General features: G+C 35.3%; 1 protein-coding gene across 4 annotated transcripts; it reads right to left on the bottom strand.

Annotated features, from left to right (window-relative positions):
* Positions 1-18,083: 18,083 nt before the first annotated feature.
* On the bottom strand, positions 18,084-67,777 carry LOC145664236 (uncharacterized). 4 transcript variants are annotated; one of them, XM_081730716.1, is made up of 10 exons: positions 67,575-67,761; positions 63,421-63,481; positions 60,092-60,230; positions 52,809-53,038; positions 47,212-47,415; positions 40,825-40,958; positions 38,527-38,740; positions 28,520-28,642; positions 22,662-22,745; positions 18,084-18,454 (listed from the first exon to the last, which is right to left on the bottom strand). In XM_081730716.1, the coding sequence occupies exons 3-10, from the start codon at positions 60,222-60,224 to the stop codon at positions 18,122-18,124; spliced, it is 1,455 nt and encodes a 484-aa protein (XP_081586842.1). In that variant the 5' UTR covers positions 60,225-60,230; positions 63,421-63,481; positions 67,575-67,761; the 3' UTR covers positions 18,084-18,121. The 4 variants fall into 4 exon arrangements, with proteins under 4 accessions (XP_081586842.1, XP_081586840.1, XP_081586843.1 ...); XM_081730714.1 differs by lacking the exon at positions 63,421-63,481 and having other exon boundaries at positions 67,575-67,753; XM_081730717.1 differs by lacking the exons at positions 63,421-63,481; positions 67,575-67,761 and adding an exon at positions 67,460-67,478.
* Between the last annotated feature and the right edge of the window lie 4,312 nt (positions 67,778-72,089).

Below are 72,089 nucleotides of genomic sequence, written 5' to 3'. Positions count from 1 at the left end.
CTCGAAAAATGTATTATTCTCTATTGGAAGAGCTGTGTCTCGACTCGAATTTCGTCAGAAAAATTCTGTCTCGACTCGTCTCGTGCGCATCCCTAATGCTGGTCCTTATCATCCCTAATGCTGGAAGTCATACATACGCAGTCCAAAAATGCCACATTTCATTAATGTTCAGTGGGTGTAAAGAGTATTTTCTGCAGGCTGAAATTCCGACTTGCCATCAACCGAATTTTGAAGTATGCTCTGACTTTATGATTTGTTTAAAGTAAGTAAACGATAAGCCTTGATAGCAATGAACACTTAATCCTTTGGCGCGATGTCGGAAATGTTAAGGATCGTCAGCAGCACGGTCTCTCGTACTCGGGAAAAATCATAGTGGAATGTTTTCTTTCACGCTTGTAAGTGAAGAAAACGTGAAATGTACCGTGACGAAATATATGGCATCACACTTTATTCCGAATACAAAAAAAAACATGGAGCTGCCGGTTCCTAACACTTCCGACATCCCTCCGAAGCACTGGATGTTGATTGTTATCAAGGCTTACCTTCTGCCTACTTTCGACCCTCCTTGAAATTAGGGTATATCTGAAAACTCTATTGAGAGCATATTTGAGAATTATACCCTGTACAGAATACCCTGCACACCCATTTAAAATTGATGAAATATGCATTTCTGGATTGTATATGCGTGGCTTTCTTTACGCTGATAAGGACAACCATCCACAGTTTCTGGAATTCGAAATAGCGCCTGTTGAAATTTAGCTTTTTCGCGATTTTAAACATTCCTAGCTCTGAAACCATGCACTTTTACCCATAGGTTCATATGAGCTTTTTTTTTTCTTCGTTTGATGTGAGGAATCACCTCTTACAGTTTGTCGGTATAGTTCATTAACATCCTGTATATATATTTTCACCCTTCAAACTTCCCTAATTTTTGGGATAGGAAGACAATCCTAGAAGCTCTTCTAAAGAACCTCAAGTTTAAAATTTCGTGTGGATTCGTTCTCTAGAGTGTAAACGTTAGATTGGGACAAACGAACGGATATTCAAACGAATATAGAGCCCATGAAATGTAATAAATCCGTTGAAATCTCTATTTCGATTTTTATCACAATCATTATACTTCTTTCTCTTTTGCTTAACACTTGGTTTTGTCAGACAGGACAGTTTGTGCGGAATAAATAATTACAGTTCTTGCAACGTATAAACATAGTTTTCGCATAAATCACCTTTTATTTTATATCAGAATAACTTACGCAAAACAGAAGCCATGACCTGATAGGAGTTTTGAATAATCGTTAATAATTAGGATTAAGATTTAGATTTCTGAGATTTCGGTATCTATGACCATGTTAGCCCTCACGTATGAGGGATGACGTCCCTCGGAGATCATACTATCAGAGGGAAGGGAAAGATTTAGGAATTTAGATTAATGGGCTTTTGGCATCTATGGCCATTTAGCCCGTCATGTTTGAAGGATGACGTCTCTCGGTGAGCACACAATCCGGGGAAAGGAAAGGAAGCGGCCTGGGACCTATTAGTTAGGTACAACCCCGGTATTTGCCTGGTGAAAATAAGAAAAACCCAGGAAAACTTCATTCAGGGTGGCTGGCCTGAAAAAGTGTTTTACACTTTTTCGACCGAGTGTCCCCCCGGGAATCGAACCCGGGACCGCTCGCACCTACGGCAAGAGTGTTAGCGACTACGCTACACGGGGCTACAGGAAAGGGAAGGAAAAAAGGATTGGCGAGAGAAGGAAGCGGCCTAAGACCTGTATGTTAGGTACTATCCCGGCAATTGCCTGTTGTGAATAAGAAAAACCTCACTCAGGTTGGCTGGTCTGAAAAAGCTTTTACACATTTTCGACCGAGTGTCCCCACCGGGATAATAATAATAATAATAATAATAATAATAATAATAATAATAATAATAATAATAATAATAATAATAATAATAATAATAATAATAATAATAATAATAATAATAATGTTTTTGGTGCCCCAGCGCAGGAAGATATTTTTGGTGCCCCCAATTAGCGAGTTGGTCAAAGTGTAGAAGAATATTTGTACCCCTTTCCAATTATAGATTTATTTTGAAAAATAACATTTGAAACTTATTTTCTGTCAGAAGCCATAACAACAAACGCCCTTGAATCGATTTGTATGTGTGGTTCCCTGATTGGTTTTGATGCCTTGTTTCGTCGTGGCCCTTAGCACTCTCCTGAGAGCTATGAATGGGTAAAAGCTTTAAAAATTACACCAAGTGTGTAATATATCTACTGATATATTGACGATCATCTTGGGCATCGTTTCTATGACTCCTTTGCTATTCTGCATTCAAGACCCTGCCTAAGCTGACTACCTGTTAGATATTGTGGATTGTACAATGTGATACAAGCCGTGTTTGTTGTTTTAATATTTCAATAATTTTTCGTTTCTAAACATTACCTCAATGTTAGTAACGGAGGAGGGAATAAAATCATATTTGCTACTAATATGAAACTTTAAAATGTATAAATCTTACAAAACTTAAACACAGTAGAGCTTCAAACAGTAGTTGTGGAGCCCGTTCGTCCTGCTTTTCACACCTTGCGCTGCCAATTATTAAGGCTCAGAACGTACTCCCAGGCGCAAAAAATATTGCGCGTATACTGTAACTCACAATTTTTCACAATTATTCCATTTTCCATATGTTTATTGGTAAAATTCAGTTATTAGTAAGTGGAGATAATAGAAAGCAATCCATCTAAGGAGATATTTCCAAAAAATATAATAAAATAATAAAAATATAAGCAAAAAACAAAATTATGTTCGGTTTTGTGTATACTGGCAATAATGTTTTCGAGGGAATTTTTGGAGTAGCACAGCACGATTGCAGAGGGAATAACAAGATTAGTAGGTGAAGAGCTGAATCAAGGAACTGGAAATTGGAGTAAAATATTGCATTTATTGGCTTAAATCTAGGGTGTAAATTGTCTGCCAAATATAAATTAGCTTCTGTAAGCAAGATGTTATACGGAAATATATAAACAAAGAGAAAAACTGTTGTCTTAAGTTTGGAAGTGACATGCTCTATAGCCATGAGCATTTATTTCTTAAGAAAAAGATAGGCAACAAAAGAAAATCTGTGTGGTCAAGTGGGTAGAGTGACAGACTAGTAATTCTTATACTGTTTTGACACCAGATCGAATCCCATCCGGTCCTGTTCAATTTTTTTTCTTTACAAAACATTGTAGAAAGTGTATAATTTTTATGTTAATAAGAAACGAAATAATATAATAATGAAATAAATTTTTGTTTTTCTGATGACGTATTTATTCAGAATTAGCTTACTATTTATTACTAATAGCGATTGTTTTTAGTTTATGGTATGGTATGCTTAACCGTTCCCTCTCCGCTTTTACACAGCTTCAACTCACTGCGAGTGTCTGTGAGTCAGGAACAGGAAAAACAAAACAAGAGCAACCTGCAGCTTTACACACAGCGTGAGGAACACAGTCACAGCGATAGCTCGTTGTCATGATGAAAAAAAAACCTGTTCTAGTGTTTCTGTGTCTGTGTTTCTTTTTAAAGTATTGACTCTCTCTCTCTCCCCTTTTGTTTCATATCCACAAGTGCAACAAATGCAAGTCTGTGTGAAAAAAAATCAAGAGTGCTTTCTTTAAACAAAACTAAATTTTACAGCTCTCTTTGTGAGGAACGCGAATGCTTCCAAAAGATGCCATGAATATTAACTATAATCGTACCGAATTATACAGTAGCGTGAAAAACTGATAATAAAATGATGTAACATGCATAAGCTTTTTTCTCTAGAGTAACCACACATTAAACATAACAAATTAAATTTTTGGGATTACAAATTATCACATTACGTGTCGGTGTAGGCCTATTCGTTTTCACATTCGAGCGACGAAAGAAGAAAGTGTGGTGATAGTTATAAAAACCGAATACCAGATTTCTGATCCATGGAAAAATCGTTAATAATAATAATAATAATAATAATAATAATAATAATAATAATAATAATAATAATAATAAATAAAAGGAACTCGACAAATATTCTTGCAAATAATAGGAACAAGTTTGCGTCACACTGTTCACTTTGCTGGACACACCAGTGTGGCGCGTTATACCGATTGTGGCACACTGGAATATAGGGTATGTTTTTTTAAATTTTTTTCCCAACTATTCCAACTGCTTCAATTGAAATGGATCTATAATAATAAGAGAATGAATTTAGTCTTCTTATCCTTCAATTTAGAAATAAGGTTCGCGAGAATTTCATAAAAGAATAATATACTCAGAATTGTATATAGTAGTTTGTTTTATTCGAAATTACATACCGGTACTTCCTGCAACTGTTTTTTGATTGAAATGATTTGAAATGAAATTTTTGTTTTACGTCCCACGATTATGCCGGATAGGCTAAAGGAGACAGTGATGATAAGAAATGAATGAAATGGTGGAATGAAAAAAGTGGGATAAAACGGGAGAACCTCGAGAAAACCCACGCACACAGTGTTTGTCCAGCACAAGGTTCACTTGGCGCAAGCATAGATCGAACCAAGGACTCCATGCACCAAAGGTGAACGCTCTACCACTGAAACACCGTGGTCTCTGAAATTACTTATGGAACTACCGAGAACTATGCTGTAATATTTGAATGTGCTCCAAGTTTACAATAATTAGTTTAGTTAAATTCATTATTAACAATTAAATAATTGCATTCATTATTAACAGGTAAATGCTGCTGATGCAAAGACTTAAATCTAGCGATACCGCGAGCGTAAGTATTAAACAGAGGGATTTTAAAGAGCCCCCTGAGCTGGGGGCCCTAGGCTCCATTGGCTCCGCCCTTAATCCGCTAATGCCTATAGATTATAAATTAAAGGGGACGGGCCGGGTCCGTTCTAAAAATTCCGGCCCATGCAGACCTCTAGCTCCTGTGTATATGCTATCTGAAAATACAGTAGAGTTTCGCTTATCCGACATAAAACAGGCAGGCAGAACGCCGGATAATATGGATGTGTTAAGGAAAGACCTATAAAAAGTCAAACTATGATATAATTTTACACATTACGCATCTAATTATCATCTTTGCAAGAAACAAATATAATGCATTGACTTAGTGACGTATCCAGCGTGAGGTCTTGGAAGCTGTCCCTTACCAAACCTCAAGCACTTTTTAATAAACCTACTTTTTCCCTTTTGAGGTTTTTTTTTATGTCAGATTACTTTGAATCAGTGTCCAAACTGTGGACAATGCGTTGTTGTTATAATTCTAACAAGTAACACTTCCCAAGTGTAACACTCCGATTTTGATCAAATTTGGCAGGTAGATACTATACATAAAATAAATAAGTGCTTTTTTATTTATTTATTTTATTTTATTATTATTATTATTATTATTATTATTATTATTTTGCTGAAAAACGGTTTTAGGAAGCAAAAGCCCTCACCCAAAATTTGAAAGTTGACGCTTGAAAGGCAAAAACAAGTGGACCAAAGTGAACGAAATTATGAACAGATATTGGGCACATAAAATTAGGGAATACGTGTTTTGTATTTTCCTGGAAAAAACGGTTAGGTGGGGCACAGATCCCTCCAAACCTTTGATCATGAAATATCAAAAGTGCTAATAACAGTATGTCAGAAGTGCCTAAATTTACATGAAGAATTTGGAACAAAACTTTGTGTTAGGACAATAAGCAAAAAATAAACAAATTCGGCTTTTTTATTTCCTGCGAAAAAACGGTTTTAGAGGACAAAAGGTCCCCCCATGAATTTTGAAATTTGACGCAAGAAAGGCAAGAAAAAATGTACCGAACTGAATGAAATTGTTCACAAGTGTTGTAGAGGTAAGATGAGGAAATACGTGCTTCGTATTTTCCTGAAAAGAGAAAAAAACCTTTTGAGTGGACCGAGGTGTTGAGTGTCGGAAGGATTGGACCGAAGCGAATGAAATTGTCTGTAGATATTGGATATGAAAAATAAAGCCTCTCGTGTTTCACAAGTGTCTCCATCAGATTTCTTCAAATTTGGCAGATCAACAACAAGCACAAACAGTATAGCGTATTTTGTAGTATCTCACGAGGCAACTTTAACCCTTACAATGTTTTTCCGCATAAACAAAAACACGTGCCGATTAACTTCCTGTTTGCTGTTGATGTGCCAAAATTGATAGGGACATCTTTAAAACACGAAAGTCCTTATTTTACATACAGTCTATACAATATCTACACACAATTTCATTTGCTTCGGTCCACTCCTTCCTGCACTTTTACGGTAATATTAACTTTTTTTTGGAGGGGCTCTAGGCCCCAACACTGTTTTTTCATACAAATTAAAATGCATTTCATTTATTGTTTTGCAAATTGTCCCTATACGAAGTTTCGTTGCAATTCTCCATACTCTTTAGGAACTTCTGACGTATACATACTTATTTGCACTTTTGATATTTCCTAATCAACAGCTTAGAAAGTCCGAGCCCCACTCAATCGCTTTTTTCCAGGAAAATACGAAACACAATTACCTCAATTTACGTCTAGAATATCTGTGCACGATTTCAAAATTTTGGGTGGGGAATTCTGCCCCCTAAAACCAATTTTTCGCAGAAAATAAACCCGTTTTTTTTTTTTTTTTGCGTATTGTTCCTACACAATGTGTCGTTCCAATTCTTCATGTCCTTTAAGCACTTCTGACATACTGTTATTAGCACTTTTGATATTTCACGATCAAAGTTTTGGAGGGGTCTGTGTCCCACCGAAACGTTTTTCTTTTTTTCAGAAAAATACGGAACCCATATTCCCTCATTTTTCGTCTACAATATCTGTGCACAATTTCATTCATTTCGGTTCACTTCTTCTTGCCTTTCGGGCGTCAACTTTCATCATTTTGGATGGGGGATTTTGTCCCCTAAAACAGGCATTCGTTTAGTTTTTGCGTATTGTCCATACACAAAGTGTCATCGGAATTCTTCGTCCTTTACACACATCAGACATATTGTTACTAGCACTTTTGATATTTCATGATCAACGGTTTGGAGGGGTCTGCGTCCCACCTAACCGTTTTTTCCAGGAAAATACAAAACACGTATTCCTTCATTTTACGTCTGCCATATCTGTGCACAATTTCGTACACTTTGGTCCACTTGTTTTTGTCTTTCGGGCGTCAACTTTCAAAATTTTGGGTGAGTGCTTTTGCTCCCGTAAAACAGTTTTTCCGCAGAAAATAAAAAACATGTATTCGTTTATTTTATGTGTAGTATCTGCCTGTCAAATTTTATCAAAATCGGAGTGTTACACTTGGGAAGTGTTACTTGTAAGAATATACCGTAATGCCATTGATACCAGGTGGAATTAAAGAACACTTTTAAATGGGATTACAATTTCGTTTCCGGTCTGTTTATAACATTACTGTATTAGAACGATACACTCATTGCAATTTGCTATTTTTGTTATGTGATATACGTAGCAGACAGCTTTCCTTACATGTCTCTAGAAAATATTTTTTGATTTCGTGTGAGTTAGAATTAAGTTTGACCGGTTCATAAATGACAAGTAAGAAACGTTTAAGAGAAATACAGAACTGTTGCATTATTATTATTATTATTATTATTATTATTATTATTATTGATATTTTTGAAACATTAGAATTACGTGCTTACGAGGATTCGTGTCGGGTCCCCTCCGAAAAGAAAAGCTGGATATGTGCCTGCACTGAATGATAGACGTGTGAGTCAAGGTATAGACGAGCGTGCTAGGCGATCGAGTCCGGAGCATCAAAAACAGACTAAGACCACAACTTGCAGTTCTTCTTGCAGATTGATGTTGCTTTTTACCTGCTATGATATGTCGGATAATAATGTGAAATAAACGAAGGTCAAGACCATGGCGTATTGGTGTTTCATGCACCTAAACCTGTAAAATATTTGTGCCGAAAACATCTTTCACTCACTAGCTAAATTTGAGGGTATGATCGCTCATCTTGCCTTATAAAGTATAGTCTTATAAAGAATATATATAGCATAATAAAAACCTTAAGACCAAATTCAATGATTTTCTTTTTTAATAACGGAAAACTTGTTTATTTCATCACGATAAATCACGTTTGATACTAAGATCTCTGTTTCTGACTATATATATTTTTTTCATACTTTATTGGAGACAATTTTTTTTTCAAGAAAAGAGGATGATAAAGGAAGCTATACAACACCATAAACTGAAAGCAATCGGTATTACTAATAGTACACTAATTCTAAATAAATACATCATCAGAGGAAACAAAAAGTTATTTCCTAATTGTATTGTTTCAGTTTTATTAACATAAAAATTATACACTTTCTACAATGTTTTGTAAAGAAAAAAAATTGAACAAGACCGGATGGGATTCGATCTGGTGTCAAAACAGTATAAGAATTACTAGTCCGTCACTCTACTCACTTGACCACACAGATTTTCTTTGTTACCTATCTTTTTCTTAAGAAATAAATGCTCATGGCTATAGAGCATGTCACTTCCAAACTTAAGACAACAGTTTTTCTCTTTGTTTATATATTTCCGTATAACATCTTGCTTACAGAAGCTAATTTATACGTGTATTTGGCAGACAATTTACACCCTAGATTTAAGCCAATAAATGCAATATTTTACTCCAATTTCCAGTTCCTTGATTCAGCTCTTCACCTACTAATCTTGTTATTCCCTCTGCAATCGTGCTGTGCTACTCCAAAAATTCCCTCGAAAACATTAGTATACACAAAACCGAACATAATTTTGTTTTTTGCTTATATTTTTATTATTTTATTATATTTTTTGGAAATATCTCCTTAGATGGATTGCTTTCTATTATCTCCACTTACTAATAACTAAATTTTACCCATAAAGATATGGAAAATGGAATAATTGCGAAAAATCGTGAGTTACAGTATACGCGCAATTTTTTTTTTGCGCATGGGAGTACTTCTATTACTGATCAATACTAACTGACATTCTGAATAAATGGTAGAAAGAAAGAAACAAAATTCAAAGTGGATAAATTTCTTTCCTTCTTTTCCACCCGTACTCAAAATGTACTGGAAAACTGTTTCGTTTGAAAAGTAGGCTGCAGAGAAGCAAACTGGACCCCACCTTATTCTTATATATTTTGTAAATTAGACAACGAGGAACCAGTGGCGTAATAAAGCTAGGCGGGGTCCCGTTGCAGACATTGGCCAGGGGGGCCCTCAGAAAAAGCAAAATGTTGGTCATATAATAATCTTTTTTTATTTTTGACATACAAGCACATCGTTTAGCACTACCTTTTTGAGGTAAATATTTTAATAGCATTTATAGTTTTTAAGTTGCATATTGTTTGTAAAATTATATTTCAAAAACTATCCAGTGTAGAGACTGCGGCTTAAAACGTCACACTGAAAGTAGTGCCTGGTCTACTTGTACTAAATGCGTGTTTCAAAGCTGTGCAATGCATGGGCAAGGGACTGACGAACCGACAATCAGTTCACTGTCTATTTGACAGTCCCTTGAAAATATTTGTCTGAAATTCATTGTTTCACGCTTTGGACACCTCCGAAACTACCGGGTGTTAAGAAAGTAACTATGCAGTGCCATGTTGTGGTGTGGTAAGTGATGACTGGTACGATTGTAAATTAGTAATACATTTTCCATTGTTTAACATATTTGAACCATATTTGATCAGGTATTTGTATTTGTTCACAGGTCCGGTTTGATTGAAGACCAACGTCTTGTGTGATATCAATGTGATCCAAATCATCATGCTGACGATCGAATAAAGAGTTTTTCTTGTGGAGCATGTGTTCCGCAATGGAGACAAGTTTACCTCAGCAGTAGAAGCTGCATTTGCAGCAAAGTTTCCAGGAGTGAAGATGCCTAACCGCTATGCTGAACTGAACCTCATCACTAAGTTTCGAAAGACCGGAAGCGTTCAAAATGCTCCAAAATCAGGTAGGCCATCCACAGCCACACCCGCAAAGAAGGTGGCAGATGTGCCAGACGTGATGCTACACTGCCCAAAGAAATCGGTTAGACGACTAGCTCAGCAGGCCCACGTGTACGTGGGTTCCGCTCACTGTCCATGTATCCGTACAAAATTTCGGTCGTAAGTGAACTGAGAGACACTGATCGCCTGGCGCGTGTGAACTTTTGCAACTGGTTCCTGTCCTTCCTGCAGGACAATGGTGAAGGGGTTCTTGACAAAACGTTTTTCACGGATGAGGCATGGTTTCACCTCTCCGGTTACGTGAATAGCCAGAATAGTCGTGTGTGCAGTACGGAGAATTCGCATGAATTTCATGTCCCCCCTACTGTATGATCAAAAGGTTGGGGTTTGGTGCGCCGTGACTCGTAAACGCATCATTGGGCCTATCTTCTTTCAGGGCACCATAAATGCAAAACAGTACTGCACCTGCATTCTGGAGCCCTTCCTAGATGAACTGAATGAGGACGAAATTGAGAATGCCTGGTTCCAACAGGATGGGGCGACTGCACATACCGACCACAAGGCGATGGACTTTTTACAGGACATCTTCGGTGAACGCATCATTTCTCGAGGACTGGTCTCCGCGTTCACCCGACTTGACTTCGCCGGATTATTTTCTATGGGGTACGTTGAAGGGAAAGGCCTATGAAGGCAATCCGCACACCATACAAGAACTCCAAGCTGCACTGACACGTCACATTCGGAACATCACTACCGATGTTCTGCACAACGTCTTCAAGAACATGCAGAAACGTGTGCAACTGTGTCTTCAAGTGCAAGGGGATCATTTCCAGCATCTCTTATAACTTCCAAGACATTAAAGTTTAGCTTCCAGTTAATTTGTTTAAAGTGGTTTATGGAACATAAAATAAGGCAAGTTATGAACTGCATAGTTACTTTCTGAACACCCTATAGTTGCATTTAACCAACGTTCGAGGGGACGTTTTTCTTGATTTGATACCCTTCTTCGGCCAGAACAGTGCATCATCATTGACATCAAGTATTTGCCCTTCTTTTCTAACATAGTCACGCGCTCCTCTGTATAATTCTTTACTTACCAGAAGATAATGAAAAATCACTCCTCGTATTTTCTGGAACAGTCATAAAAAAAAAAAAAAGTCTGTCTCAAAAAGTATTTTGGGAAAACAAAAGAATATATATATTGAAAAAACGTGATAATGATGCTACATTTCTCGACCTCCCTGCTCAGTACGTGATGACAGCCTTTTTTTCAATCAAGACTACCCGGGATGTGTGTCATGTTAAAATGAAAATAAACATGCTGTTTACTTGGAATAAGCTCGTTGAAATAACAGCAACAGGGGTCGAGATTTAAACGAGAAAGAGAGGCTATTGTGTGGTTTGTTGCCTTCTGGATTGATTGTTACCAAGGATTTCCTCGTTCCACCCTCCGCTAGGGGAGGGGAGGTGTTGTCAGCACACACCTAATGTCAGAATCTAAAAGCAGTTTTATCATGTCGAGGTCAATGCCTTCTGCATTCTGCATACCCTGACCGCGGGACGCTGAGTCAGCTAAGTTTTTTTTTCCTTTTTATAATACTTGTAGATATTAAAGCATGCCGCAAAATGGCTTGGAGTTTGTAATTCTGCAACTAGTTTTTTTTTTTTTTTTTTTTTTTTTTGTTTCCACGCATCGCTGAACCATAGGTGGGTAGTAAATGTTAACGACGCAATTCATGGTTCAATTCTGATACGTTTAGATGGTACGAAATTACTGCAAAACGATGGGTAAACTAAGCGCAGCAAAGCGTAGAAAGAGAAGAAATGAAGATTGATTCCTTTTTTTTTTTTTTTTTTTTTTTTTTTACGACTGTTCCAGAAAATACGAGGAGTGATTTTTCATTATCTTCTGGTAAGTAAAGAATTATACAGAGGAGCGCGTAACTATGTTAGAAAAGAAGGGCAAATACTTGATGTCAATGATGATGCACTGTTCTGGCTGAAGAAGGGTATCAAATCAAGAAAAACGTCCCCTCGAACGTTGGTTAAATGCAACTATAGGGTGTTCAGAAAGTAACTATGCAGTTCATAACTTGCCTTATTTTATGTTCCATAAACCACTTTAAACAAATTAACTGGAAGCTAAACTTTAATGTCTTGGAAGTTATAAGAGATGCTGGAAATGATCCCCTTGCACTTGAAGACACAGTTGCACACGTTTCTGCATGTTTTTGAAGACGTAACGAACATAAAACGACCACGGAAGTAAACCGGACCCACTTGACTCTCATATATTTTGTAAACTAGATCACAAGGAACATGAATCTGGAGTTTTGACATTCCGACTTCCGGGACTCGAGATATTAATAAAACTTAAAAGTTTAGTGTAGACGCTATGTATCATATGAAAAGAAAAAATCTTTATACGAAACATATTACGTCCTGTGAGATATATGAAGGTAACCAAGAAAGTTCTGTCGCTTTTTGTGGAGGTCTGTGTTCAATTGGCCTTCACACCGTGAGTTGAATGCGAGTGGAGATAAGGCGAAGGTCAGTTATTGGTGTGGGTATATCCAACATTATATCTGGTTGTGGTAGTTCAGTTACAACGTGACCTTGCGTAAGGACAGAGTGAATATGGAACCTCCACCGCGCGTCATAACGGCGTGTATGCTGTACGAGTTCAAACTTGGGTCAAACGCCACTGCAGCGGGGCAGAAGATATCTCAGTCCTTTCGTGAGGGTGTCGTGATTACGCAGACAGTGCAAGGGTGGTTTAGCAAGTTTAAAGACGGTGAAGAAATACTCACGAAAGACGCACCACGTGCCGGAAGATCAACACATGTACAAAATGAAGACCTTCAAGTAGCAATTGAGGTGAACAGTAGATAGACATGTGAGGAAATGGGGCTAACATTCAATGTGAGTGGAGGAACCATTCGGCAGCACCTCCATCAACTTGGGAAGCACCATAAGTTGGGTCTATGGGTCCCACATGATTTGACTCCGGCCCAGAAGGCTACGCGAGCAGACATCTGTGTTTCTTTGCTGTCTCGTCTGAGGAAGGAGCCATTTCTGGACAGGATGCTGACATGTGATGAGAAGTGGGTCCTGTACGAAGCTCCACGGCGTCATCATCATTGGTTAAAACCCCATAAACTGGTTCCAAAACAGCTGAAACCAGTAATGCATCAGAAAGTCCTCCTGTGTGTTTGGTGGACTGCTCGCAACATCGTGCATCGCGAACTGCCACCGGCTGGTCAGAGCAGAACATCAATGCAACTGTCTACTGTCACCAGTTGAGCCGTGTTCAAGAAAAACTCAAAACCCTGGAGCCAGCACTTCTCAATCGCTAAGGCGTTCTCCCGTTACGGGACAACGCTAAGCCCCACATGGCTAGAATGACCCGGGACAACATCCTACACCTTGGATGAGAAACACTATTGCATCCGCCATACTCTCCGGACATTGCACCGTTCGATTATCACATGTTCCATTCCTTGGACACTCAGTTTAGAGGACTCCAATTCAATTCCGTAGTAAAGGTGCAAAATGCACTTGATACCTTCTTCGCCTCACGGCAAACCAAGTTCTAGAGTGAAGGGATCTATGCCCATCCCGAACGTTGACAGAAGGTCGTTGATACTGATGGGTGACTTAGGTGACATTTCGATGCTCTAAGGTGACAGGTCAAAAAGCGACAGGACTTTCTTCGTTATTTTTATACATACTATATAAAACTACTGTATAAGTTCAAGTATCTCGAGTTCGGGAAGTCGGAATGTCAAAATTTATTCCGATTATTGCTCATTTCGGTCTAGTTTACAAAATATGTAAAAATCAAATGGGGTCCTTTTTGCTTCCGTGGTCACTTTATGTTCGAATATCTCAAGTTCCGAAATTCAGAATGTCAAAATTCCTTCAGATTCGTGTTCCTCGTGGTCTAATTTACAAAATATATGAAAATCAGGTGGGATCCATTTGCTTCCCTGCAGCCGAAAAGTACATTGGAAGTGTCATCAAAGAAATAACTAAAGAAAAAAAAGTGCGAAAGATCCCAGGTCAGTATTTGTAACACAAATTCACATCAGTACTTACGGTTTAGAATCTCCCACTTTTCTGATTTTAAAATATGGCAACCCTAATTTAGCTGTGACTTAAACAACCATCGAACTATCCCTTTCGCACAGTGCAGCACATATTACCATAATAGTCTTGGAGCAAATAAAAAAAGTTAAAACACATATAAATCAATACAATTGTCTCGATTGATAGATGCTTTCACAATTGTTAAAAGGTGCAATTAAAAACAGCAAACATTGTTTCTGCTTTGAAAAGGACAAACATGGTTTCGCTTATAAAACCGCAAACACAGTTTCAGGCGGCTTTCGCTTTCGAAAAGAGCTTCTGCGGTTTCGGTTTTGAAAACCACATTTGCGGTTTTCGGAAAACCGGTTTGCTCAAAAACCGAAAACCTCAAATGTCACAAAAATTCGACAGCACTAATCTACAGCGCTATTCTTCAGAAAACAAAACATGAAATCTTCAATTTTCCAATAAAAAATTAATAGATGTAATCATGGAATTAGTATTTCCATCCACAATTTTAAATAAGCTTTATTACGTTTTCATAAGCTGTGCTATATACAAACTTTTTGTTTAAAATTCCTCTAAAAATTAAAATAAAAAAAAGTACTGTACAGTTAGAAAACACGCTAATTGCATAATACTTAACGGTTGTAGAACCTACCATGAGGAGACAAATAGTCACAATGCTGATAGCTTCATTAAACCACCAATCAATATATCAACAGCTGCAAAAGTTATCTTTACTGACTGCAAAGAAATCATTTACAAATGCTTTAAAAAAATAAATCCCTATTTAAACACACTTCGGGCATTTTAAGAAACTACTTTCGGCCACTTCAGAACTGTCTAAAGAGTGACCAAAACATCCTCTGAATTGTAAAACAAAAGTATTCGGAAAGTCAACAGGATAGTCGTCAGTAAGAACTGTGCTGTGCGTGTCACAATGTGCCTTAACTTCTGATGTGTCAATTGAGTGTCTGGTGGAACTTTTGAACATTCTTAAGTTACTTTACACATTACTATACTTTTTGCATACTTCCAGATGGCATTTATTTGACTTTCTGCCCCTTTTAGAAATCATTGGTGGTTCTTGAGAAGGTTTGTACTAACTATGGCTCATGGAACCCGGAGTTTCAATGCCGTATTCACAAAAGCGCTGTGACTTTTGTCCTTAGCCAATGAACATTTCCATTTTTTTTTCCTACAAATAATAACAAGAGCAAGCTGATCACGGAAGCACTTCCTTTCACCTATGTATTGATTCTATTATTCGAAATTCGTGATCGAATCTCGGTCTGTCACTCGTGCGAAAAATTTAACACATGCTCTACTGAATTTAACACTAATCGTAGCACGCACAAACTTAAGATGATAATCATAGCTACAAGCTTTTTCGGAATTCTACAGAACTATTATCGAACTACTTTACACATCAACAGCTATTTCACCATCGTTTTCTTTAGCCAATGGAACGTATACGTAAATTGTTTATATTAGTTCATAAATTTATATAACTGATAGAATTGATCGTTTGATAAGTAGTGGTCCATGTGAAAATTTAGATCAACTGAAGCGTTTAGAACACATGAGTACCAATTTAATTCCACAAATAAACAGGTATGATAGCATAGTAATAATAAACTATTTCCGATTGGTTGATAACTGAATTAACAAAATTTCTGGTTTCAAGTACCATGTTTATACCCTGTAGGGCAAGAGAAACGGATGATTAACGAAAGTAAATTACTATGAGACTGTTGAAAAGAAAAAGTTTCAAGTTTCAAAGTAATAACACATGCAACATATAATGAATTGCTACTCATATTTCCTGTTGAAGCTCATAAAACCCCAGGCGCCTGGTAGCTATGGCGACTAGAAATACGAATTTGACGCCTACATAATTTAAATCCAAACTATGGAAGCCCATAAACCTATGTATCAAATTGTACTTGTATTATTATAGTACCCAGTTTTGAGAACGCGCCTAGTTCAGAAGAAAAATTTTCCAACACTGATTTTGTTCATGATAAAGGCCCGGATTTGTATGTAAAAACATATATTATTTTTTTCAAACATGTATAAGCCCAAAACAACGTTTATTATTCCAATTAAGAGTCTGCAAGCATAAATTACAAGTTTTACTTCACATAAAAAATACATATTTTCTGAAAAAAAAGGTATGTAAATAAATATATTGGACATTTTTGTAATAAATACATATTTTTAATAATTTTTTTCCTTATCTTATTCTAAATTTCACAAGTTGTTTTTCTTTCCAAAGAAATTAACACCGGGAAAAGAATACAATTTCCCACCTGCAGAAAGAGAGTCGTCATAAATTCTGCTTATCAGCGCTGGGAGATTTTTAGCAAATATTTTTAATTTTTGGCACATAAAAAATAAATATTTTAGTTTTTTAGTACATAAAAATCCGGGGCCTAATCATTACTATCAATTTTGTCACCTTTCTTGTGAATTGGAACGATGATTGATTCCTTCCACTCTTGTAGAAATTCCTACTTCTCCAGATGAAAACTAGTTTGTGTATCTTGTTCCACAATTTTTTCCTTCCAATTAAAATTAACTCAGTTAGAATTTCATTTATACCATCCGGAGATTTGTGTTTCTTTAATTTCTTTAATTTATATTTCTGTTCGGTTAGGCTCTGGAGTATTCAGTTCTAGTGTATACATTTCACTTTCTCCATGAATATTATTTTTTTGATTGCGTGCTAATTATCAGAGATGAGAATTTTTCCATCTATTCAAAATCCTCAAGGTATTCTATTAGTATATTTATACTAAGGATTGTTATGCCCACATACGTGACCCGAATGTTTTTGTTTTTAACGTTATCTTTAAGTATAATAATTAAGCTTTTAAAAATAAATAAATAAGTTTCTTTGTTCTAAAGGTTTTGGAAGTTTCCCGTCTCATTTAAGCGTAATTTTGTGTAGTTATATCTTTCGGGACTTGTAGCTAAAGCTGTTTTACCTTATGCTCTTCTCCGCTAGTTTAGTGCATTTCTGGTTAAATCATGGTTTGTTCCTATGTGTTTCCGCATGTCCCAATTTGTCTTTTGCTGGCACTTTAATGTTATACCTTAATTTTAACCCAAATATCTTCAACCCTAGTGTACTCCGAGCGTTCTAAAACCGAGAGAGAAACTATTCTACATTTTAATCTGGTATTCGTCCTTCGCTTGACCCTTCTCTAACTCCTTTACATTAAATCTCTGTGTTTGCAGATACTGAATATTTCCTTTATTCTGTAATAATCTTTTTCTTATCATCGCTGCTATCAGGTAGTAATCATTGTCACTGTCAGCTCCTCTAAACAAATAAACTGTCTTGTACTTACTAAAACGTGATCAATTTGATTTTCCATTTTTCCATCTGGTGAGATCTAAGTAGATTTATGAATGCCTCGAGTGGGAACTTTGTCCTGTTCACGAAAAGGTTTTTAGATGTTGCAAAGCTCACGAGTCTATCGCCATAATCGTTACTTTCCTTATGTATCCTTTCGTTCCCCACAATCGGTTTGAAAATATCCTCTTGTTCTACTTTCGCATTAAGATCTAATAGAATTTTCATATGGTATCGCGAAAGTTGGTCAATACGTTCAACTTTCTCGTAAAAACTGCTTTTTATATCGTCGTCCTTATCTTCCGTAGGAGCATGTATATTTAGAACAATCATATCGCACCACTGACCCTTAAGAATGGTAAGATAAAGTCTATCATTAACGAATTCAAAATGATTAATTGTTGATAGTATTCGTTTGTAAAACTGTTCCTAGGTTTTTATTTAGAGACACCAATTTTTCAAAATAAATATTGACATTATGCATGAAAATATACTATGGCATTTAAACATGACTCAAATTCCAGCGGAAGCCTTGATCCTGAAGATTCATTCCTGAGTATCCTGAGCAGCACGTCCCAAAAATATCACTTACTTTTTCATTAATGGTCTAGAAATCTGGTGGTACTACTATATATGTAAGAACATTAGTAAAATCTGTACATAATAAAACCTACATCTCGAATAGATCAAACAACGTTTATTCACAAGTTTACATTTACTTTTTTGCATTTCTTTCCATCCATTCTTCGAACTGGCCTATCAGAAGTGCCGCCTTTGGTGTTAATTTGTGTTCATCCTCACGGAGTCCATACCCCAATAAGCTCAAGAAGCTACTGCACGAGCTTGGATATTCAATTTTAAGAACATGATAACATGATACAAGGCCAAAGATATACGATAATAAGTATTTCTTGGGACTTTCACTATCGTATATCCTCTTTTGACCCACAACGATGAATATATCCTCGATCTTTTTATCAATTTGAAGAGCTAGGTATGGAGTTTCATTGTGCGTAGATTCTACGATAGATTCCAATGCTGTAGCATCCTAGAAGAAACGAAAAATTATATATATATATATAAACCTATGAAACTACTTTATTACGCAGAAAAATATTTTGAAAATACACTTTATTTTCCTATTCATCGAGTACGACAGGGCAATGAGACATTATGAAGAAAACACCTGTCCGAGTGTTGAACAAGAGAGCAAGTGTTGCCAATCGCGAAAGAAATTTCGTTCGCATATTTGAGAACCAAAAGGTTAAAATATTAATACACTGCCACAAAGTGTATTAATAAGGGCATGTGTATTAAAGAATCAAATTAGTACTGTAATGGGAAATTATTTTCTACGTAATTGTTAGTTAAACTTAAATTATAGAATGATACTTTTTCATAAGAATCTATCAGATAAATTTCAAAATGTAATATTGTAGCATGCTAAAATATCAATCAAGACATTAATATTTATTCATTTTTTGTACAAATTGTAAAATCTTTTTCAGTTTGAATTTTACAATAACTCGCTCTCTTTCAGGTTAATCACACTTGCTCTCGCTAGCAGGGAAACATGTACACTAAGGATATGACTTTAATTTTTTACAAAATTTTAATTTTCCTGATGTTGTATTTAATGAACTTTTGCCTATACGCTAGTTCTCTGGTGTTATTTTCGTTCGGGGTTGGAAAAACATCCTGCACCTAATCTGTCATATGCAAGATAAATGAAAAAAAAAAAAAAAAAAGAAAAAAATGAAGAAAAAAAAACAATGTATGATAAGAATTTTTGATTTGCAAACATGATAATGAAAAGAAGTCTGGCATCTAGGGAAGGTTTAATAGACATTTGTATAATATAAATTGTGGTAATCTAATTATTTACCGTATATTTACAATCAAAATGTACAGATCTTTGTCTGCACATCAACCTATCAGGTACGAAGAAACTCAAAGATTCCTATGTAAATGGCACATTGTATTTTGTTGTAAGTTATAAGTAAGCAACATAGATATAATTTTAATTTATACTATGCACATTAAACACTTTTGCGAATCACTTTTATTGTGTTGCAAGCCTAGTAGGTTGATTTGCCAGTGATAAAACTTTAGCATTCTTTGCTTTTGTATGTACTTGCAACAGTGGTTCCCTCAATTCTCTCTCTAATTGCGATCTCTCTTATTTTCAGATTGAAAAATGTCATTCAAAACCAAAAAATCAAAATCAGCAGTTGAATAAGCTGGAAAAAAGTGGGCACAGAATTTAACATGTAGATAACGCCGTCCCAGCATACCAGAAATGAAAACGGACATGAGTGAAATGTGTAAAATGCCTACAAACACAGACATAGTTGATAGATATTTGGGGTTCACGATGACCTGAGAATAAAGAAGATTTCTCAAAAACTGTGTTGGCTTTGGGAGAAGCTGAAGTTTCCTTTGCTTTTTGTACAGCTAATTTCAGCAAAAGTTGACAGGCAGACACAGTTGTTCGTAAAATGTAGAAAAACGAGGAATGAGGTATTTGAAAAATCTCTCACTGGTGTCTTCGATATTACAAAAGTAAAAGGAAACTGACTTTGCAGCGATGACAAAGAATTGTATAGAAAAGAACTTGAATCTGGAAGCCGAATCGGATACAATACAGAGAAAGTTGCCTCTATATCAACGATCCATCCTTGAAAAAGGCGAAGTAGCTCAATTGGTCCTTGTACAAACCAAGTGCAACATGTGAGTATCAGTGATACTGAAGAAGATAAGTTCAGCAGTGACTGAATTTTCAGAAGAGGCTTCCCCTATGAAATGCAAGTATCAAGGAACAAACTCTGCAACCAAGGTCGTGTAAAAACTATCTCTGTCTACAAGAAAAGCAGCAGAAGTTCTTCAGAACTTGGCTGAGGAGGAAATAAATGTACCCACACCTTCACAATCGGGGACTTGGTGTCGAGTGATCAAGGAAGCTGAAAAAATGAACAACCGGCTGAAAGAAATTATGATTACATTTTTATGAAAAGAGAATAGGAGAAAGATTATCAAATAGTCTGTCTGCAGAATTGTGCAAGAAGTCTTCGCCTTGGAGTTTTGGTTTGTGAAAGCGGATCTGTCGAGTATATCTTACTGCAAGCCTTGTTGGATGAGTATAATACATGGAGAAGTATTAAAATGATCATTTCTGACACCACAGCAGTGAAGTTTCCAGAATGTTAAATTGTAAATACACTGACCTCAAAATGAAACATTTTACTTCTCAGGATTTTTTTTTTTTTTTTTTTTTTTTTTTTTTACTCTGTTAGTAAACCGATTATAGGCTATTATAGTTCTATTTTTTATTTTTTTTTTAATTTTTTAGTACCCATTTTTTTTCAAGATCCCTTGTTTGTTTTACTTTATCATTTTACTTGCTATTTTAGGTTTTTATTTCTCAATTTTGCCAGTCATTTTGAGCTTTCTTTTCTTACCATTAATTCTGGGCTTTAGTAATTACACGGATAAAGTTTGATAGAACAAGCAAACTGCTCACATGTTTCATTCGAATAAATTCCATGTTAAAGTGAATCCGGGCTTAATAAGTTACTAAAGCTTGAACTAAACCCGCATTAAAAGAAGAAAAAATTCAGATATTACAGGTATGAGTTATGCGTACATTCTAGAAGTAGACTGAACCGTTTTTTTTTTTTTTTTTTTTTTTTTTAGTTAGGATTTAGGATTTAGATTTCTGGGCTTTTGGCATCTAAGGTCATTTAGTCCATCACGGTTGAGGGAGACGACCCTCAACGAGCATACTATTCAGGGAAAGGGAAAGAAGCGGCCTGGGACCTAGGAAGTTAGGTACAACCCCGGCATTTGCCTGGTGTGAATGAGGAAAACCCAGGAAAACCTCATTTAGGGTGATTGGCCTGAAAAAGCGTTTTACACTTTTACGACCAAGGGTCCCCCCGGAATCGAACCGGGGACGGCTCGCACCAAAGGCGAGAGCGTTAATGATTACGCTACGCAGGGCTTTTTTTTTTTTTTAAATACAAAGATGTGTATACAGGGTGAGACTGGTAATTGCTATTATGCCTTTCATTCGGTTCGTATGCAAATGGAGTTTTGAAACAAAACTATGAAACCAGATCTCATGTACCTAATTTAATGAGGTATTTTGAACTTCCAAAACTGACGGTAAGAGGTCTATCTTGCCAGAATTCAATTACTGTAATGACAAATTGTAATTTTATCTAGATTCCGAATGTAAGCAAGATATTTTAAACATATATATCAAGCAGTTATTATTATTATTTTTTTAAAAAATATCTCGTATTTCATAAAATTATACTGAAAACTTAACAGAAAATAGTTTCTTTCCATCTTGTCAAACTTTGGAAGATAAAGATTTTAAAATTAAGATTAGTGTAACACATAAACTAGTCATTTATTCATCCTTATATGAAAGATCGCAAATTTTTTCCAAGTATTAAATATCATGATAGCTTAATCGTGGTGAAAATTTCAACCTCGGTAACAGATCGAAAAGTGACCATCCAAAAGGAAAGTTTACTTTTTCTTTATTTGAATACTAACATCTTTTCGGATTTGAAAAGAACGCAAAAAATATGAAACTGTGGGTTTACACATCTTTTCTATAATGTTTCCTTTGCTTCTACAAGACAGTAAAAATTAATTTCTAAAAAGCAGTTCTACTGACATTTTGGAAGCCATTTCTAAGAAAAAGCGAGGACTTCCGAAAAATGTTTCGAAAAAGACTTTCTTATTTTCTTGCACACATTTGAATTTGGATCAAAAAGTAGTGCTTTTCATTTAAGAAAGCGAGTTCTTGTCTAAGACAGATCATTTTCGTCGTTAATTTCGTAATTTCGTACGTTCAGAATACATCCATTGCGCATGTGCTATTTGATGACATTTTTGCTTCAAGACTATATTATTAATACGAGCAGACTTAAAAGCTTTGTGCGAATTAAGCTCACTCTACTAAAAAATTTCAATTTCAAACAGATTATATTTCAGTTTTCTCTTAATGTGTGTAGTCTCATATCAGCAATTATCGGTGTGAAAATTGTAGGTGTGGTACGCAGTGCATTACCACCAAAAAGACAAAAATAAATCTAATTTGAAGAACAGGGACCAATTTTCAATTAATTATCTAGTATTTATTGCCAATTTTTTTATATACCAGTCTAGAAATAATAAAACTTGTTAGTTTTTATGTAGTTGATACAATATAGAAAAAGCACGTGCAGAAGAACAAAAATTACCTTAACACACTTGAACAACATATTCTCTTTACTTCGACTAAGCATTCTCCACAGCTTCTTGTAAGAATGTAGAATCTTGATGTCCTAGAACAAGAAACAGTGGCAATCAAATATCATATTCCCGAAGTACAAGATAACTAGCTTGAATGTTATTTGGCGTATAACCACTTTAAATTTTACCAACATACTTAAATTTTGCAACATATCAACATACTTCCCTATCAGCACGAGATTTTCACAGGGTTTGTAAAGACTAACAGTGTTAAATACCTGTGTCATCCTTGTTTTTATGCCCATTGATTCATAAGGAAAATCATTTCTGTTTTCCCTCAAATGAACTAGAAAATTAGCATTTGATTTTATTAACTTCTTCTTTGAATCTATTTACTTGTTCCTTACTTTGTCAGAATTTGTTATATATCATACTAATATCTAATAATCAAATTTAATTTAAGTAATATTAAGTTTACATATGTATTCAAATACTTAAATTAATTCTAGTTTAAAAAAAAAAAATCTCATGTGTATTTCAAAAGAACGGTACAATACATTTTATTTAAAGTATTTTCCTTCGGAGTCTACAACTGTTTCCCACTTATCACACAACATATGGTTCAACGATTTTTTTTTTTTTTTTTTTTTAATCCACCCATCGAGTTATTTTTGATATCTTCAAAAGATCTGAAGTGTTGTACCGTTCTTTTCGAAATACATGGTAATCTGAAAGAGAGACGTTTTGTGAATAGGCAGATGGGTTAAGACAATAAATCGAAGTGCCTCCAAGGTTTCCTTTACTAAGTTCGCTACATATAGTCTGGCATTGTTATCAAGAACAACAATTTCGACATGTCTTTTGGCATATTGCGGAAGTTTCACTTGGAGTACTCGGTTCAAATTGAGTTAGTGTGTTCAGTAGCGTTCAGCATTAACCGTTTGATCGGTAGCAGCAGCTCATAATAGATTACACAAATTCCAAATTATTTACTTTTATTTATCAGGCGTATGAAAATATTAATATCTAATTGGCATTACTTTTGAAGTCTTCAGCTTCTAATACATAAACCCTACGGAAAAAAAAAAATGAAATGAAATCTTTGAGTTTTACGTCCCACGGTTATGCCAGTTAGGCTAAAGGAGACGGTGATGATGAGTAATGAATGAAATGGTGGAATGAAGACAGTGGGAGGAAACGGGAGAACCCCGAGAAAACCCACGCACACGGTGTTTGTCCACCACAAAGTTCACTTGGCATAAACCCTACGGAGTCTCAGGGCCGGATTAACCTACCTGGAGGCCCGGAGCTAGATAAAATATGTGGCCCCCTGCTGACATCGCCTAATACATTTCTGTCAAAGTACAGTAAGAAAGTTAAGTGAATATATTTCATATTTTTGGTCACATTTTCTTATGATAATGATTGTATCTTGTATGATTCTTTTTAGACAGTGAGTTGAGATTTTGTTCAGAGTGGAGGTTGTTCAGGCGTTTAGAGTGAAGGCCTGGGGCTACAGCCCCCCTAAGCCCCTCCCTTAATCCGGCCCTGTGGAGTCCATGCAATGTTTATAGTTGTTAACTCATATTACTAAATGAATATTAATACTTTTCCAAAAGTGAACAAAGAACTTTCGGACTAACAAAAAGGCAATTTGTAATATTATGAATGGTTACCAATGCGAACTATTTTAAGTGTATTTACAACAAACTTCGTATCGAGAAAAAATCGAAGTAATAATGGTACAGGAATAAACTTTTCAACTTTTGTTAATGAAATTAGTAATAATGGTATTCCATTCCTTGTCTAAATTTCCTTTCTCAATATTGAGATTTGGTTTCTTAGTCCTAATGAAATAAGCCTCAAAAATGTTCGTATGCAGGATATGGAGATTTCACATCGTGCAACATCAATTATTAAAAGGAAAGCAGGTAACCATTCATAATTTTACAAATTGCATTTTTATTAGCCCGAAATTTCTTTTACAAGTTTTGTTCATTTAATTAATATACAGAGGATTGATTGATTCGTGTGTCAATTTCATTTGTTCACTGTGCGAAACTGGTAGGAGGTAAAGCCGTGCAATATGGCGTAACTTTAGACGAAGGACATAAGTTTTGTTTCGCCATAGATGTCCCTTGTACTAAATATTGAAGAGATATAGGGTCAAAGATCTAGTTTCGAATTTTTCCTTATGAGACTGCAATGGTAAATTCTGAAAGAGCCGAAAAAAGCGTAAATCGAAGTGATAACAAAGGAAAAGCTGGTATGGTATGATTCTACGTAGCAAGCCGACAAAATATGCGTCAATCAAGTGTCAAGTGTCAAGGTCAGAGGTCACGGTCAGATCAAGGTCACAGGCCATCTTGCGAACCCATTACACTGAATACACTGAAAACAACGCTATGTCCTATCAAATCATGTTAAACACTAAAATGAACCAGCGGAACAAGCAAGAAACACTCAATAGTAGTATGAGGTCAAAGGACACAGGCAAATGCAGGGTCACAGGTCAACCACAAAAATCAAATAATCGCTGTGAAAACAGCAGTTGTTATAATAAAAGGCATGTTGAAGGACGAAAGAAAACAGTTGAATAATTAAGTCCAGCACCTCCGTTTGGCGTACGGTAAAGTTGCAAGCGTGATGAACAAGCTACAAGAAGGATGGCACCATGGGGGACCTTGACACTAGTAGGCGTGGCTGCTTCAGCCGCTGATAAAGAACACAATTTGTGCATAGTCTTAGAGACGCCCCTCGTGTTCATATTTATCAGTCAAGTGCAGTTAAAGTCAAATAAGGACAAAACACGAGAGAAACATTTTGTGTCTACACTTCAAGTGCATCGGTTTATTAGTTGGTTTGGTCGTAACTCTGACAAGGTGCGTATTCGCAATGAATTCTTTATCGGCAGAACAACGAGCAGATTTAGTGGAGTGGTATATTCAGTGTTGTAAAGCTACACGACAACGAGCTCACGCAGAGTGGAACGTTGTCATAAGGAACACCCAGATATAAACAGTTTCGCAGTAACTGCTTCCATACAAAGCACCTATTGACGAGGAAAAGGGCTGGTAGACCCGTAACAGTAACGACTCCAAGGAAGACAAGGGAAGTAGCTGTATCTATTTTTCAATCCCCTCAAAAGTCTCTGATCCGTCGTAGTCTTGCAGTTGGTCTTAATAAGTCAACCTTAAGTAAACTGTTAAAAAGAATGGATTAAAACCGTACAAAATCAGGAAAGTTCAGGAACTGCGAGAAGACGACTATGGTCAGCGTGTGTTCTTTTGTAATTGGTTCATTGCAATCACCGTAACTATCAATTCTGATCGTACGAACTTTTGGCGACATAGTTACTGTACTACTTGTAGCCATGTCAATTAATTGTCAAACAGGCAGTTCAAGCAAACACAAGCCAAATCTTGCACTAAGTTTTAAACTGACTTACGAGACTGAGAAGACTACCAATATTTTCAGGTATTCAACCAGATGAAATCGTTCTGTGAAGGAAAATACACTTTCCTTAGCCAATATAAACATAAACTGCAAGGTTAGATTAGGTATTGAGATTAGGGAAATCACAGAACAATTTGCTTGCTAATATTCTTATTTGGGTTTGTAGCCTAAGGGATTTAGATCAATTTTTTTCTTTGGTAGTGTCGCTGTCTTTACTCACCACACGGAATTTAGTTAATGATTGTAAGTTTTTAGCAGGTATACCTGTTCAATTATTTAGAGGAGCTCCTTGGGACTGTAGTCCTGTTAGACAGTAAACACTGATGTTGACCTTTTCCAGTGACATGGATTTTTTTTTTTCCTGAGCGTTTTGAAGTCTAAACATGACCAATTGTGTCTACCTTATTCCATGATATTTTTGGTGCCTTGTCACACACACACACACTGATTAACTGCCGAAACTTTTTTTTTTTTTTTTTTTTACATCAAAAATAGAAAGGAAAAATTTAAATTTTACTTTATAGTTTGAATTGGGACGTCCCGTTTAAGAGTACTTTTGGTTCCTCCGTAAACTACGGTAAGCGTGTGTTCTTTTGTAATTGGTTCATTGATAGGTTAAACGAAAACCCCATGTTCTTATTCCAATTACTTGTGACAGATGAAGCATTTTTTTTAAATGGTTCTGTTTCGTCTTCCCATGCTCGATATTGGGCTCATTCTCAACCACGTGTTTGCAGTGAACGTTTCATTGATCAGACTGGTGTAACGGTGTAGAGGGTATCACAGCAACGCAAATCATTGGTACCTTCTTCTTTGACGCAAATGTGACACAAGCATCTTATTAGCGTATGTTTCGTGAGTTTCTTTTCCCGGAGTTGGATCTTCTGAACATGAATGAGAATGATGAAATTTCGTTTCAGCAAGATGGTGGTCCTACGCATCGTACGAATGCAACTATGGCTGTTCTGAGGGAACAGTTTGGACAGGGTGTGATCTCTATGGAAAATGAAGTGCAATGGCCACCAAGTCGTCCCGACTTTTCGCCGTGTGACACTTTTCTTTGGGGTTTCTGAAACAGGTGGTGTATAGACACAGACTCACATCTGTTGAACAACTAAGGCAAGAAATTGAACGTAATGTTGAGTACATCACTCCTACCATGCTTGAGAAAGTGTTCACTAAGCAGTTGATTCACAAAATCAATCTGTGCTTATCCCACGGTGGTGGACATGTAGAATAAGTGAAATATTGTTTAGCCAAGTGATACTAAATCCTCAAGGAGGATCATTGTCACTCAGGTTAGATAAATCTAGTGCATTTCCGAAAGCATAAACAACGACGTGTTAAGCACACCCACATTGTGCTCACGTTTCGTTTAGAAATAAATTTGATTTTTGTGGTTGACCTTTGCCCTTGTATTTGCTTGTGACCTTTGACCTCAGCGTAGTACGGATTGTTCCTTGATTGTTCAACTGTTTCCTTTCGTCCTTCAATATGCTCTTTTATTATAACAACTGCTGTTTTCCCAGCGACTATTTGATTTTTGTGGTTAACTTTTGACCCTGTATTTGCCTGTGACCTTTGACCTCATACTACTATTGAGTGTTTCTTGCTTGTTCCGCTGCTTCATTTTGATGTTTAGCATGATCTGATACGGATATAGCGTTGTTTTCAGTGTATTCAAATGGGTTCTCAAGGTGACCTTGATCTGACCGTAACTTCTGAACTTGACACTTTATTTACGCATGTTCTGTCGGCTTGCGACGTAGAATCATACCATACAGCTTTTTCTTTGTTATCACTTCGATTTACGCTTTTTTCAGGCTCTTTCAGAATTTACCATTGCAGTCTCATAAGGAAAAATTCGAAATTTGACCTTTGACCCTATATCTCTTCAATCTTTAGTACTCCATAGTGATTGTGTGTAGGAGGCTGAACACATCAAGAATAGTGCTAATGGAAGAGATAATAGCTGTGACTTGATAATAGCTGTGTGACTTTCACACACATTATTTTAAGGAGATATGAATAATTTTGTCAAACCTCCACGTGAAAATTGGTATTTGAAAAAGAAGTTACTTTGCGAAAATTCGTCATTTCGCATAGATATTTATGTTGCCGACTCTGAGATGAAAGAACCACTGAAAATAACCTCCTCGGCATAATTTATATTGATAACTTGAGTTGTTCTTAAACCTTTGGTTTACAAGTTTGTTTCTTCTCCACACGAAACTAGAGATATGACAGATTTAGTTCTCATACTATGCATTTGTTTCAAAGCAGTCGTCATTACCTGATCAATGACTTGTGTCCGCCACGATACATTAATGAAGTCTAATAGGATGACACAACAAAAGCACCCACCACAAATACTTTACATATTTCTCACTGTGACTTTAAATGTACTTACAGCATCGTCTCTAGTTCGGGTTGCAGGAAATTGTTCCATAATAAAAGAAGTGAAATCTCTCAAGTGATCTTTCGTATTACTAGCCTTCTCCAGACCCACTAACAGCCTCATTTCATAAAGTAGCTTAAAAGAAAGAAAAAAAAAGTAAACACAAATAAGTATGAATGTACAAATTTTAAGTATAAAGATTATGTTTCTTTTTCCTTTTTTTCTGTAAATCAGTAATATGTAAAACTCGATAAACATTGTACTGGCTGTAGACAGCACAGTGACTGTTCAATTAAGAAAACAAAAATCAGGCCTGAGTTGTAAACTGTAAAATGTTAACCTTATTCATCAACGAAAATATTACATGCATATCTGTCTATTTGCTATCAACTTCTCGCCAGAAAGGAATGACCTAAAGTCACCAAATTTTGTACAGACATAGATGTTCACCAGAATCGTGTACGAAGCTCCTTTTTCCGATTTTCGGCTTAGGAGGTTGTATGCCTGACACGAGAGGATAAATAACCAGGACGACGGATATTAGTAGTGGTGACACACCTTTCAATAGCGAGATTATATGAGACGTGGAATTACAGCTTAAAAAGAGATCTGAACTACATGAGCTACTTCCAAGAATCGAACCCGGGTCTTCCGATCTAAAGGTGCGTACGCTAACCATATAACAACGAGGGAATTCCACAGTTTTTGAGGCTGCTGTGATGAATAGTGACACTCCAAACGCTGTTCAAGTCCAAACAACCTCATCGTCATCGGGGCACATGTCCAAAATGATAGATATTAGTGTCAAATTTATAGTTTGTGGCATCGCTAGACTGATTGGTGACATTTAAACTCAAGTTTAGGCCAGAAGGGACATGTACGCTGGCCCGGAAATTGACAGGGTAACGTCAAAGGAGTTGCATTTCCTTATTTATTTCTTTTCTTTTGTTTAATTTCAAATACATTGCACAAATATTTTATCCCCGTGCAGAGAACAGATATAGTCAGGTATCTCGGGCAGGGGGCAGGATTTTAATCTAATCCAAAGATCAAAGACTGGACACCAAAAAAGAAATGAAATGAAATCTGTAAGTTTTACGTCCCACGATTATGCCGGCTAGGCTAAAGGAGACGGTGATTATGAGAAATAAATGAATTGGTGGAATGAAGGAAGTGGGAGGAAACGGGAGAACCCCGAGAAAACCCATGCACACGGTGTTTGTCCACCACAAAGTTCACTTGGCGTGGGCTGGAATCGAACCCAGGATCCCAAGCACCATAGGTGAACGCTCTACCACTGAGCCACCGCGGCCCCCAACACCAAAAAAGAGTTCTGCTAACTATTTCTATATTTATTCTAACTATTTTTTGAAAATTATAGACGGCTACTTCGCACTTCCTCAAGGTGAAAAAAAAAAAAAAAAGATTTCGGAAAAAATTTGGTTGAGAACTAGTCCTTCCCTCTCGCTACGTTAAGAGATAATTACTTTAAGAGCAAAAGCCCAACACCAAAATAGGCCTAATGCAAATGGTATTATATGGAATGAATAGCTTTCAAAGTATAGACATACAGAAAATGTATATATGTCAGTTTCCTGTAAATCATAAAAGGTAATAATAAATTATGAAAAATTTAAATTAATTATAAATAAGTTATACTAAAATTTAAAATAGTGAACTTTCCAAATTTAACATTCAAAATTTAATTGAAGTAAAAAAAAATCGAGTTTCAAAATGTGAAAATAAAATAAAGTTTGCAAAGTGTCAAAATTTTAAAGTGATTTCAAAAATATTAAATGCAAATTGAAACTTAAAAAGAATTGATAAATATCAAAATTGCAAAATAAGTGCTGAGAAAATTTTAAATTAAAAAAAAAGTCAAATTAAAATAAATAAATAAATATAGTGCATGAATATAAATGCAAACCACAAAAAGTAAGATATAGCTTAAATAATGAACAAATAAATGTCATAAATCAGGTAATAAAAAACAACACAAATTTGTCAATGTATATAAATACCTGATTAAGTAAGAGTCAGTCACATCCGGGAAAATAAGTCAAAATCGTTATAGCACAATGAAATTATGTAAGATATCTTAATTCTTAAAGAAATCGAAAAACATGATTGGCCTATTCACAATTAAAAATTATTATGGAAAAATATGTATGTTACATGGAGGTTATATGTAGTTTAACTCAACAGTAAAATAAATAGCTTGAAGTCAAAATCGAGATAAAAGTCAAAATAAGTACACATGATCAAATATATACATTAAAATAAAAACTAGAATGTAAATAGCCATAAATATTAATCACGCTAGAATAAATAATAACGGAAATGTTTGTAAAACAAAATAAAATTAGAATATTCATGTATAAAAATAAGGAAAACAAAAGAGACATATGGACTCAAGAATATTATCAAAATAATAATAAATTAAAATTGTAGCATAAACTGAAAATAGCAAGGAATATGCGACCCTAATAAAACTCAAAATAATAAATTAAATACAAATCACTCAAAATAATAATAATAATAAAAAAGCATATCCTTACGCATTGCCAAGTATTTCTATAAGCATAAAACACAAAAATTATCCCACAAATATACGCTTTCTTATAGTGAAATCACTACAGTTTCATTACTCACGCAGCTTATCTTCTCTTATTCTGTACTACTGTGTCGTAGCTAACTATATCTGTCTTTTACGTACTTGTACCTTATTTTACTGCATTAGTGTCTATACTTGCTTATTTTCTCATTATAGTGTCTTTAATCCTTTTATTATCTTACATTAAAGCAATATCTTTCCAGAATCAACAATAAAAAATGCTAGCAAATAGGGTGGAACAACTCATCGCCAAAGCAACACAAAATAACAATACAATGCGCGCAGACTAAGACTAGCATAACAAACGTGGAAAGTGCTTAAAGAAAATTATAGAAACATTTAGCACGACGGGGACTGGACTTACTCGACCAGACTAAGTTAACAGCAAAAATCGGAAACGCGCTTAAATCTCTGTAAACACAACACACGCAAACAAATAAATCGACAACAACGATACTTCGGGGTATGTTAGATCAACAAGCACGTAACGTGCACTGAACAACTCAAAATTAGAAAAGTTCAAAAACAACCCATCAGAATATGCGGAACTTAAATAGTGGTGCACTTGTATAAAATAATATAAACAACATAATCTATCTATTAAAATGCTACAATTACAATAAAAGCGCCTCAGCTCCAACCTATAACTTTGGCTTTCAAATCTTTCATTTACGGTTATATTTGTTTTCACGTTTACCAGATATAAATATTTTAAGTGTGTGTACTTTAAACAAATTACTTAAATACATCTTTTTCATAAAGTTTATGTTTTAAAATTATTGTTCAAAGCCTTTGTATTTAAATAAGCTTTCTCCAAAATCTAGCAAACGAACTCTGCTGCCATCTTTGGAGTTCTTTTAGTTTATATGTTTGTGGTTAATCCTTTCGACAATGGGATCTCGGAAATTACAGGCTGTAGAAAGATGACGTTTTTACTGATCGATTGTAAATTTTGCGTAGACTGTCCAGTTCTAATTGAATATTTAAAAAAACATGGCCATTATTTCTTTATTACATTTTTACGGGTATACTGGGTGTTGAAATTAAAAAAAAAAAAAAAAAAAAAACTAAAGCATCATATCCTACACATTATACATTCCAACACTACATAGTTGTATATTGAGGTTGTACATGATTCAGGTGTTTGTTTCATGGCCAAATAATAATGAAAAAGGAAGGATAACCATTTCTCCAGTCTAAGATGAATCTTTATTTTTGGAGTGTTTTGCCCAATGAACACCATATATCACTGACATTATAATTAATTGTGTATGTACTGTACTTGCTTATTACATACTGCATGCAAGAAGAAAGAATACAGTTATCGTATGAATTAGAAACTTCAACCGGAAGTAGGCTCAAATCTTGCAAACGGTCCGAGATATTGACAAAATAATCGAAAAAAATCTCACTTTTATAGTATCCTTTGCCGAGTTTTATCACGATGCCTTTAACTTTTGTCTGTAAAGGGACATGTACAGATGTGAGGAATGGCAAGGAGATTCATGCTCATATGCGAATGATGCGCTGTGTACAGAGCACAGGTTCAGCTAGTTTCCTTTAAAATAACACAATTCAGAATTGCAAGGATGTAATTTATAACCGCACTAACCGTAATAACAACAATAATAGTAAAAATTTCCAAATATCATACAAACCGCAATCCTTGACCAAGAGGTCATATGCAACCCTTAATTCATTTTTTTAAAAAAAGAAATCAATTCTCAAATAAAACAGTAACATAATATAATTGTTCGTGCAATGATAAATCTTAACGAAGCTTAAAAGTGGCAAGACAAAAGAGATTACAACGGAAGATGTAAGGACAGTACATAACTTTTTCACGCTCAACATACGACAGGAAAAAAAGAATTTGCTTTCTTATAATCAAGATAAATCATACAAGCAACATTACATACGTAAGGTCCGTGTTATATTGATGTTAAGTCCCCTACACCAAACGTAGATTTAAAGAGCAAACTAACTAATGAGAATAAATGAACTACTTAATTCAACTATAATAAACAATTATAAACCTACATATATATCTGCTCTAAAAATGGCGCCCACGGACCACAGTGCATTATTCTACAAATCAAAATAAACCAAATATATATATATATTTGTATACCTTTCGGGTCCTCGTCTGGAGATGCAAATTGTGCTATGGAAACATTTCAGATAAAGAATCATAGAGTAGATCTACCAATCCATCAAATGATTACATCGATTCTTGCCAGATGACAGTTCAAGTCAATAGGCGTTGATACTAGCACCACTTATTACCTTAACAATCGATATAACTGTTTGATGGATTTGTAGAGCAATAGTAATGATTCCAAGTTAATATGTGATGTTGCCACATAGTAAAATTTTGATTTCCCTCAGCGACTGAAGGAGACCACGGAGGGCATTCCAACATACAACATTTTCGCTTTATTTTGACCTGTAGAATGATGCTCTGTGGTCCGTGGGTGCCATTTTTAGAATACTCGATATACAGGATGACTGGTAACTCGATCCATTCCTTGCAAGGGGATATTCTACAATAACTTTGGAACATTTTGACCTATATGAACCGGGGGTAACAAATCAATAGTTTCTGAGTAATTTGCACATATGTGATTTCTTTCAAATTTGCCAGCTAACGAGAGGTGCGCGAGTTAGTTTTACCATGACCCACTTCTGCATATCGTAGAGCGATGAAATTTTGCATGTGTAATAGGCATACCTATGTAGATCATAGAGAGCTGCACGGGCCGGGCCTGGCCCGAGGCCCGAAGCCCGGCCCGGCCCGCAGGCCGGGCTTGGGCGGGCCGACTCTGCTATTTCTTTGGGCCGGGCCGGGCTTGGGCGGGCCGACACTGTTATTTCTTTGGGCCGGGCCGGGCTTGGGCTGGCCGACTCTTCAGGTCGGGCCGGGCTGGGGCCGACCAATTGCAATTCTTTAATAATTATTGACTTTCGTTAAACGATAATTGGAATAAAGCCAAACGTTGAAGTAGTGTGTCCGTGAAAAATGTTACAAAGAATGCAATAGTTATTTACAGTTTGTGTTGCTTAGCGGCTCCACTTTCACTATAGAGGATTGCAGGCATTATGCGGTAAATTAAGCTCTGACCTTGACCTTCACTGAACTCAAAATATAACAAGAAGGGGTGGGAATGTTTTCCCTGTCGCTAAACAATATTACCATCTTCACTTTATGGTAAAAATCAATTAAGTTAGATTTTTGTTGCAGGGAATGGAGTTTTTGTTCTCTCGATGACAGGCAAAGTTGTAGGAGGCAATAGTACCATTCGGGAGGCAAGCGTCAGGTTGTGAACCAGAGTTTAGAAAATGTTTCTGAGGGTTAGGTCAAATTTAGTACTAAATTTTGAGAAAGATTGGGGCTCGAGCTAATTTTTTAAAAAATTTATCGGGCCGGGATTGGGCCGAAAACTTTTAAAATTTATCGGGCCCGGGCCGGGCTTGGGCCAAGAATTTTAAAAACTTATCGGGCCGGGCCGAAAATCTCCAAAACTTTTCGGGCCCGGGCTGGGCCGGGCCTAGGTACGTTCGGGCTGGATTGGGCTCGGGCCGAAAAATTCGGCCCGTGCAGGTCTCTAGTAGATCATGTGGAAATGTACAGCTCGTAATTCTGCACCGTTGCTATGTTATAGGTCCCAACGTGAAGTAAGGTGTAGTGGTCCGAAATCCATTACTGCACCTCAGAAAGCACTGTGGCAACATCGCAGAAGTACTTGCCCCTAGAAAATGACTGCATGGTTGGGAAGAGGTGGAATGAAGATAGTGTGCGATCAAGAAAAAACGCAAACTATGACGAATTTCATACTTAGGGTCTTGCATCTGTCTGGCCAACATTCGAGCAATGAACGGGTGCGTTGTTTTCCAGGAGGCAGACACATTTTGTCAGCGAGCATGCCATGCTCTGGGATTTCACAGAATCCTGCAACTCACGCAGCAGTGAGGCATAGTATATCCTGGTAATTGTGGTACCCTTCGCCTGGAAAGTATGTAGTAAAGCCCCATGTTGATCCTAAATAAACGTAATCATCACTTTGAGTTGAACACGGACTTCCTTTAGTGTTGTTACGTTGGCATGCTGTCATTGGTTTGACTAGGTTTTCCCTGGTTTTTAGTCACTCACACCAGGTGAAGGCTGGGAATATACCTTCTAGGAGGCCAGGGACAGTTCGTTCCAAAATCCTCGACTCATCTAAAAGACCGATGTGATCCCGAATTTGGAGACCCAAACTCTTCTTTGAGTCATCCTCTTGCAGAAATAAATAAATAGCAATCGAAACCAATGACAGCGTGCCGACGTAACACCACCAAAGGAAGTCCGTTTCAACTCTGAGCGACCAAAGTGGCAATCATGTTTATTTGGGATCAACAGGGGTATTATTATTGCTTTCCAAACAAAGGGTAAAACAATTACTAGGCTTATACTATGCCTCGCTGCTGCGTGCGTTGCGAGATTCTGTGAAATCCTAGAGAGTGACATGCTGACAAAAGATGTCCGCCTCCTGGAAAACAACGCACTCGTTCACTACTCGAATATTGGCCAGACAGATGCAAGACCCTGGGTATGAAATCCGTCATAGTTTGCGTTCTCTCTTGACCGCACACTATCTTCATTTCACCTTTCCCAAACATGCAGTCATTTTCTAGGGGCAAGTACTTCTGCGATGTTGCCACACTGTTTTCTGAGGTGCAGCAAGGGTTTTTGGACCACCACACCTTACTTCACGTTGGGACCTATAACACAACAACGGTACAGAGTTACGAGCTGTACATTACCACATGACCTATATAGGTATGCACGATTACACATGTAATATTTCATCGCTCTACGATATGTGGAAATGGGTCAGGGTAAAACTTTCTGGCGCACTTCGAGTTAGCCGGCAAATTTCAAAGAAATCACGCATGTGCTCAGAAACTATAGATTTATGACCCCCGGTTTATATAGGTGAAAATGTTCCAAAGTTATTGTAGAACATCCCCTTGCAAAGAATGCATCGAATTACCAGTTGCCCTGTATATATATATATATATATATATATATATATATATACTAATCCAGAATAATGTCAATCCAAATCCACTAAAAAAACTAATAAAGGTACAAAATCTGAAAAACAAAATATCAACCAAAAAGAAAACAATGTGAATTCAAATACAGCAAAACTAATATACAATGAGAAGGCTAATACCAACTAGGCATACTTAAAGAGAACAACTATTTGCTGTTTTGTATTATGTATGACCCAAAGGCGGCCATATTAAACAACAATAGGTCCAATGCCGCCCGATAGTGTGCACCTCTGTTCGATCGTATTAAGCACCTTAACAAATCTGCAATCTGAATAAAGTGACGAAACAGAAATTTGTCCTTGTAAAGCTTAAAAATTGCATCAGCCTGGTCTTGGCGCAAAAAATATCGCATTCTGTAGAACTCCAAGACAATCTAGTGACCGAGACCAGGAAATCGCACAATACCCATCTTTGGTAATGATCTTGTGGCTCCCAATATCGAGGTCTAAATTCGACCAAAAACTATTTGAATGATATGATCCTAGAATCCGCATTTACAATGTCAAATGGCTCAAATTCAAAGAATTTTCCCATAATAGTTATCTACGTAATTTGAAAAAGGAACACTTGGATACAGGCGATACGGGATGACTATTGTGACGAACAATAGGGAAATATCAACAGGGCAAAGAGTATGCCACGATATTGAATGACTAAATACTGAGAGAATCAATCATAAAAAAAAAAAAAAAAAAAAAAAAAATCATTATATACAAAGATAGCCAAAATATTTAGTAAAAGATAACGTAAAGGACGACGAGAGGGAGAAATCCACAATTACTCAAAATTTAAAAGGAGGGAGGAAAATAGCAAGAGCCACCGCAGAGAAGACGAACCCGATGCGCCGAATACCATGTTCCGGGATAAGAAACCGGAAGTCGAGAGAAAGGTTCTTTGAAACAAAGATAAATTAAAACAATTTGAGCAACTCGCTACACATTTGGGACACTCCACCACTTGCATGAGCAAAAATAACCTATGAGCAATCCAAACTAACATGATCATATAAGCAGTCACAGATAACTTTAGAAAAGAATCAAATGCAATAATAAAGTAAACTCACAATAAGAAAACAAATCAATAGGTAGCAGCTAGTAACTTTCTGAAATTACAAGTCATTGCAATTATATCTAATCAATGGCTTTATCTCAGCATGCAGTCCTCGTGTTCAGGCTGTCGAACATGTATACAGAAACAATCTGTATCGCCCCAAAATCGCTGATCGAGTTTTCCGAGCAGCCCTTCTTCAATGATTTTGTTCTCGACTCGTGTATGATGGCAAAAAGGAAGTGTCAGAAGATCTCCACGTGTGGCCAAAATCTCACCGTGGAACTTTACTAACCACCAAGTCAGCTTGCCCTCAACACCCTGCAGTTCATAAGTCCTCATGTCCAAACGAGAAAAGGGACATGACATATGTTTGTTCTTCAAAGTGGCAGGAACTAGCCACGTACCAAAAGCTGGAAAAGAATTTCAAGCTTGACAGTTCTCCAAACCTTTATTTCAGAATATTCCGTAGAATCGAAGAGGTGGCTCTTGACAAAGCACATATGTTGCATGGCTTGTGAAACACTAACAATGAACAGACCATTGGAGAGGACAAAATTGAGACAATGACCGAATTTAATGCAAAGAACCTGAATTTCTTGTGGCGGAAAAGTGAAGAAATGAAGTAATTGCAATGAAGAAGAGTAACTGAAGGAAAGATATTTGTTGTGTGCTGGAAGTATCTGCTGCCCTAAGGTTTATTATTACTGTATTTTATAATTAATTGAATTCTTTTCTAATTTCAACAACAGAATAATGCGTTATAGAAAGCTTGGTTAACAAAAATAAAGAGAAAATCGCTGTATATTTCTGGTATGATGTCCTGGAATGATTTTGCTCCACGCGACGATGACCTCCAGGGTAAACGCTCTGCTACCGTGTACAGCTGGGCTCACAATAATGGAACAGATGAAGTGAATAAAGATCTCCATCCCTGTCTCGGGGTCCGCGGGCAATTCATACAACAATGGTTATATCGTACATATGTAAAATTGCACCAATTTCTGTGCTAATTACGTGGTAAGTACAAAGACTGAAAAGTCGCAAGGCGTATTGATATATATATATATATATATATATATATATATATATATATATCAAATGATACTAGCTACTACACTAAGACCACACTACAAGATACACCGAAACCTATTTGACTATAAATATCTGTTCACTTAAACCCATATTTCTCCAGTTCGGAATAATTTGAGCCTGATTTTATCCAAACTTGGAAAGACATTAACGCTCATAAGCTTACATATTTCAATTCCAGCAAACACGGGGCTTGTTCAAAGTAATCCTGAATGGGTTTGCCAGTTGCTGCACGAGTTCTACAATGGAAAGTTATTTCTAGAAGAGACTTGAGCTTCGCTGCATTTGGTTTAGCTCTACATGATTCTTCTTTCAATTCAAGCATAGACGTCATTTCATCATTAGCATTTCCTGGGATTTCTGAAGTCGAGCGTACTACGCTGAAAATGAAAATTATTAAGACGTCATAGTTGACATCATCCACTGAAATATTCTAATATGTTCCGAAATACAAATTTTCACAATAAGCTGACCACTAAGAGTTTACCTGAAACTAATGCTTATGAATGAATTGATATTGCGGGCTGTTAAGTTCTGAAATAAGTACCTTCATAACACAACTGAAATATCACTCATACAATAATTCTATTAACAAAGAAACTACGAATCATTAAATATTCTTTAATCTTCTCTCATAACTAAACTGTTTTCAACAAAACTTCTACAAAGAAACATTTTATTCTTCTAGTAAATTTCAACTCAGTCATACCTATCATTGGAGAAGGGAAAAAGTGAGGATAACCTATGACGTTGAGTTCCTGTGACAGTACAATTAATATGAGGTTAAGCTAATCTCAGCGGTGGTTCAGAGGCACCAACGTAGGTGAAGGATGTAGCCAGTAGGCTATATGGTTCGGAGAACAGAGTACAGGTCAGGACATTTGGGCAATACACGCTAAAGTTGTACTCCAATTGTACCGCTAGTGCTGATATAACTCAATATATAAATACTATTGCGTTGTTTGAGCGCTAATTTAAATAAGATGAAATGAAAATCAAATTAAATATTATGTTTACATGCCTTATAGCATTAAACTACTTCTGTCATGGTATATTTATATTGCAAAATTTGTACTTTTAGATTTTAATTCACATTACATAAAATCACCCTAAAGCACACAAAAAATTTCTATTATATACAGAAATATATATTTGTATTAAAATTTGATTTACTTTCGTTGTAATAAAACATTAATAGTAATAGGCCCAAAAATTACGTATATCACTCGCGAAAGACGCAGTAGACCGAATTATAGTCACTGTTCCACTAATGACGATTATTCCATTTTCACAAATAATGTGAGAGATACATTTTGACATTATGGAGAACTAACACCTAAACCAGTTCCAGGTTCTCGTTAAGAAAATCTGACGTATTCCTACGTAATTTTAAATTTTTATTAGAGCTTTGTCAAAATTCTAAATAAATGATGACCCGTTATCTGTCGCAAAATCAACAGATCGCCTTGCAAGTATTGCCAACTTTTCTACTTAAGATGTTTCGTGCTGATTAAGTCAATGATTGTGGTGAAGATGCCTGAAGTCGACTGGGATATATCTACAATCATATTTTTTCTCTAGTAGCATCTTACTCTTAATGTAGATGAACTCTTGTGTTTTCTTTGTATTTCAGACTATATATCCTTGTTCTGGTGACGATGATGACAATAACAGAATGTCACTTTACATTGTGAAGTAATGGTTTATCTTTGATCACTATTTTCTAATTCGATAATATAGAATTTATTCAAAATTACCACTGTGATTTTTACAATTTGGTATTAACTAAAATAAAATATTGTATTTAGTTTTAGATTTTGCGCTGAGTTCGGAGCGCAATATTATGCACTATTATCACACAAGGGTTGCAGGTTGACTGCCTCTTGCTTCTATAGCTTGTCAATCCCGGTTTTGTTGGCAAAGGATTTCATTGACAACACACTAAAGTAGTCTTCTAGACATAAAAATAAGCAGTGAACAAGCTTTGATAAGGGAGGACAACATATTTGATTTCTTTCTGATTACATAAGTAGCAGTGAAAGATTGAAACAAAGTGGTGGCAAAGCCAACAGCTCTCTCGCTAGGAAACATACGTATATGTGGCTGAAGACAGAATTTCTTGAAATTCTGTTTATGAAAAAATTTAAAATAAACAACTCATCTCTTCTAAATTCATGCATCTATAGGTTTAGCAAAGCACATTTTACCCAACATGCACAAACAATGTTCGAAACACAACTATGTATAAGAAAAATATAGCAAAAGCTTATAGATGAAATTTTTGCAAGAGCAATATGCTTTTCCATTTTTAACGACACTGGGACGTCAAAAAATAAATTATTTATTTTTTTTACATTTAATTTCACTTATCAAACAATGCATTATATATGAATAGGGTGTTTTAACCTGTATATCCTAATGCAAAGTAGAAAACTACACATTAAACTTAAATATGAATGCTTACCTTTCGTCTATTTCCGAGTTTTTTGTGGGTTGCAGTGTCTGTCGAGCAGGTAACTGTCCTTGTGTCGATCCTCCTGCTTTTAGGAACATCCTCAATTTTCTAATTTGTCCTGACAATGATTTACAGAAGACTGACTGAAATATACATAAATACTTGAAAAAGACTGTAAGAATATAAGTCAAAATACTGTAAGAAATATTCTCACGTATAACTTTCAATGCAAAACAACTAAGAGAGATACAAGTACTGTAAAATGTGTTAATACAATAGAAAAACAGAAGATACAGTGTGACCGAAGATCCTAAACTAGCACAGGAAACAGCCTGACTAATTTTCCAACTGAAAGAATGGTCCAATAACGCTATCTCAATGTTCCCATTATATTACAATATTCGTCTAGAACAAGCTAGAACTTTTTAAAGTTATACAGTTCCGAATCTCGCCTTATTCCTTTTAAAAGTGAAAATGTTGCAAGATAATAAATAAAATTTAAATTAAAATTGTTCCAAAACTAACACTACATTATATTGCGTATATTGGTATCGCTCGCATGAAGAGTAATAAGCACTGAAGAAAATAATTCGTCAATGCATCAATCAGGGTACACCTTAGGCCAAGGTTTTAAATATAAGCTACAAGCTTGCTATGTAATGTACTTCTATTAGTACATTAGTCTGTTCCTTCCATACCCTTGCACAGCTTTAATTCATGTAAAATAATGGCCAATCTTGAACTTACGAATAATCTTCGGATGAATTCAGCAAGGGAAACTTAAGACATATCTATTAACGAAAACGCATGTAGTTTCTATTAAGTAAGACGTGCGAGGTGATAAACGAGAGGACGCATGTATAGCCATTGTTAAGTAATTAGCGGTAGGACGGAGGCATACGCTGAAGTAGGCACAAAGTTTTATTTAAAAAAAAAAAAAAAAAAGTCTACTCTGTGTTTTAATGAAGCCACAATTATGGGTGTGAGGTTACTTGGTTCATGCTTATCTAGGATTATGTTCGTTAGATGCATCCCAAAGAACAGTGTCCAAAGCGATGACGAGTTACCGAACTGGTGGCAAATAACATCGATGGGGAGTAATTTTGGATGGATGAAAAATGAATGTCAGCAAGTACCGGAGAGATGAATGTCAGCAAGTACCGGAGAGTTAATGTGGCAGAAGTGACTCTGGAACACCTAGAGCAGCATATTGCGACAGTCATAGTTCGACACAAGTTGCATATCCTGATCATCGGCAGTCAGGTTGCAATTACCAAATCACTGATCATCGCCAATAGCTATTTAGAACGACGATAATTGTGTTTAAAACGTACCAAGTGGGACGCTGATGATTGAAAAGCGTAATATAGATCGATGACTCCTCCTCTATCTTATTTCCACTTACAGGCCGTGTTTATGTATGGCGGACGCCCAAAGAAACTTATGCTTCGAACTGTCACCTCTTTATCGCCATGAGTCCTAGTAGGGGCTTTGTGATGCTGTTGGCCGCAACTTCCTCATATTCCATAGTTCCTGTGATTATGCTGACCAGTCAGTGATTCTGTGGACATTTTAGTTGATCACGTGCTGTAAAGGGCTTTTCTCTTATCTCCCCTTGAACTCTATTTAACACAAATCTGACACATTTATATAACAATAAAATTTTGTTTTGACACACACTATTTTGAACTTTTTAAAAAGATACTAAAATATTCTTGGGAATTTTGGGGGGGACAAAATATTTCATATATTCGCGAATTTTACAAAATAACTTCTTATTTGATGATAAAATTTCCCAGCAGCCTAAAGCTAGCATGGAAATAGCCCCACGCTGGACGCCAAATTGTAACGGGCTTTTTTTGGATAGTTTTTATGTAAAGGGCTCTTTTATGTTTAAAGCTGTATGGTTATGTTTGCGTAGTTACCTAAAGTTACCACAATGAATGGACTATTGACTTTCCAGCACATGAGAGATGGGTAGAGGAAATATTGACACCTTTAAGCCAAAGTGAAATTATATATATATATTACAGAAATTAATGTCCTTCTCTCACGTGGGTTGCCGTACTCCTTTGACGACTTTTTCTTGTTATGGCCTTTATAATTTAATTTTTTTGTCATCTTTTTATCAGAGGATTTTTTATCATGAGATAAAATTTAAATGAAGACTGAGAAATATTATTTACAGCCTCCTCTGGACCCGGCCAAGAGGCACAACTGGAAGAGAGAGAAGCAAATATATAAGAGTGCTTACCTTTATTTTTGGGAACAAGGACATTTAAAAGATTACAGACTTACGAATAACAATTTTATTTAACACTATATATTTTTTCGACAGAAAAAAAAAATTACCGTGATAGATTGATCATATGTGTGCACTTTATGTTAAGATTTTTTTTAAAAGTTTTCAGTTACAGACACTTGACAGTGATTACTATAGGTAGTCCTCTTATCTTTTGGAATTAGTTTTCGTTATTCCGGTAAGATCCTACTGCTTTTGATGCTTTTTTTTTTTTTTTTTTTTTTTTTTTGTTGGTATAAGTCCTCTGGACGATGTAACTTTTTATTTTTGAGATCATTCATATTTTACCTTTTATTTAACTATGTTAGCATGATGCTTGTTGTTTTATTATTAAGGCGTTTATAACGAAGTCCTTTTTGCCCTGAAATTTCGTTGTTTTGTTTCTCAAGAAATAACAGTGTCGAACGAACACAAGATAAAACACAATAGGCTATTGGGTACGCTGTTTATTACACTTTCACATGATTTAAGTTCTACGTTAATTTACTGATTGAGTTTCACTAGCGGGTATTAAGCAAAATTAATTTTTTATACAGTGACGATAATCAACAATAGTTAATTATTATTATGATTAATTTTTTTATAGCAATATAATCCGTTGAGATTTTTAAGTTGTTAATTTAAGCACTATTTATGCATTATCTGGGCCGTAGTTTATAAACACAACTGAATACAGCTTCCACTGAGAATTACAATGAACTTGAATTGAACGGATCGGTGGCTAACTAAGAACTAACTGTTTACGCCTTGAGTTTTTGCATTTATTTTCCTGGTTGTTTTCTAAGTTGTAAACTCTTTTTATCTTTATTGTTTTTGGGGTTGTTTACCGTTTTTTCCTTTGTGATCTGCCACCCGCGTTGAGCCGGTGACATTTTGATAAATTTGTAAATAATTTAAAATTTACATACTGTTATACCATTTTATGGGTTTATACGTACACTTAGAATTTATTTATACACACTTATTATGTTTTTTGCACCGAAAAATTATTACAATTTTATTAAATCATGATTTTATATTTTGTTTACTAGTCGTGGAAACCCGTTAGGAATTTCCAAGCAGACATTTTGTTTTTCTGGTGCTTAACGCTCTCTAGTGACACGTATAAATTACCTTTTAACAGACGGGTAATGGTGGACCTGTCTGCTTTTGTTTTAACTTTTACATTTTTTTTTAAATTTATTATGAAATATTTATATGTAACAAATAATAACCACACACATATAATAAAGTATATAAGTAATTTACTTATTTTTGTAGATTTTTAAAGTTATTCCTTTTAAATGATAGGTGAACAAAAAATTTATTTTAGGAGGTGAGTTGTTTTTGTTTGTTTTCCCCCAGACATACTACCCCCGTCATCCAGGAGTGGCTGAGAAAATTTTTTTAACTGAATTGGAAGCTTGCGGGAAACGAAACGAATAAAACTTTTTTTTTTTTTTTTTTTTTTTTTTTTTTTTTTTTTTTTTTTTTTTTTTACTGATATCGAAATTTCCAAGAACATTTTAATATCGAATATTACTTATTAATAATATACCCTTTGAATTTGGTACTCCTGACATTGAATCCTTTTTTTAAGGGGGGGGGGGGCTTTCCTACCAGCCAAGCCTTACTTAACGTAATTTCAGAGGCGCGAAGATGCAGGACAGATTGAAAATTTAACATCTATTGTAACAAAAATTTAGCATTAAAGAGTGTACCCGTAAACAATAGAATGAGTTTGGAAGTAACAATAGTTGCTGGTCAATGCTTTTAACTTTATTTCCTTTTCCTGATTTCTGTTCCGATAGAATATACGCTATAAGCCTGCTTCTTTTGGGCTTGCCCTCTATTTTAGGTTAGCAACTATGATAGCTTAAAGGTTATTGAAATCCTGGCTTTTAGTATTATCCCGGTGTGTGATGCGAAATTTGAAATTTTGTGAAGAGGAGTTCTTCTTACACAGAGAAAGATTTTTTTTAGTAATTTGTTTGGACTTTAATTTGAACACACTTTTCGAATTTTATTAATACATATTTATATATCGGAATTATTCTAATATAGTTACAAATTATTACTAACTTTGCCTATTAAATTATATTAATATATATATATATGTAAATTACTATATTTACATTTTGATACGCAAATTACGTTGGTGGGGCTAGCAGCTTACAGTGTATCCTTTGATCCAGATGTTTCTGGCCAATAACGCACGCTTCCACGAAGCTGTTGAAATGTGGCTTCATGAACATCGAGATAAATCTACAATATCTTTCCTCAAGCATCCAATCCCCAGATCTCACCATTATTGAACATCTGTGATGGTTTCTGAAGCTCAGAATCTGGAGCAAATATTGCAAGTGCAACATGTAGCAGTCGCTGACGGAACTGAATGGTATGACGGAACTGGACTGCATTACGAATGGTATGATATTTTTCTGGAAATTATTCATGACTTATATGCCTCCATTTTATGCCACTCCATGAATCAGAACTGTTCTGCAAGGTAACTGTGGACCCAAGCGTTTATTTCTGTCTACAGATAACAGAATGGTTTTAAAAGAGAAATGGCTGCGTTTCCAACCATGAGTTTTCAATGATGGACTAGAGAAAAGAGCTCCTGTCTACGCACGAGGTAGAAGATTATTCCTTCTACATTGTCAATATTCCTACTAATCACTTCTTGAAAACACCATGATCCGAAAAACATTCTATGTACAAAGATCTTTGCTTTGTATATATTTACATACACACTAATTATTTCCTGAGCAAAACCATATATTTTTATTAAAAATTAAATAAATATGTATTACAGTTTCACTAACTCTTTGGGTTCATCAGACACTATGAGATACAAGATAACAGGAGGACAGTCAAAGAGTTAGTTGGTGAAACTGTAACACATATTTAATTTTTAATAAAAATATATGGTTTTGCTCAGCAAATAATTAGTGTGTATGTAAAAATCTTGAACCTAAACAGTAGGCGCGACTATACGCGGTGATCGACCGTAATTACAAGGTCAAACTGGTCCAAGAGGTAACATAGATGGTCCAGTCTACCGGAGTGCGTCATCTTTACGAACTCGGGAAAACCATCAGAAGCTGCTGCAATATGTCACATGGGTTGACCCCAGCTCAGACCCAGAGGAAAGCGAATGTATATCGACAACTGCTGCGAGATCCGCCTAATGTGAGTTTCCGAAAACACTGTCACACGCGACGAAAAGCGGGTGTTTTTTTCGAAATCCGAATATGAAAGAACAGTGGTTGAGCAAGGTCCAACTTCCAGAACCGGTTGTCAAACAGGATCATTTCGAGGATAGAATCATGCTCTGCATCTGGTTGAACTACGACGGGGTAATTCACTTCAAGTTCCTTTCTAACGGTCGTGTAATCAATGCCGATTGTTATTCCGGATAATTGGAGCAGATGGGTGCTGTACTACACCAAAAATATCCTGCATTGGTGAACTGAAAGCACGCCCTGCTGCAAAAGAAAAACACAAGATCATACTCGGCCTGAAAAAGGCAATAGAAATTTAGGAACTTGATGCCATGCAACTGATGCCACATCCGGTACATAATCCTGACTTTTCCACTTCAGATTACTATTTGTCATGGTTCATGAAGCATTTTCTGACATCACCAATCAGCAGGAGATGGAAACAGCAGTGACTGACTTCTTTGCCTCTAAGAATAAGACGTGGAATCGAGGAATTGGGAGGAAAGTGGCTGCAGATAGTCCAACACGTGAGGCTATATTTTGAATGTTAATCTGCTTTCATTGTACTATATAAATATGTTTTGTACCAAAAGAGTGCAAGACTTATGAATCAACCTTGTACTTTTCACATCTCTTAAGACGTCCTAGCTAACATGTACATATATTTCTATTTTTAATTTTGTTTTCTTGCATCGGATTTTCTTTGACCTCTGTACACTGTACATAATTTATTATTGTCTCAAAAAGAAACTGACTATAATGCAGAATTAAAATGAGAATTAAAGTGCATAGAATAATCTCATATAATCATTTAAGTACGAACTAACAAAGAAAATAATAATAAAACAAGAAATCAAATTCTGAATTATTCAAGAAAAAGAATATTACCCAAGGTTTCTTGCCCGGTCTTGCGAACTGAGGAAAGTTCAGAATCATAAATTCTCCTATTTGTGAGTAGTGTCGGCTCGTCCTTGGTTTATACTCCAAAAAATGGGAAGCACATTCGAATATTGCACGCCGCCAGTGCTGATGAAGTTTACCCTCTAACAAGGCTTTACTGACCAGGGTGCTAAATTGAGGTACGCTATAATTCTATTAAAGAAAGAAAAAAAAGAAAAACTCGTAACAAAATAACAACCTTCAAATATATATATATATAAAACTGTTTGCTGCAAACAAGTAATGATTGACGAGTCTACTTCGTAGTAAATTACTTCTACTCCATGCATGACAACCTTTATATAATAGTTTTCTCTTTGATAAACTCTACTCTTTCCATAGTATTCTTCCATTTATTTTTCTGAATGACTTGTAGCAGGAGCATATACTTGAACCATTTGTGATTTGTGTGTCTGACGAAAAAAAAAAAAAAAAAAAAAAAGAGAAAATGAAATATATCTCACGATTATGTCCTTTATACTAAAAGAGAGGGATGATTAACGGAAGTCAATAATTATGAAAGAATTGGTAGAATGAGAATATAAGAGGAAAGAGGAAAACCTCGAGAAAACCCTTGATGATGATGCCGATCACAAACTCAAATGATCTGGGATCGAACCATGGACCAGAGGTAAGCCTGCGACCATAAGCCACCGTGCACTCCTCTCCTTGTCTCCAGAGAAATGTGATAATATGCTTTCTCACTTAATAGTATCCAGTCCATAGGAGATCCGCACGCTGGAGACTAATTGGATAATATTACTCAAATACAAAGAAGAAATTAAATCTATACGAGGTGCTCCTCTTCCTCTTGCTTACCAGAAACTGCTTGTATTGAGAGTGGACTGGAGCTTTCAGAGGATGCTGTGAAAAATGGGATAAATTTAACATGTTTTTTTTTTTTTTTTTTTTTTCAATTTTGCATATCACGTCCTATACTGCTCATTTGAAGAAAATCGTAAAGTAGGTTTATGCATTTAATCATATTCAAATTCATGAAGAATTCATAAAGTGTGTAATTTATACAAAATTAGTAATATCATTTTTTTAATTTCCCATAAGGAAATCAAGATTTACCACTAAACTCCATTCCGCTTTTTAGAGAAAGTAATGAGAATTAGCAATTGTGGTGCATACCTTCAAAATCTTTGATTTGTCTTTAACCAACTTATAATTTTCTTGTTTTATTAATTATTATCTACAGAGAAAATGGTAATTAAATTAAATAATGCACATTCTCGCAGTAACTAATGTTTTAAAAGTTCAGCATTTTCCCGTTAGATGACTCTGTTCAAAAAATGCAGCCGGAGAAAGAAGGCTTGCATTCATCTTCCGTGACCGGGTAACCTCAGGGCTTCCTCTACCCCTTGGTTCTTCAGCCCCGCCCCCACCATCAGCAAGGAAACAAGTTTTGTCATTCATGTTTCCGATTTTGCTCGGTGTAAAGGTTGTGGTTAGAGAACTTAGTTAAGAAAACTGATCTTGTTTTGTTTCGAGATAGAATGCAATCGAAAAGAGACAGATAATAAAAGACATAGGAAAGAGAAATTGTCAACAAAAATGAAGAAAGGCTACAGACTGGACTGAAAAAATATAAGGAACGGAAAAAACTATTATTATTATTATTATTATTATTATCCTTTTAGAGAAAGTAAACACAACAATTGCATAGGACATAATCCTCCATAATGAAAATCATTCTAGGACTTAATCCCCTAACAGCATTTGCTTATTAAAACAAAATCAAACAAACTACATTTATTATATATAATTACAAATGCAAAATGCTTTCCAGCAAGACTTACTTCTTTACATTGGCACAACTAACCCTAGTATTAAAGCCTAGACATTCACAGAAAGCATGAATACATATTTTTTTGTAATACATTTCTAGAGGCTTTCTAATGTGTTATTATGATTTTGTAATTTTTGATAATTTTAGGTCATCAAAATCAGAGCCCTGGTTATAAAATAGACGATCAAAAGTACAAATTGTTTTAAATAATTCATGCTAGGCCTATTTATCAGTTCAGAAATTAAGACATCAAAAAATTATAATATTTTTTTACTTGCCGCATTGTTTTCTCACCGGGGTGATTTGGTCCGTGACATAAAGTGTAAGGTTTATAAGTTTTGTGCTGAATACTATTCCATGTAAAGAGTGCAGAAATATCCACAGCTATGATACTACTGGCACCGTAGATTTATGGAGGTCCGAAAGTTGAAATTTGGGATTTTGATGCCATTTTTGAGGCGTAATATCTCAGGAGGACAAAGTGCTAAAAATTGCTGCTTAGGTCACAAAGTAATTCTATATGTGGATAAACTATTTAAAAAAAAAAAAAAAAAAAAAAAAAAAAAAAAAAAAAAAAAATCAGAACTAATATTACGTGAAGAAAAAATTGAGACACGTTAAAAACGCTAAGAAGCACGTGCGTGACGATGGTCGTTTAAATGTTCTGATAGTTTTCATGCTTGATCTCGGTTCAGCAATTAGGCCCGCTTTCGTTTCCATTCAGTTGTGCAAAATCTTGCGGGTGGCGTTTGTTCCGTCTTTCTAGCTCTATTATTATTGTCACGTCCATGTGGGGGAGGGGGTTAGCTCCCCCTTGCACCCACGACACCCATCACCATCCCAGTTTCGGAAATGTGTCCACAAAGTTGCGTTATATAGGATAGATAGATGTAAAGCAACCTTGTGGACACATTAACTTCCGTAACTGGGATTGGATCTCAATGACATTTTGCAGATACTTTGAGTGCCTTAATACCGCGGTCCACTTAGGCGACGGACGTCGTGGGTGCATGGGGGAGCTAACCCCCTCTTCCATATAGACGTGGCAATGATCATGAAGCTAGGAAGACGGAACAAATGCCACTCGCAAGCTTTTGCACAACTGAATTCAACCGAAAGCGGGCCTAATTGCTGAACCATGCGTAGTTTTTGAGATCTAGCATGAAAACTATCAGAACATTTAACTTTTCCCGGGCTACGACCATCGTCACACACGTGGCTTCTTTGCGTTTTTAACATGTCTTCACTTTTTCTTCGTGTAATATTAGTCCTGACTTTTTTTTTTTTTTTTTTTTTTTTCAATAGTTTATTCACATACAAAATTACTTTGTGGCCTAAGCAGCAATTCTTAGCACTTTGCCTTCCTGAGATATTATGCCTCAAAAATGGCTTCAAAATCTCAAACTTCAACTTTCGGACCCCCATAAATCTAGTATCATAGCTCTGGATATTTCTTCAGACTCTTTATATGGAATAGTATGCCCCCACTTTACGCAATTCCAACAAACAGCCCCTTTAAAAGTGTAATTTTCTGTGCTTTTTCTGGTGATTTCATGTATTGCTTTGCAACCCTGCATATTTATTTAAAAGCAAGAGTATATGTTCTCCGTATACCTCAGTCTTTCCTCTAAACATTCGTTTATGTTTGGTGTTCATCTGATTCGTACATCCTGATCTACTGGAGTTTTCGTACACACTTGCAAATGCAAAAATTGGCACTCCACCGACAACAAGGATGGCCGCCATTCAGGAACACTTGTACAGTATATACGACAACGTAAATAGTGTTCTTGACCTTCTCATACACAAGGTTCATCATACTGAAATTTTTATAATTTTCGGAGATGATCGAGCAACCACTTTGACCATTTTTGGACCGTTTCAAATGGACTGATCCTATTTCCACCTATTTCGTACTGACCAGACAATGAAGAAAATACAACGAACTAAAATTAGACTACAGAAAGAAAACTGAAACGCATAAAACATTATCAAAAAATGTTCAGTTTTGCAATTGTCCCATGTCGCTTTGCCTTATACATAATATATCAATTATAAATGTACAGTAGGTAGATATCTGTAGGGTGCAGCGGCATGCGACAACGGCAAAACTGAATACTTTCTAATCTTGTTTCGTGCTTTTCAGTTCTTCTTTCACTAGTCAAATTTTAGTTAACTTTTTTATTTATCATAACTTTTGAGATATAAAATATGTTTTTTCGAAATCGGAGCAATACAACTAGATTTTAACCTGACATGGCAGGTAAACCATTCATAAGTACTTCAATCACCCCCCCCCCAAAAAAAAAAAAAAAGTGTGTGTTCTAATAGTCCTTCAGTATTTTTTCCTCGTCAAGTTAGAATTTCTGGAATTTCTTGTCTGTATTTGAAAGAATATCACATCTCCACTCTAAAGTCTTCTGTATTTTTGGCAGCATTAAAATGTTGGTCAGCTTCATCGCTTCAGGCTTTCGGGTCAGTGAGGCATATAACTGACACCCGGCATTTCTTTCCAGATGTAATGTAATGTGTTTTTACATGCGTAGAGGCAAAGTGATAAATTGATTTGCGAAATCCATTCTACATTCGAGCTATTGAATTTCAAAATTATTATTATTATTAGTTTCATTTTTTAACATGAAATTGACAAAATGAAACAAATACGTATTCTTCTGTGTTCAAATCGAAGACAGGAAAACAATACATACTGTTTTCCCAAAGCGGGCCCAAGTTTTTTTTTTTTTTATTATTATTATTATTTTTTTTTTTTTTCCGCATCATCGTAGTGTACGAAGGTTCCTGCTCAAGAGAGGTACAAAACAGAACAATGATTAGCAAATTTCCTAATAAATAGTACTCCTCCCCTTTCAAAGGCACCCTGCTACTTTCCACTCTCAGCAGCTGGGTGCGGAGAGGCAGCCATGTGAATTCCTATATGCCTGTAGGTTCTGCCTTTCTCCACAGAGCGCTGCTTGACAGCTCCAAAAGAACAACAAAGCCAGAATTCGAAACTCAGTCATTCTCCAGTCCACTTTTAATGAAACAATTATATATATACCTATGAAAGAAAAACTATTCCGATTTCTAATTAGAGTCAATCCATTCTAATCGACCATCTCCAAAAAATCTAATCTTTTCATGAATGTTTATCCTATATCAGGGTACTTCAAAACCACAATTAATTATTTTTTACAACATCCCATGGCGACACAGGGGCTGGAGCCATTTTGCGTTTTTTCGATATTAGGCGTTTACGTTGTTTTGAATTTCTCAGCATGTATTTGTACTAACAAACTGAAAATTGCTAGACGTCTGCGACTCGTGCAGAGCTAAAACTTTGATCTCTTAACATTTTTGCATAAAACCACTTGAAGGGGTGAAATCAGGGTCTGCAGTAGCAACATTTTTGGACACTGAAACATGTTTGGGAAGAGAAAACAACGGACGTAGAGGTCTGAATTTGTGAGTGCATGTAGTCCGGGGTCATCTTTTTTGAAAAGGTCGAGCTGCAATTTTTCTTTTTTCTCGATCACTTTGCATGGATTGACCCATTAACATACATATTTGATTAATATCTATTTCAGTTATGACTTTTTACAATTTTTTTATGTAAAGTATAAGGAAGTTATACATGGAAGCAATGTTGTGTTAATAATGTACAGAAACTACAGTCCAGGAATAAAAAAAAAAAAAAAAAATCCATTAAAAATACTACGATTTTAATATTTGTAAATTTAAATACGATAAATACCTCGAATATTGGATCACGGACTGCAGTAATCATCTGAAGATTTTGCTGACAAATGATTCCTAGTCCTTCTCTAGGATTCTCTAGGATTAATTCACTACCGCTCACTTCTGATGGAACAGGCAGGCTTCCGACACGTTCAGTACTTCCCCGCATATGCTTATTACTGTCTTTAATCGGCAGGTTGACGCTACTCCTATGTGGCAGAGAATTATTCCCTGTCTCATCCATTACTGAAAAAATTAATTCAACATTTTGTTTAAATAAAAGTGAAGAGTACAAATGAAGAGTACAGACACTTTCAAATGAAGAGTACAGACATTTATAACTTCATGACCTTTAGTTTTTAATTATTTATATCTTCTTGTAAATATAAAACTATCATATTTATCTGACTGTGGGCAGACTTTAGCTTTACCGGCTTAGAAACAGTATCATTAGTTTGGCCAGTAAAGAACAAGGGATGATCGGAGAAAAAAAAGTTTCAATGCATATAACTAGTATTATTCACTGTAACTCAACGAAAATTTATTTGTTGATTAATTACACGTTTGTCTTTTTGCACGCTTGAGGACTTCATATTCTGATTATGTACACTCGGGAAGCGGACATTTAAAATGGTGACTCGTCGGCAAAATTTGTCAAGAGTAGAAATGCGGTTAATAGCACGATCCCTGTTGGCTAAAAATACTACACCTGCTAATATTAATAGATAGATTTTTGTAGATGTATAGGAAAGTTTCAAATTCAAGATAACATGTAGCGAAGTGATGTCGAGCCTTCAAAAAAGAACGGACCAGTATTATTAATGACAACTCTGGACACAGCGGTAGACCAAGTACCTCATTCACTGACATGAATTGTGCTCCTGGATGACTGTTTCGTGTGGCCAGAAATAGACCATTATACTCAATATAAGCTGAACTGGAACTACATATGGCGTTGTGCAGAACACTGTTGTTAATGTCCTTAAGTATAGAAAAGTGTGTGCGAATAGATGTCACAGGCACTACCCGAGAACCATAAGACAACTAGAATAGCGACGTCGCTGAATATCCTGGTGAGTTAGACAGCGGAGGGGAACAATTTTCTTCACCAGGTAGTAACTACTGATGAAACAATATTGCATCTGTTCACTCCCATTAAAGAAGCAAGCATCCATATAATGGAAGCATGCATCTTCTCCATGGAAGAAGAAATTGAAACTGGTTGCTTCGTCCAAGAAAGTTTTGTGTACCGTATTGTGGAAAGTATCAGGTGTGCTACTGATCGATCATTTGGAACAGAGACAATAAGTGAATGCTAGAAAGTATTGTAGGACACTTCTGAAGTTGCAGGATGAAATCAGACGAAAACGTCCTAGTTCCTCTGCTATAATGTGGATGATAATGCAATACCCCATCAGAAAAAAAAAAATGTTGAGTCTATCAGCGTTTATGCTGAGAGTGACTAGAGCTCTTCCATTCAGCCCCCAATAACTTTCACCTTTTCCGTGCTCTAAAGCAGAATATGGCTGCCACCACTATCTGACATGTTTTGATGTCAAAACCTCTGCCTCATGGTGAGTACGAGAATACCTCTACCTTAAGATGGGTAAAAGAATATGACGTAGATTTCTGTGCAACCGGTGTGAGAACCTCATCTACAGTTGTGAAAAGCGCTTGAGTACAAAAGTTGATTAGATTGAAAGCTGCCCTCTTATCATCAGGTGTTGATCTTGCACCTATGGCTTACACATAAGCCATAATAAGCTCTGTAACTTTTTTTTTTTTTTTTCGATCATCCCTCGTAGACTACGCCCTTTAATTATGAAATAGGAAAAAGCTTTCAAAAATATCGCCAGAAGACGTTGCCACAAGTGGCCAGTAAGTTTACGCCATCATATGTACTCAATACTGCCATATTAGTGGATTTTCTTACTGTAGTGGATTTTAGTTTTTATCAAAAAAGAAAGGTAAATTTTATATTGTTCATGTTGGACTTACCGTATGTTTTTCAGTACTCACAGCAAGAAAAAATAAAGTTCTTTATATAAAACGTTAATTTAGCAAAATTCATTACCATTTAGCAAGAAGCATGCCTTGTATGATTCTTTGATAAAGTTCAACTTTTTCAACTTTCATGAAGTTGACAATTGCACAGAAATGAAGAAAAATCTAACGTGACAAGTACTCACTATTATTTGTGAGTATTAAATGTTAAATCAGATCAGAAGAGCAAATTTAAAAATAAAAACTTCTAAGATCATTTATCCCACTGAAATTCTGATATTCTTTCCCTGAATTTCCATGAGTAAAATTTCCGTGACTCATGACACCCTTGGAAGTTATCATTAAGGCTATGTTTACAAAAATCAGTTTTTTAAATCGGCCTTCACCATCCACATAGCCGTCCAACGCTCTCCTTTCAATTTTTTTATACAGTGTAAGCTTACTTTCTTATTGTGAATACTTATTATAACTTCTTGCACTTTGAAACGATAACTTCTTAAATATAATCATTACTTTTCCCAGTTCGCTAATATAATGCCTATAGGGTATCACGTACAATGGAATCACACAACATAATCAATCTCTTACTACTTTGAAATAATACACAGTGCTTTTAGACAGCGTCGGCTTTCATTATCTCTATATTCTCTCTCAATATCATAATCAATCAACAACTACTGGTTGTCACAGCAACCCCGAAAAATGACGAATCTTGTATTACAATAACAACGGTTAAGTATCATATATTTTATGTATATCTTTCTCTTCTTCGTCATCACAGTTTATGCAATTTTAAGCAACACTTTTAACCCACAATAATTAAAATTACAAAAATGGAAGTATTACAAATATACAATATCAATGTATATATGGCTCCCGAACAAGACTTCTTAAATAGTCCATAATTAAAGAAAGAATCCTGGACCATTTCACATATACAGTAGTTATCTTACTTTTCGAACAACCCTTCATTTCATCTCAATATATTTCTTTCGTTGCATAACTCAGTTTATTTTAATCCTATCAAATTATAGATAGGGAGGACATATTCAAAAATGTGACCAGTTTGTTAATTATTCAGGTCCTACAACAGATTCTTTAATTTGACAACATTGAGGCTTGTTGACAGAATAATTAGTATGTTAGAAATACATCATGACCTAATTCTTCTATTTGTGACATAATTAGCAAAAACTCTAATAAATACACAATATCGTAGTAAGTAAATATGTGATTGCTTATAACGTAGGAGAAAAGCGAACAAGAAGTCGTAACAATATTCAAAGTGAAACAAAACAATAACTAATTGAATATATTTTGTCGGATGCCATAACTTTAGCTCGTTACATTACCAAAAGATTCGATTAAGTTGCATTGAATGGCACAATCTTGAGTACAACCAGCTCTTTGATTCCTATTCTGGAAATTTCTGCCCTCTACGTTATTGCTGCGGAATCTAGGATTACGTAGAAAATTAGATCGATTATTTCCATTATTCCTAAAAATTGTAGAATTACCATTTCTGTTCTTTCTAAAATTAGATTCGGTCATATATCCGTTACAATTAGGTTCAGTGATATTACCGGTACGAGAAAATCCAGAATTATCTTAAACACTATAATTACGATTTTCCTTAACATTAATATTGCGAATAGATAAGTAATTGGCTTGATTTCGTTTAGAATTACTTTGCAACTTGCCAATCGGTGAGATTTTTATGTACTTTAGGATCATTATTTTTAATAAGCGCCTCCCGATTTGCCATCAAAAAGTCATTTTCAAAATTGGATAACAGAGCAATTTTGAAATCTGAATAGGTACGTAAATTACTTCTAACAGCATTAAACCATGCCGAACAGGGTGGCAATAAAACTTATGGTAAAATTTTAAGGAAACTATGATCACCTACGCCGATCAACTCATATTCTTGTTCAAATTTTTCTAAAAATATACTGGCCGGGATATCCTCAGATCTACCACTGAATTTGGTCAACGACTTAATTTCACTAATTTTGAAATGTGTATTAGAATACCTCGTATTTCTAAATATGTCGTGATTATCAGTTTTCTGTCTTAGTCTTCTCTCTTGGTTTTCAGAACTGGACGCAGCGTCCTGTTCTTCGTAATAACATTCGGGTGAAATGCTGCACTCATCATGTAGTCTGGTTCCATCGGCATTTTGATCTACACAAGTCAGGTTGATGACTGGGTCAATAGATCTATCTGCTGTCCCCAATCTTTCCTTAATATTTTGCACTTCTTCTTGCAGCTTCATTATCTGATTCTGATGGTGGTTGTCTCTGGGTTTTGCTGCTTCGATCGAACTTTGTACTATCACAAAACTGAATAATCTGTTCTATTATCGATTAGTTCCAGTTTGGTATAAATTTGTTTGGATATTTGTTCGATCTTGGTATCTGAATGTTGTATCAATTGTTCCATCCTGGCATCTACTTGTTTCTTATTGTTATTCAACTGCTGCGTTATTTGTTCGTTGTTGAGATTCATTTGTTGCGTAACTTGTTCCGTTTTACCATGCAACTGTTGTCCTGTCTTATAAGCTCAGTCATATTCATTGACGAATGGACATCTTCAATTCTACTATTGGTGCCTTCGTCACGGGGAATATTCATTTTTGGATTGCGATATATCTTTCTCTTGTTCCTTAATAAAATGTAATCCGTGGTGATCAACAAATATGAGACTCTTTACTCTGAACTTCTAACAAGTCTCAAGGTCCTGGCGGAATAACACTATTTATATGTGAAACGATAACTTCTTAAATATAATCGTTACTGTTTCCAGTTCGCTAATGTAATGCCTATAAGATATCATGTACAATGGAATCACACAACATAATCAATCACTTACTACTTTGAAATAATACACAGTGATTTTTTTAGACAGTGCCGGCTTTCATTATCTCTATATTCTCTCTTAATATCGCAATCAATCAACAACTACTGATTGTCATAGCAACCCCGAAAAACGACGAAACTGGTATTACAATAACAACGGTTAAATATCATATTTTTATATATTTTTCTCTTCTTCGTCATCACAGTTTATGCAATTTTAAGCAACACCTTTTGCCCCCAATAATTAAAATTACAAAAATGGAAGTATAATGGAAGTATTACAAATATACAATATCGTTGTAACTTGGAACACAATAAAACACTAATAGCAAACAATAATTATACACTAAGCTTATCTTTAATATCTCAGCATTGTGAACACACTCAAACACAAACAAGTAATCATAATTTGGCCTACTTCTTTGATTATCTACAGCTAACTGACCTATTTTTTCCCGTAGCATCTGATTTATTTATTTATTTATTTAATTCTTTCAAAGTTTAAGTTTTAAATTCTCAAACTTATTTCCTTCTACAGATAGCTTCTTGTTTATCTTTTAGCCCTTTTCATATATTACCGTTAGAACATGTCTTGAGTTAATAGAAATTTTCTGTATATATCTGGGATCTAAGAAAGTATTTTCCACTATCCTCTTAGCAACTAGACTATGTTCATGTAAATTTTCCATAAGTAAGCTTTTATTTATAGAAAAATCTCTCTCCACTGCAGCGTAAAAACATCAGGCTTAATTTAATAACCTGCAACAATTCCAAATAAGGTTTATTTTCTAGTAGTAAAGAAGAATAAAAATCGTCAATCTTGAAGATGGACATGTATTTTCTAAAAATTTATTTAAGTTCAATTATAAGAGGTAATGTGCTTCATTACAAACCACCTTACCACTGCATATTCCGATTTTATTATACTGTAAATACTGATTATTGCAGAAACTTTTTTTTTTTTTTTTTTTTTTTTGCCTGACTCTACCCTCTAGATTAAGTAACTAATAATAAAGCTTAGGACTTCTCAGGCATAAAGTACAAAACAAATTAATGTAGCTTACAAACACTGCATTAATTTAATATCATTATGAAGTTACTGAAAAAATGAATTTTAGCATTCAACGGACTTTGAACCGTAATAGTAAATACTACGAGACCGGATCAATAAGTAATGCACAGCAACTGTTTTCATGCGATATAATAATGATCTAGGACGTGAAAAATGAAAAGAGAAGTACTTTGAAGTTCGAAGTGCAATCGGCAGTTGTTCGATCTCATATACAGTATCTCTAGCGGCAGATGCGTTAACTCTGAGACGGCGTATATGTCACAGTCGTCTATTTGTGAACAGTGGAGAGATTATGTTTGTTTTATGGGCAAAAAGAACAAACCAAGTAAAATTCACGGGTAAATGATGCGCATGTATGAAGAAGATTGTATGGACTGTAGCAACATCTTCAGATGGAATAAATCCTTTGAAGAGAACTATGTGCCAGGCGTCCAGTAATAGTATCAAACGAACAGAATGTCCTGGTCATTGAAGAGTCAGTTTGTAAAAACCGGTGAATCCATCGCCGAACATGTTCAATATTTCGTATAGTAAAAGTGACCTCACAGATATCCGTATGGAGTAGCGCATCATGACATGACCAGATCACTTGGCACGGTACGCAGAAAAAAGACAAGTTTTTCTGGAAGGAAACGTTGCAGGTAACGAGACATTACACACCTGAAACATACAGGGCATCTACGGAATGGAAACATACTCCACCGGAGAAGAAATTCAAGGTTACTCAATTTGAGAAAGGACCCCCCCCCCCAAAAAAAAAAAAAACTCCACTGAGTTTTTGGATACGCAAGGAGTTCTATTGATGGATTCTGTAACATGCGAAGGAACGTGAATGCTACGTTGTATGAAACAACATTGGTAAAGCTACGTCATGTGATTCGTGACAAACGTCCTAACATTATTGCTGCAAATGTCGAACTTCTTCACGAGAATGTTCACCATCAGTTCCTATTTCTGTTCGAGAAAAGCTCGAGAAGTTTGGGTGAGAGGTGCTCGAGTACGCGCCTTAAAGTCTTGATCTGGCAACGTCAAGACTATCATCTATTTGCCCAGTTGAAAAAAAAAAAATTCTTGGTCATCCAACGTTTAAATTCCGATTATGAAGTTAAATCGATTGTGCACAGATGGCTATTCTCACAGAAGATGAACTTCTTTCAGCAGGCAATTTTAAAACCTATGCATGGTGGAAGAAATGTGTTAAAAGATTTGGTGGCTATATTGAGAAATAGTTTTAATATGAGCTAGGTATATATTATTCGTCTGTTGCCTATTACACTTCTTTTACGTAAAATGTGTTACTTATTGATCCACTCTCGTACTTTCCTACAACAACTACTGGGAAATGAATCGTAGAAATATAATTACCTTTACTATGCTTTGTAGGTGGGCAACCACAATACCCACAACCCAATCTGTCTAGTGTTTCTTCATACTCGAAACATTCATCAGCTCCGCACTCCTTGCACTCTTTCCTAAACACGCCTCTTCTGTCTCTCATTTCAGCCTATAATAAAACAAATAAAACACTCATCGTTTAATTTGTTTTAAATCTCTATATAACAGTGCATGAAAAATATTGTGGATTATACAACTGTATAAAAACGTATTATTCTGACTAGTTGTTACCCTAAACTTTCAGCTCAATGTACACTACAGATTAAAGTCACCTTTAATTAAAAGTTCTAATTATCTATATTTAACTCTCTTTTTTGAGTTTGACCAGCAACTAAATTGCGGTTACATAAATATTAATGCTCAAATTTAAATATGGTTACGGTCCTTGTTTTAATAATAAATAGCAACACACGTTCATGTTCAGCATCATCACTATTGAATTATTGAATAGTGTGTAAACACAAATAATTGAATTGAAATAATACACTTTGAAGGTGTAAGTAAATCGTTACAATATACTAATATACTACTGTTGAAAGATACAAATACGTTATTAGTGCTCAAATATAAATATGGTTATGACCTTGCTCTATTTGGAAATAATTACATTGAAATAATGCAGTTTTTAAGTTTACAATTACATCTTCAGGATAGTTTTAAATCTGCAAATTGATTGTACGTAGGGTCATCTATCGATGTCAGGCAGGCAGCGCACGTAGCAGAGCGGCGAGTGTTAAGTATTAGGAATTAGCGTTACTCGCAGACTGATCTCCCTTCATAATAAGGACTGTCAATATTCAATGAAAAGTATTTTTTTAAAATTTCATCTGCTTGATACTGCCTTCCACAAACTCATTATGAAAAGAGCAGCGTAAGGCTACTTTATATAGTTATATGATTTATCTTCCCTCACAATCACTTCATATGCGTTAACATGTCAATTAAAAGCTACTGTATGGTACTTCTGGCAAATAAAGAGTTCATTGTTAATCATAATATTTGTTAGTAATGCGAGCTCGGAAAACTCAATCTCATGCTCGAATCCTGAAACGTACACACTAACATCCTTTCTGAAGACAAGACTATCTATCTACTAACTGATACAACGGAATTTATATACGAGAGTTGTTACATAAATTATAAGCCTAACCAAGAAATATTAGAACTAAACATGTAATGCTTTTAGGCCATATTTATTGAACCTTCCTATGATGTTATACCAAATTTGGTATTAATATCAGCTTTTATTCTGTTGTTACAGATTCAGAAAGACATAAGAGTAAGCAAAGTGTGACCAAATGGAGAAGTTAAAGGCGAGAGTTGTTACTGAATATCTCCACAGGAAAGGTTTAAAATCGCAAGAGATCCACGCTGACACGGCTGCTACTTTAGGTTAATAGCGCCCATTCATATGTCATAGTGGAGGAATAGGCAGCCGAATTTAAGAGGGGGAGAACCTTCATTGAAGATAACACTCGATCAGGAAGGTCCGTGGAAGCACTAACTCAGAACATTGACAAAGTGCATCAAACCGCCATGAATGATCGGCGAATGACCATCAGGCAGATTGCTGAGACAGTGGATTTATCTACTGCAAACGTTGACCGAATTATCACCCAGCATCTGGGAATGAGGAACGTTTCCGCGAGATGTGTGCCGAAACTTTTGAAACCTGATCAAAACCTCACCAGACGCAACATTTCAAGGAACAATATTCATCTCTTCCAGACCTATCCAGATGCCTTTCGCACTCAATTCCTAACAGTAAATGAGACCTGGGTCCACCATTACCAACCAGTCTAAACAAAGTTCCAAGTAGTAGAAATAACCCTCAACCTCCACCCCTCTGAAGAAGATCAAATCAGTGTCTTCAGCTGGAAAAGTGATGGATCCAGTTTTCTAGGATTCGGAAGGGATAGCGATAGTGATTTATCTTCCAAAAGAGCGAAGAGTTACTGGGGAGCACTATGTAGATCTACGACAGCTGCGTGATAATATTCAGCAGAAGCGTCGAGAGAAACTGACAGCAGGGTGCTTCTCCATCAAGACAATGCTGCTAGCCACAAATCGGTCATTGCAATGGCAGCAGTTCACTATTTCACCTATGGATTAGCCAACCCACCATATTCGTTTGATCTGGCACTTTCTGCCTTTCATCTCTTTCCAAAGCTCAAAAAGAAGTTGGAAAGTATTCATTTTGACATAATGATGACGTCACCCATGCCGTAGGTGAAAGTTTGCACACCTTCAACAAATCATTTTTTCCCCCTTAACCACCGGCATTAAAACACTTGCAGGGCTCATGGTGGTCTGGTTTCTTATAAATAGTTGAAAAGTGACCAAAAGCACACGAAAAAGTGACCAAAATTCCATCATGCCCATTTCTTCCTTTGTCAATTTCTCCATCACCTCTCTGTTGTTTTGTTTCACCTTTTCTTCTTTACTTCTTTTTGAGCTTCCTCCTTTCTTAGGTTTTCTAAGTATGTTTTGTAGTTACGGTAAGCAGACTTACCAGATGTAAGAAGCTTCTAAGTACGTGGAACCAGTTCTGGCCAATTTCCAAATTTCTTCATCCTAGACATTATATTTAACTTAGCATTGAGAGTTCTCAAAGCCATGAAATACTCAAATTCATCATATACTCTTAAGAACATACAAGAAGCATAACACAAGATGAACCACACAAACACACACACACAACGTTGAGCGGAGCTTTAACTATTACGAGAGAAAACTAAAAGACTATTATGACAGAACAAAGAATAGACATACAAGGGTTCTCAGCCCCACCTTGAGAACTTAAGCATCCACCAACCATCCACTGTACTTTAGAACGAATAAAAGATGCAGTGAGAATAAAGCTGACTGTTTCACATGTGGCAGCAAGTACAGAAGCTTTCAGAAGAGTAATAAGTAACAAGTTTCTACTTTTTTCCATTTATTTTTATATTTTTCTTAGAAAACTGCCAATGCAAAAAAAAAAAAAAAAAAAAAAGAAAGAAAGAAAAGAAAAAAACACGAAAAAGTAACTTTTAGTGACAAATTTGAAAAAAAGTAGCTTTTAGTTTAAAAAAAAAAAAGACTCGATATGAGCCCTGCACTTGAACATCGATGGACAAAATGTGTTGACTTATCAGGCGAATATAACACCATCCACAAACTTTCTGCTGCCCTGTTCATAAGTAGGCTTAGAACTTTTGTAACAACCCTCGTATACTAACTGTAAATAAAAATCCCACATACCCTAACATCCAACAGACATAAAATCAGAGAATAGTTCCCATGCACCCTCCCCTTACCTTCTCCTTGGCGCATCTAAAGAAACTTTACTGCTACATAAAGGACATGACCTATGAAATCCTGAAGAGTAAGAGTGATGGGATGAATTAAAAATTTACAAGTATAATGAAAAATCTTTGGTATATTTCTATGTAAGGTTACAATTAGCAAATACTCAATAGGCGATCTTGAATTGCAAGTCACTCAGTAAATTGATTACACTGAAGATACTTGAAACATTTAAACACTTAAGAACATTACTGTATAATAAAGATTTCTAAATAGAAATAATGAACCAACTTTGCACTCTTCTGTAGAAATCGGCTTTTTCGTATTCTACCTTCTAGAACCAGTTCAAAATCACACTACCAATTGTTAAACTCATCTTATCACTTTTACTTTGAAAAATGAATAAACAAGAACTTCATACATTACGATTTTTATGTAGCAAGATTTTGTTTTTAATGTGAGCTTGAATCCTTTAAGGTATGAGAAACTTTACTTACATAACCATCTACTTGTACCTCAGCCAAAGAAAATGTCACGTTACTACAATTTTATGCATAAACCTACATATTTTAACATTATATGACAGTCATTGGCATAAATTAATTAAACATAGTACTAGAATTATTTGGGATGTAAGGTAAATTGGAAACTGAACTTTATAACAAATTTAATATAATTTGTTTTTAACCCAAACAAGCACATAAAAATCAGGCCTACTGGCAGGGAAAACTTACGAATACTAACATCAAAAATAGCGACCTGCCAACCGGGATGTTTTAAGCTCTGTCGTATATATATATATATATAGGGTGAGTCAAAATAAATGTTACAAGCCAATATCTCGCGAACTATACATCATATAAGAAAAATATTAAGAGACAATGTACAATACAGAGGGGCCTCAGAAATGAGTCAAACATTAGGTTTCCCCCGCCCCCCATTTTGGGGGGAGGGGGTGAACGTGAAATTTTCAAATGGGAACATAGGTCTAGTGATACCTCGTTCGAAAGAGATTGAAAAATTGAACAATTTTTGATATGGGGCACCGTTTTCAAGATGGGTCCCAAAAATGGTTCTGTATCCGATAAAATTTTCAGTACTTATAAATCGGAAACGTATGAGTACCGGCAGAAATGAAACTAATCATATATATATATATATATATATATATATATATATGTGTGTGTGTGTGTGTGTAGGCTATAGTATTTTCAGGGCATCCTTCGCCACACACTACAACCACCATACTGCTTTGATATGAGGAAATGTCATCATGAAGTTAACATAACTTACGTTTTTTTTTTCATGATTTAAAGCAGCCAACCCTGATTAAAACTCAGTAAAATACTCGGCCACTTCGCTGTCCGAAATCTCTCGAGAACCCCCATACCAGGACCAGATAGTTTTGTGAAACTTACAGAAGAAACATGAACTATGATTTCGAAAGCGGAAAATATAAGAAATCCGAATGTAGGCTATGTGGATTTTTTCTGTAGCATGTGCAAAACGCGAAAATATCTAATACAAAGTTCGCATCTGTAAGGATGTAAGGACGTACTTTTAAACATGGAAGCGATAATAAGCAGTATTCTAAGTCATGATCCCTAATGCACCCAACTATTCGGAAGGTGCCCAAATAATGTCCCAGAACAACTTTAGGATACGTTAACGCGGAACTGACTGATGTTCAAAAATATGATTAAGAAAATAAACAGCAATTTGAATTACCTGACGTGGAAAAATATAAAACATTCCAAGGAAATCCTAACCTTCAATTCCTCACATGCATATTAAATTTTTGCAAGAGTTATTTAATTAATCGTGATGTTACATATCAGAAATGTAACGATCATGCATGACACTAAGAAAGAGAAATGAATCAGTTAAACGATACTACACGGTAAAGTGAAACGAGAAATAAAATAACGAAGTTTGTAGTGGACAGGTGCAGGAAAGAAGAAAAGATTGATAAGAAATCCATTGGAACGTAAATTCGTTGTGTTGACCAATGGAGTTTAATCGCATACTCACTATCGCAGACGCACCTGCTCCGCTCCAGCCGTGCCACGTTTAGATAACATTCCTGCGTTTTAGCTGTCACCAGCACAAGTTGGTTTGTGTTTTACACTCAGCCGTCCTAAATTGAATCCTCACTCATTAATGCAACTGTCATTAATTAATTTTCTAGAACACTGGACCGCATTCCCAATGAATCATAATCAAAACACAGCACGAAGAAAGGAAGGAGAGATAGGATTGGCATGAAAGGTTGGGATGTGAAGCACTATAGCAGACAAATAAAAGATCTTAGTAAACAAAATAAAACAGCCCCGAACAAGATTCAAATTAGCATTTATTCTCCTAACTCATTCTTCACGTATGTTTTGCGTAGGTTTTGAGACGTGCCGCTTTAGAAGCCTTCTTGCATTGTTGGGAGCAAAAGAAGGCAAAAAGTCGAAAAAGATAATCTCTTACATGGAGGTGTAATGTGAGGGCTTCTTACACTAACTTTTAAAGAAAGGTTTCTGTATTTTGTACTTTTTAAGCATTCTGGCATTCACCTGGTGGCACTACGGAAAATCTTGAAAATATTTGTTAGAATGGCTTTGCCCGACCAATACGCAAGTGAAGCGTTTTCCTTAATGTACCCCTCAAATTTTTATAGCACCCCCTTATACAAAAGTCTGAAATCAACACTGCCGGAACTACTTGTACCTCAGTCACTGTTGGAACTGTATGTGTCTTTGGTGCGACATCCTTGGTTGTAAGATAGATTGGTGGTAGTTTATTATTTAATTCACATAGTATTGCCAAGCAAGTGTTAGCGAGTGAAGGCGGGTTAGAACCCTGCAGGGCACGTTGTTTTCTGTCTTTATTACAGCTAAATGCGAAGAGGGACCTGTGTTCTAAAACCCTGCAGACATTTCATAAAAGAACAAACCTGGCTACTAACCCACCTACATCTATGTGTGTGGGCTAGCATTCTACAAGATTCCAAAACTCCAGCCTTAAGAAACACTGTCTAAGGCGGTAAGAGCGCATTTCCTGCTAACAGAAATTCACACTTCTTGCATATCAAGTATACCCCATAAAATGGGACAGCACGATAAAATATCTTCCTTTAAAAAACTACATAGTACAGATACATAAAGTGCACATGGTCGCAACTACACTCTTAATCTGCATACAACAAGATTCAATAATTAATTAGAAAATGCATATCACCAGAAGTGCCGATCCCCCAAAGAGATTGTGACATCCAATTATACCTTTCTCCCCCCGTATCTAACATTCTCTAATAACTATGCCTATCTGGTTCAACAAAAGCAAGTTTAATTAAAAAATAACACCTGTGTAATAGTTTTGCCCACTATTTTGGCTTCATTAGACATTTTCTAAGAAAAAAAAAATATATACATATAACCCTCTCAATCTCATGGAATCAACTTGCACCCTATAAGCCGCAACTGGGCTCCTCACGTTGTTACTTGTAATAAGATATCTATATGGTAATATGGTATTTATACAATCTAACAGTCGAAGCGAGGAGGGTAAGAGACAAAAGTATATTTTAAATCAGCGCTGGAATGTGAACGAGTGTTGACATATTTTAATATCCATAATTATTACACTATGTAAGATTGAACGGGTTATGTTTAGCAGAAGGGGTCCAAAAACACAAAATTTACGGTAGAAATGAATAATGCAAGTTCTTAGACCTAACATAACGTAACCAAATCTAACCTGAACTACCCTAATATTAGTAGAAATACGCGAAATTCTATATTTTTTTCTTTTGGAAAATTATGCTGGACCCCCACACTAACAAATGTAATATAAACTAATGTAATCTAACCTAACCTAAACTAATGTGAACTGAAATGACTGAAATTGTACGGTAACGGTTTTCAGAAACAATTGCTTGACCCCTTCTGCTAATCATTAGCAATTTGCCGATTCAGTAACCACCCATTATACATTAAATACATGTGAACTACTGAAATAAAGTTGCAGACTTCTAGCAAGTGCCACTTTATTCACCCTCAATACCGTAAGTTATTAGTGAGGTGAATTATATTCCAAAAACATTCAGTAGAGTAATTCCACCACAACTCCTAGAATTTTGCACCTTGTATACAACTGGAACATCGTAAAGGGTACTTACAAAATTAAAAGATCTAGGTTTGCACCTATATTCCGCCTTGTATGTTCCAATTTCACACGTCCGTAACCACCCAATTATTAAACGTAAGTGGCTCCTCCACTGAACTTCCCATCGGTGTTGCCAGCTTCCACCAGTGTTACCGCACAATTACAGTAAACGTCTGGAGTTCCCATTCAGTAATAATTTGGATCAGTAATGTAAAGAATCGAAGAGAGGCTCTAGTACAGGTGTAAAATCTGCCTAGTTCTTGCTAGTTTCCCTGGTCAAAAAGTATTCCCATTATAAAATAACAATCAGGCTTATTTTTTAAATGCTCCCCATTCGCACCCGCAGATTTTTTTTTTTTTTTTTTTTTTTTTTGTAATTCCTATGGTAACGAAACAGAGTTGTAAAAGATTATGAATACAGTACAGTATGTAACTAATCTGCTGAAATCTTGTGTAGAGTTAAGGATGAAGCTTAAGGGAAGAAAGTTTTTCTTTAAAAATTTTACCGTAAAACTTGTTTTTCCTGACAAATTTCCTATCTAAAAAAGTCACAAATGGAACATACTAAGGGTGGCCCAAAAGTAGGTATACACCCCTATATTGATCAAGTACAACATTCTAGCTTCGAGGGAAGGGCGCCGATTTCTCTGTAAATGAGGGGGAAGCATTCAAATGCAGAAGGTGTATATATATATATATATATATATATATATATATATATATATATATATATTAGGAATCCGGAAAGTAAAATCGGATAATTCCGAAATTCGGAAAAATTCCGGAATTCGAAAAAAATCCGGAATTCGAAAAAATCCGGATTTCAGAAAAATTCCGGAATTCAGAAAAATTCAGAATTCGGAAAAATTCCGGAATTCGGAAAAAATCCGGAATTTGAAAAATCTGGATTTCGGAAAAATTCCGGAATTCAGAAAAAATCCGGATTTCGGAAAAATTCCGGAGTTCAGAAAAATTCCGGAATTCGGAAAAATTATTTTTTCTTTTTGTAATCCTAAGAATTTTGTTCAAATGCAAACGAACAAATTTCCTTTTTGTAATCCTAAGAATGTATGATGCAAGTTAAGCTGAAACTTACATCCAAAAGTATACACTACTCAATCTTCGCATGGTTAATGAGATGCAGTCCAAAAGTACGATGTACTCCTAACATTTAATTTTTGTTTTACTGTGATATTGTCCAGAGGTAAGACATATATCACACTAAGATAAACAACTTGACATAATGAAGATGTTATCATACGTAGTTTTCCGGAAAATCGTGAGAAACGAATTTTTATGAAGTTAAAATATGCGTCGCATGTTGCCAGTGTGATGCAATTGATAACTTTTATGCTGGAATAGTCTTATTATTATTATTATTATTATTATTATTATTATTATTATTATTATTATTATTATTATTATTATTATTATTATTATTATTATTATTATTAATCGTTTATGCACTGTAAAAGAAAAATATGAACCGTTAAGTAGTAGATTTTATCTGTTGTTTTTTGATATCTTCTAACAGTAATAACAAATTGCTTGAAAATACGCAATGATTATCAAGGACAATGGCATATTAATGTAAGGACTACTCTGCAGACTAGCAATAAACAATAAACAATAACAGATAAACAATAATTGCAAAAAAAGTAACTAACTTGGGCACCTCAGGGAGACTTCACCACATGTTTTCCTTCACAACATAATTTTTAATATTTCACAAAACCCAATATCAAAATAAATAAAGTTGATCGTAAAAATAAAATTCTGATACATAAAATACGGGCTCTGCCACATGGCCCTCCTTAAAAAATTGGTAGCTACGCTAACCAAAATAGATCTCGTTGGAGATCGTGAACTAACAAAACACCCTGTACATATACAACAACATGTAAAATAAATGAAACTGAAACATAAAACTTGAAAATAAATAAAGCATATATATCCATATAAATAAATATCTTTAAATCAATAAATCGTTTCCGACACCCCAACATTTACTTAATATATATATATATATATATATATATATATATATATATATATATATATATATATATATATATATATATATATTTAATAATCCTTTAATCATCTCATTAAATTGCAATATAACATGGAAAATATACATTCAAAAAGTGTACACTCACTCCATCTCGTGAGTTGTACTAAAACTATAAGAAGAGCAGAATCACTCTGTAATTTGTTAATTGCAAACTCTTTTAGTCTCGCAATTCAGCTTGTATCATATTACTGGAATTTTCCATTGCTTCATTATCCATACTTGCCAACTTGGACACTTGTTGACAGTATTAGCAAAGGTAAGTTTTGTCCTTTCCAGACGTTTTTATTCTTCATTTCTTAAAAAATATGAAACTTTTCACTAGTAATTATAGCATAATCACTTATTGTGATACTTTAGGAATTGAAATATATCACACCATATCATCACTTTTTATTTTTGTAAAAAAAACTAAACACTGAATTTTCGCTATAGAAGAATAAAATTCTTCTGTAGTTGATTTGCAACACTGGAAATGGCTTTTGAGCGGGATCTGCAAATTCAGCAGTTTTTAACCAAGGTTAATCTGCTTACACGTTGGCACTCCTATTCTGCGCGTCACCTTGGTTCAATGTTAACTCGTCGAAAACGCACTACAAAATTTTCACTAAATTCACTAAAATTCTGTGTTGTTACAGTATTACGACATCACAGGGGTAGAAATATTCCCTGTTGATGTCTGTCGGGCATTCGGTTTTTCCGTGTTTTCCGGAATTTATCACGAAAACATTAGATTCCGTGGTTTTAATATGTCCCTTCTGCGTTTTGTGACATGCATCTTCTTCTTTAGTGGTATATTACTTACTAGTGTTACCCAAATTTCAGTGTTAATGCTATTGCCTGAGTACGTACTGCTCAATCTGGCTTTTAATATTTATTTAGTTAAGTGTAACTGTGATGTTTTAATGACAATAAACAAAGTAATGGACGTAAACATTGGGATAAAATATCTACTCTGGTGAGTACATTTATTTTAATTCTAAATACGTATATATATATGTGTGTATTAAAATGACTATAACTACCTAACTTATTCAAACTTATCCTACAATAAACTATATTATCTACTGCTAGATAACTGAACACAAAACTCGGTTAAGATTCAGGGAAAAATCGATGGAATCTCACATTTCCTTAAGATTCGGAAGAGCCTTGGTTGTTAAACGGCTGCTCGACTAGCCGTCCATCCTAATCGAGAATTGGTTCCAGCTATCACATTTACAAAAATGAAGATATATGTATTAATACAAAATTATAAAAATCTGACTAACTACTATTAATTTCGAAAATTCAATTCTTCTCTATATTCTTTTTTTTTCAATAAATGACTCGTGACGAAATTTTCTAAATTTATAAACGTAATCAATAATTTATTATTCCAATGACCATAGACGTATCATAATAACCTGTGTATTACTTATTTACCTAAGTTCATTGTTCTGGTTGGCCATTCCCAAAAACAATTTCATTAGTTAACAATATTTATATTAATTATACTTTTATCATGCGCATTAATCATCTATTATTATTATTATATTATTACCATTATTATTACTTATTTACTATTATCATATTACTATTTATTCGCTATTATTCACTATTATTCGATTTTATTATTATTACTAATATTAATATATGCTGACAGGGCCTAGCTTGTGAGAAGGATCCTCATAATTAGTCGTCTGACTCTGTTATACTTGTCCAACTCTAAAAAGTTCTAGCTTGTTTAGGGCTACTTCTTGCAGAAGATCCACGTCTGCTTGTCCCAAAATCTATTTTCTTATTTCTTCTTTTGCGCTCATTTATTAACATATTCTATATTTCTTCATATACTTATACTATCACTTAGTATCGTAGCGCTCATAATACTCATATATATATATATATATATATATATATCGACGTTGCATGCACTTATTGTTCTATAATTCTTATTACTATTAATATTCTTCTTCTACTATTATTCTTTAATAACTATTTATCTATTTATCCACTTATTTATCTTTTATTATTAAATTACTCTACTCTTCTCCACATTCACATTTTCTTACTTTTATGTCTATGTCATACTACTATTTATTTATTAATTTTCATTACGTCTATCATCCTGTTCTTATCTAATAACGGAATATGTCTTCTATAATCTATTTATACTAATATTTCCTTCTTCTTACTACTCACATTCCTTCCAACACTCTATTTCTCTCTTCCTTCAATCCAACACAAATGTTTTTAAAATTAAACTAGACTATTTTTTTTTTTCAAGTTAAGTAACAGCACTAAAATAATAAACTATTCTAGTCTCTACTATTTCTCGTTGCACTAAATCCTTCTTAAAATTCTGTAATCACATTCGCTATCCTACTCTTACTTACTAGGATACGGAATTACTTAATTACTATTCTAATTCTAACTTAATTTAGTTATCACTAAGGTCTAATCTAAAAACGAAGGATA

This window comes from Thermobia domestica, chromosome 11 (assembly GCF_964235325.1).
Source record: "Thermobia domestica chromosome 11, izTheDome1.hap1.1, whole genome shotgun sequence".
NCBI classification, from domain to species: Eukaryota; Metazoa; Arthropoda; class Insecta; order Zygentoma; family Lepismatidae; genus Thermobia; species Thermobia domestica.
This window is presented reverse-complemented; position numbering and strand designations above follow the sequence as displayed.

Bases quoted from the DNA above. Each gene is read 5' to 3' on its own strand.
- LOC145664236 (XM_081730716.1), bottom strand. From the start codon at position 60,224: ATGAGAGACAGAAGAGGCGTGTTTAGGAAAGAGTGCAAGGAGTGCGGA. The intron at 28,643-38,526 runs GTAAGCTTATGA...CTTTCTTTTAAG, and splicing joins GTTTGCTGGAATTGAAATAT to CTACTTTATGAAATGAGGCT. The intron at 22,746-28,519 runs GTAAGTACATTT...TTCTTGTTCTAG, and splicing joins CCCGAACTAGAGACGATGCT to GACATCAAGATTCTACATTC.